The 72,089-nt window shown below is 40.5% G+C and overlaps 1 protein-coding gene and 1 pseudogene across 4 annotated transcripts; one reads left to right on the top strand and one right to left on the bottom strand.

The window, feature by feature from the left end:
• Positions 1 to 17,895: 17,895 nt before the first annotated feature.
• Positions 17,896 to 18,413, bottom strand: LOC127218739 (adenosine kinase-like; annotated as a pseudogene).
• A 10,166-nt stretch (positions 18,414 to 28,579) lies between these two features.
• Positions 28,580 to 44,481, top strand: Ublcp1 (ubiquitin like domain containing CTD phosphatase 1). 4 transcript variants are annotated; one of them, XM_051180902.1, is made up of 11 exons: positions 28,580 to 28,730; positions 31,457 to 31,654; positions 32,351 to 32,442; positions 32,789 to 32,874; positions 32,953 to 33,068; positions 34,337 to 34,435; positions 36,369 to 36,406; positions 36,886 to 36,984; positions 39,241 to 39,357; positions 41,763 to 41,890; positions 43,399 to 44,481. In XM_051180902.1, the coding sequence occupies exons 2-11, from the start codon at positions 31,501 to 31,503 to the stop codon at positions 43,424 to 43,426; spliced, it is 957 nt and encodes a 318-aa protein (XP_051036859.1). In that variant the 5' UTR covers positions 28,580 to 28,730; positions 31,457 to 31,500; the 3' UTR covers positions 43,427 to 44,481. The 4 variants fall into 4 exon arrangements, with proteins under 4 accessions (XP_051036859.1, XP_051036862.1, XP_051036863.1 ...); XM_051180903.1 differs by having other exon boundaries at positions 28,723 to 28,819; XM_051180905.1 differs by lacking the exon at positions 32,351 to 32,442.
• The last annotated feature ends 27,608 nt before the right edge of the window (positions 44,482 to 72,089 follow it).

The following is a 72,089-nucleotide window of genomic DNA, read 5'->3' on the forward strand; positions in this document are numbered from 1 at the left end:
CAAGAAGTTGCAAAGTTGCAACTAAAATAGCCCTACAATAGACAAATGAGGCAATTGCATCGCGGTCATAAAGGCAGCTTGTGTGAGAGCCTGTCTTCAGGAAGGCATAACTGCATTCACGAGAAGGTAGAGGAAAGGAAGAGAACAAACAGAAGAGCTTGAAACTTCCAGGAAGTTTGAGATTAGGCGGCTGTTCTTAGCAAATAGGTCTGTAAACAGGATCTCACTCAGCAGACAGGGACAATTGCCCAGAAGACTAATCAAATGGAAGTTTTATTGAGATGGAATTCACGAAACAAGTCTATTGTTTTTCTTCTAAAAAGTATTCAAACTGGTGCTTTTAAGTATGTTCACAGTATCATACAATCACTGCTACTCTGATTTCAGACCATTTTTGTCAACTCAGAAGAAAAGTATTCTCAGGGATCCCAGGTTACTGACATTCTGTCCAGGGCATTGAGCAACCCTGTAACTTCCCACCCCTGCAAACTCCTTCATGGTGATAAAGGCACAGAGCTGCCTAAGCCAGGAAAAGACAGCCTGCTTTCCTGCTCCCCCAGTTCTGATCTCCGGGGATCCTCTCCCCAGGGCCTTTCTCTTTATTTCTCAAGCATTGGAGGGCTTTTGGAAGACATGCCTGTGAGTGATGAGACATTACTGAACTGGGACCTCAAGGGGTTTGGTCACAGGTAGCTCTCAGACAACTGACCTCTGCTAGGACTTCTTAGTGTGTTAGTGTGGCCTATGACACTGTGAGACAGGCTGGCTCTGGCTTTTTCATGAATAATGTTGACTTCTAGAAGGAGTTGGCAGTTGACTCCTGCAAAGGGTATTCCCTCAAGAGATACAGGTAACTAGATCATTGAGGGCCAGCCTCCAATCTGGTCTTGGCCTAGAGTCTGGGGATCAGAAGTATGGAGCTGAGGACCACACCTTTTGGTAAGACTCCAAGAAGAGGCCCAGGGCAGGCCTTGGGGAAGGAGCAGCTCCCCAAACTCAACCCCTGGAGATGGTTTTCCTGAGAATTCACCATTACCATCACCACCACCAGTAACCCCAGTACTACCAAATCACCACTTTCAGAAAATGTAGAGTTGCCTTCTTTGAGACAATGTAGTTGCCTTCTTCATACAAAGTGGTATATTAATCAAGAAAGGTGCACATGTAATGTTGACAAAGGAATTTAACAAAAAGCAAAATGCAGAAAGCGATGTACCTTGGCTTTGCCCACTTCTTGCCTGTCCTACCATCTGCCCGCCAGCCTTCCATCACTTGAACTCTGCCTCCAGTGGATGGGGTTTAGTTGCAGCCAGCCCTACCCACTGCAATGGGACTTCTTTTCTAACTTGCATATCAATGTGTACAAGTGTTTGCGTTCTTTGAACTGTAGACACTCTATTCTTTAGGTCTTCAGCGGTGCTGGTTGAATTTCCTGAATTATTGTGGTGACAGCTTGCTTGTACCAATAAAGCCTGTCTGAAGATCAGAGGATGGAGCTTGTCACTAGCAAACCATAGAGGTCTGGAGGTACAAGCAAGATAGTAGCACATATTACCTTTCTTGGAAACTTCAGTTTTGCCAAATTCTTAAAATTCTTTTAAAATTGGCTTTTGGGGAGGAAAACATAATGACAAAAAAAGAAAACCAAAACAAAACAAAAAAACTAAATAAATAACTCCACACACTGTAAATCGTTGCTTCCCATTCCTACCTCAAGTAATGATGAGCACTTGTCTCCAGGCACCGGTCTACCTTAAAACATGACATGTAAATGGACTCACACAGCAGAGTAAGGCAGGAGCCCACACACACTGTGGGCATTAAAGGAAAAGGGCTCACAGTGAGAACTGGTCACTTACTCACACATGTCAAGGTTAAACATGGGTTGAGAATAAAAGGAAGACTGTGGATTAAAATGGCAGTCAGGAGCACTAAGGAAAATGGCTGACACAAAGTGGCCACTCCAGTCAGACAGGAGGAAGAACAGTGCTCAGGACCAATGATAACAGGCCGGTGCCCCCACTCCTGGAAGTCCCAGACTCCACAACCTAGCAGAACATATGCAAGGCACTACTGACTTTTCACATATCCTGATTCTAAGGCAGCTAATTGTAGACAGGCTTAAGTGTAAGGAAGGAAACCAAATTTCCACTTAGGAGCCCACCTCAGACCACTCTTTAAGCAAGAAATTAATATGAGGTAACCAGCCAAATCAACAGCTATTTCTTGGTGGCCGTGACAGTGTCCTCTGTCATGTTGATTGGTGAATGTGAGAACACACAGGACTTAGTATAATTAACAGCACTTGATATGCACACTACCTAATGGCAGCTAATGTCCAGGTCAAGACTAACAAAGCCAGAATCAGAAATGGGAGAAGGGGGGCTCCCACCCCTCCTAACTTGGCAGGCAGCGCATGAACAGTGAGTGCATGGCCATTTCTCTGGCCCAGGGGGACAGGCACAAGTGTGTGGACTCTTGATTGGCTCTAACCATCACAGCCCAAGGAATTAGCCAATCTCAGAAGCAGTTACATCAGCCTTTGTCCCATTTCTGCCCTTGAACTGTAAAGCACTCAGACAAAGAGAGCCCTATAGCTTCTTTCTCCTCTGGGAACCCCCCTTCTCTTGGGAATTTTCTCACTTTCCCTCAATTTCTCACATTTTGTAATAATTAACAAACCCTGGTTCTGCTTGCAGACTCCCATGAGAGTCCACACCATTAGCCTTTGGTATGAGATAAGAAACAAGTCACTGTCCCTTATCAATCTCCCATGACAATATGTTTTCGACCTTGGCTACTTGGGTCCATGGGTTATGCATAACAGGGTGGCTGAAATGTCCTGTTGTGCTGAAGAATTCTCATTGTGTGGCTTCTGTTTTAAGGTTCATGGTGTTGTATGGCTTAGCATGGCTAAGTAACATTGCATTGTACACATCTACCACATATTTTTCTCCCACAGTCCTCACATGTGTACATTTGCCTTGTTTCAACTTTTTGCCTATTAAAATAACACTGTGTTGAACCATCATGTATAGTTTTGCTTGAAGATGCTTTCAATACTCTTGGGTACAGTGTTAGAAGTGGAATTATTGACTCCCATGGCAGCTCTGTCCTCGATGTTTTCAGGACACAAAATGCCGAGGACACAATTATTTTCAACAGTGACTGCATTATTTAACATTCCCACCAGTGGACTCTATTTGCTCATACCCTTGCTAATATTTACTGTGTTTCACTATCTAAAGTAATGCCTGTTAAGCTATCACAGTGGTTGTAAGGAAGTCTTGCTGAGGTTTAGATTTGCATTTCCCCAACAATATCTGATACGAGAACCGTTTTATGTGTTTACTGGCCAGTCGTATACTTTCTTTGGAGACATGTTTAATCATCTCCTCTGCTTACCTCAGAGGTGCTACCTCTTTGTGCTATTAAGTTGTAAAAGGGCTTTAATTCATCTGGCATTAGAGCATAATTAGAAATATGCTGATTTGTCATCTTCACCCCCATTCTGCAGGTTATCTTTTCATTGTATTAGTAGCATCCTTCAATGCACACACTTTTTTTACTTTTGATGAAGACGTGTTTACCATTTTTCTTTTGTTGTTTCTGTCCCCAATGTGTCATGTTTAAGAAAGCCGTTCCAAAACTATGGTCAGGAAAATCTGTATCTAACTTGTTAAAATTGAGTTACTTTGTTTTTAAATTATTTATGTTATATATGTATTCCTGTTTTGCCTGCATGTATGTATACCACATGCATTTAATGCCCATGGAAAACAGGAAAGGGTATTGTATCTCCTGGAACTGGAGTTAGAAGGTTGTGTCATGTCAGTGCTGGGAATTAAAACCAGGTTCTCTGGAAGAGCAGCCAGTGCTTTTAACTGCTGAACCATCTCTCCAGCCTTCTGAAGTAGAGCATCAGTGAAATTAGTGGCTGAGGTAACTGCATCTTTAAAATAAAAAACAAACACTAAATTATTAAAGAGTCAAAGTAACAAGTGAATTTATGAATCGCATTAGGAGTCTCAAAAATGCACCAGCTTTGTTGCAGTCAGGAAAACCCAGTTTGAAAATGAGATCCAGAGCGTTACCAGAAACTCAAAGTTATTACTAAACTACATCAATAAAGCAAAGTGGTCACACTGTACTCTATATAAGATGATTTACAAGATTCCTAAATAGATAAAAGATTTGTGTATGCATTTGAAGAGCTGGCATCTTCAGAAAAATCAGAAAAAAATCATTTTGCCTCAGATTCATTTAAACACACACACACACACACACACACACACACACACACACACACACACACACACCAGTTGTACTGGCTGAGAAAAACTTTGATCACTCAAGGAGATAAGATCCATACTTGAGAAAAGTGATTAAGGAGAACTTAAATTCCAAATCCTTAGAAATATTATCTTTCTGCTGGTCATATTCCAAAAGGACATTTGGAAATGTTTCCAGAGGTACTGGAATCCCAAGTAGTAGGAACCTGTGGTAGGGCTGGCTTAAGGATCCCATACTGCATTTGGGGTAGACCAGATACTTGTGTCAGGACCCCTCCATCCTGACCCATCAGGGCCTGCATGGTGGCAAGACAGGGTTCCTCCTGGGGCTCCTCGAACTGTCAGAAGAACATTAAAAGGCATGCTTCTTCAAAATGGAGGTCAGCAGCAGCATCGCAGGGGATTCTTGGCATGGAACATAATCGATTTATTCCTCTGACCGGAAAAGGAAGCAGCTTCCCCAGCTTTCTCGGTCTTTAGTCTCCTGCTAGAGATCAAAAGTTATTGATCTGTCCAGGAGACAGTTCTGGACAGAGGCCCTCATGTCAGTCCTGACAAGCCTGTATAAACCATCCCCAAAGTTCTTTCCACAGTGTACCTTTTGCAGGTACTGAATTTTGTTCCTAGTTCACACAGTATGAAGAGTAGCTGTGCACCTTCCAAGTCCACCCAGCCTTTGGAGGGTCCATTTTTGAAGATCAGAACATGTTTCTTTCCTTCTAATGTAATTCTGACATCCTATCTTAGTTTCATTGTCATTAAGTGATCACTCCATGCTTGAAATGAAATGTAGATGGAATAGAAATTCTTATGGTACTGTTTTATAGTGGTCAATTACTTACTTAACTGTAAAAGTTCCAGAGTAAATTGTTACCATTTCATTCCACTTTGAGGTAAGACAATTACAATGCTTTTATTATTGCTACTGAAAACAACAAAAAAACTTGATGTGTTCATAAAACAATCTAGAAGCAAGAATTTTTTGCTTTCCTAAATAAATGTCAATATTTTCTCCAGGATTCACTGCTTCTATCTAAGTGATCAGGCAAGGGTTTGGATGGAAACAACAGAGTGAATTGTAATTATAGATCTCAGGGTAGAGTTTTGTAAATACACACTTTATAAGTAAGGTTTTATCAGCAAACTGATTCATTTTTATTTAGTTTCTACACAAAATATAGTATTTTGATGCTATTACTTAACAAGACTCTTCTATTGTATTGATTCAGAAAATGGCAATAATTTTTACCTCCTAGAATGTTTTGCAATTTTTCACCTTCAGCTTCCCTGGAGTGGCTATTTGATTACACAACTGCTCAAATGGGAGATCAATAGAACTAAAAGTTTTAGGAGAGCGTTCAGAGATGAGCCTAAAAGAAAATTTAATTTTCTTTGATCTCTAGATCACATAAGGATAGGGCCTCAACTGTCAGCATTTAACAAGGCCACAGCACCAAGAACAGCAGCTGAGTTCCAAATTTTATACAAGCAGTTGTAATATGTGAAGGGATTTAAAGTGAAAAGTTCATTTCTGCATATTGGAGACTGAAATTTCTTGCATAAAGAACATTGGGACTGGAGAGACAGCTCAGTGGTTAAGAGTATGTGCTGTTCTTGCAGAGGACCCAAAGTAGGCTCCCAACACCTATGCAGACAACTCACAACTGCTTGTGACTCCAACTGGCCTCTAAGGGCACCTGCATTGCATACACTTACACAGACATATACACACATATAAAAATGAAGCAAATGTTTTTAAATATTATACACACACACACACACACACACACAGATTTTCATTTTAAAATTTATTTTAAGGCAATGTTTTATTCTGTATGATTTAAAAGAGGCAATCCAGGGAAACCTATATTTAAATCTTTTTTCTGCCTAATATGCTGGATTCTTTATTTCCCACATTTATCTGGTGTCAGAAGTAGATTCCAGGGCAAAATATTGTCTGATGGATGTTTATTCGTGGAGAAATCACTTACACCAGAAACAGATGACCACCACAGGTTCCCATTCCAAGGATGCCTCTGGATGCTCTCGTCTCCCACCAGGAAGAGATAGAGCTGGGGGTCAGGTGTGGTGAGTGCAACAGGTGCGGGCAAAGTGGACATCTCACTATAGCCAGCAAGATGGCCTAGTGGATAAAAGCATGTTACTCTGCAAACCTGGCAACTTGAGTTAGATCCCTGGGAGTCAGGTAAAGGTGAGAGGAGAGAGTTGCCTCCCAAGACCACTCCTTCACGTTCCAAGGCAGGGGTCACCCACCCTCACATGTACATACCATATGCCCACCCCTCCACACACAATAATGGCACATTTAAGTTTTCCTCTTCAAATTGGAATTTGGAGATCTCACTTCCTCTTTAAGAGAAGAGGTCTTTGTCTAGCTTCTGGCACCTTGTTCAATTTGTACCACTTAGCATACCAACTAACACTCAGTAAACAGTTTCGTTTTCAACACATGGGCACTGTGGCAGTTACCTTTTTGTTGCTGTGCCAAAATACATGACAAAAAGAATTTAAGGAAGCAAGGACTTATTCCATCTCATATTAGAGAAAACAGCTCATGATTGTAGGGAAGACATTAGGGGCTGGAGTGTGAGGCAGCCAGTCACAGCACATCTGAGTCCAGGAAGAGAATTTAGCTGAGGAGGGAAGATCAAACCTTAATGTGAGTGCACCATTCTGTGGGCTGGGGTCCCAAATAAATAAAAATAGAAAAAGGAAGAAGTGAACTGAGTGTCAACATTCTTCTCTTCCTGCTTCCTGACTCCAGCTACAAATGACCATCTGCCTCACACCCCACTCTGCTCAGCTGGAGCGGATGGAGTGATACTACCTCTTCAGGTTATACCAATCGGGAAAGGCCCACGCAGACTCTCTGGGGTGCATCTCTTAGGAGACTCCAAATCCAGTCTGTCTAACAATGAACATTAAACAGCAACTGAAACCCTCATTAAAGGATTGTTTTAAAAACAAAAACAAACAAAAAACATTCTAATGACAAAATACTACCAATTCCTTTGCAAATGAAGTAAATATGATTTCTATGTTATTTTTTTGAGAGTTTTGAGAGTTTGCTTGGATCTATCCTTTTGTGTAGCATAACTTAAATCTTTTCTAGGGTCATGATGTGAATTGTTTCTTTAAAGATTTAATTTTATTAGTTTTAAATGTGTGTATTCGCACATGCACATAGGCAGGTGAGTGCAGGTGCCCTTGGAGGCTAGAGGCATCTGATCCTCCTGGAGGTGAAGTTACAGGCAATTGTGATCCACCAGGCATGGATTTTGGGGATCAAGGCTTGGGTCCCCTGTAAGAACACAATGCCATCTTAACTGCTAGGCCCAATGACTCACTTTGTTACATATATAATTTGTAGAAATTAGGGAAAATGTTTAAAGAATGTTGTAGAGTTCTACTGTCTGAAACAGTAGCCACCAGCCACTCTTGCTATGGAGAACTTGAAATGTGGCCAGTATGGACTAAAAAGGTTTTGAGTATGATATGCACAATAGAGTCAGCATAACTTAGTAAGAAGAAAGCTATCTGGACCCTATCTCCTATCATTAGAAGTTGTCTCTCCTTCTTCATTAAGAGGTCATCTCTACTCCCGCATTCCCAGATGCAGGAGCACCTCGTGCTTTGGGCATGTAGGGAGCAGGCTCTTGGCAAGACCTGAACAAGTGTGAGCATAGCCAGAGAGGTCATTCAGAAAGGTCTAAGAAGGTGATAACTGATAGTACAAGTCTTTTGTCTTCAAGAAGGAGTAAAAAGCAGGTGCCAGGGCAGCCTGCACTTTAAGTGACTCCCTGTAGGGCCCTGCATGGACCCCCGAGGCACCTTGAGGAAGCCTGAAGCTGTTGCCTGGAACTCCTTGCCCCAAACTGTTGTTGGTACTCTTCCCATTTTGATAACACACACCTAGTGACAACACACACCTCATAGAGAGGAGCTAAACCTAAAATTCCTGTAATTTTCCACTATGCTGTAAGTCAGTATTTAAGCCCGTTCCATTCCCTCAATAAACGCCATTTGGCATTTGGCATTCTGACATTGCCATTGGACAAATGACCCGCTGTCTTGTCTCTTTATTTCAATCTCTAGGCCTTTGCCCGATTCGTGGAACAGATCGTAACATAGGTGCTACAACTCCCCATTCTCCAGCTTTCCTGTGACTGAAGTTTTCCTGGACTCATGCAATGTCATATAATCACTGGAAATTATCCCATTTGAAAGAGGTTTATTTTTTTCTCGAAAATGGATGTCATTACATTTAAGCATGTTTAATTCCCCCTTCATGTGCCTTTCTGAAAGATAATCTATAGCATTTTGTTCAATTAATGGCAGAGGGCTGCTTTATAAATCATTGTAAAATGGACACATGGAAAAGACGGTGTTTAGCAAGCAGTCACCACATGCCAAACAATTACTTATTTGAGAACTAAAGCAATATGGGCTGAAGTAATTGGTGCTTTAGGAAGTAGGGAAGCTATGGCCTGGTACACAGATGATTCCTCAGCATTTCTCTATTTTTCAGTCTTTGATAGATAGTTTCAGCCAGGCATAAGTGGTGCACACCTTTAGTCTCAGCACTCAGGATGCAGAGGCAGGCAGATCTCTGTGAGTCCAAGGCCAGCCTGGTCTATAGAGCTAGTTTCAGGACATGTTCCAAAGCAGCCCAGAGAATACCTGTCTCTAAAAACCAAAAAAAAAAAAAAAAAAAAAAAAAAAAAAAAAAAAAAAAGAAAAAAAAAAAAAGAAAGAAAGATAGTTTAAGATATGCAAATGTCTTGATTTTATGTTATGCCTGTCATGTAGAAATTCAGGACAAGTTGGCCATTCATCTTGTAAGCCCACCCCCAAGAAATTCAGTCCATTTAAGTACTGGGAAAAAGCATCAAGGTTCAGTTTGTTGATATCTGAAAAGGATCACAACTGCAGGATCTATGAACTACTCAGACCACAAAACAGAAACAAGTCTCATGTGATTTTAAGGGTGGCATCCCCATCATGCTGTGCCCATGTACTGCCATGGAAAAAGAACTTTTGTGAGGTTCCACTTAACTTCATTTCACCTAAGCCATATCCAGGCCTCTGTGGCAAATTGCTTCCAGTCCAAACATGGGGACCCAACTTATACCCCAAGAACCCATGTAAAAAAAAGCTGTTTGTGCTGGTACTGCTGGGAAGGTACATTTCTGGGATTCACTGGTCAACTAGCCTAGTCTAAATAGGATGCTCCAGGCCAGTGAAAGACCCTGTCTCAAAAAAAGGTGATGTGGATAGCACCTGAGAAACGATGACACCCAAGGTTTAACCTCTGGCCTATGATATGCACAGCCATAGATGTTTAAATATAGCTGAGTATACATGTCTACCTCTGTGTGTATGCATGGGTGAGTGTGTAATTCTCTCTCTCTCTCTCTCTCTCTCTCTCTCTCTCTCTCTGTGTGTGTGTGTGTGTGTGTGTGTGTGTGTGTGTATAATCGCCACAATGACCCAGAAACAAGAAAAGAAGGACTTCACACAATTCACACTGAACTTATAGCAGAGCTGGGATGCCTGGACCCCTATGCTTGAGATACTATTATTAGTCTTACTCATTTATTTACTTTAATTTTATTATTTTAAGTGTATGAGTGTTTTGTCTGCATGTATGTATGTATGTATGTATGTATGTATGTATGTATGTATATATGTGTACCACATACATCTCCACATGCCTAGAACCCAGAGGCCAGACTAGGAACTTTGGGTACTGGGTACTGGGAATCGAACCCTTGTCCTATACTTAAAATGCAGAGGCCTTTCTCCAGTCCCTTATTTCTGGTTTTTAAAGAACAGAAATGTACCCAGGCTAGCTTGAGTGCAAAAATGTGGTTGGAGGGTTCAGGAAGGCACCAATGTTATTTGCCTATTGCCAACTGAAGGATTTGGTTCCTTTCAAATTGTATAATGAAGCTTCTATTCTTTTGTGATGATATCTAGGCATGTGGACTTTTATGGTGTTTGATGTGGACAGGTCAGGTTGGGTTGGAACAGGGAATGTACAGGTCAGGTTGGGCCTGAGGCCTGGATATGGCTTAGGTGAAATGAAGTTAAGTGGAAACAGAGGCCTGGGATGTGCTTCCTGGTCCATGCATGGAATCTGGTGTTGGGAAGGGCTGTGGAACGGGGGCAGGCAGACTTATCCAACTAGACTCTGAAGAAGGATCTGGCTAGGTGGACAGGTTGGATGCATCATGGGAGAGGCCTGTGGATTCCGAAGTTCCTATAAATACCCATGGTGCAGATCCTTGTGTAGACCAAACTTTTTTCTTCACAGGATAAATACCAGTGAGATTGTTACATAATACAGCAAGAATAGATTTAACTCCATATGAATCACATTCATTTCTATATTAATCAGATTCTGAAATATTTTAGATGCATTGGGTTGAATAAAATATTAATCTCTTCTGTTACAGTTTATTTGGGATTGGCTACTGGAATACTTGAAACTACACATTTATTCTTCTGTTGGCAGAATTCTGTTTTAAAATTAAACTCCTGGAATTTAAATATAATCCTCCACTGACTTGCGGTGTAACCTGAAGCACTTAACATATGATATCTTAGCTTCCTTATCTGCTCAGAGGGTATAATGTTAATATTCAGACTGAATGAAAAGCATTTATTATGCATATATTGATCTTGGCAAGTGCGGAGTAACCACTAACTTAATAGTGAGATAATCAGTAGGATGACCAAACAGTGAGCTCATTCTTAGAGACCACAGATTTGGAAGTGGGATATGTACTAGGTAGTTTTTATTGTTACCATGACACAGACTAGAGCCTCCTGGGAAGAGGGACTCTCCATTGAGGAACTGCCTACATCAGATTGGCCTGTGGATATGTTCATGAGGTATTTTCTCAATTGCTAATTAATGGATGAGGAACCAGCCCACTATGGGTGGTACCATACCTATGCCAGTGGGTGTGAGCTATATAAGAAAGGTAGCTGAGAATGAACCAATGAGCCAGAGGGTAAGCCAGTAAGCACATTCCTCCATGGTTTTTGCCTTGACTCCCCCCAGGGATGGATTTTGATCTAGAGGTGTAAGCCAAAACAAACCCTTTCTTCCCACAATTGCTTTTGGTCACACTGTTTTATCTTAGCAACAGGAAGCAAACTAGAACAAGATAAAACTGGAAAAAAAAAAAAAAAAAAAAGGAAGGACTGCTAGAGCAGTTTATTGCCCCTTCCTCTCTTATCTATCCCTTCTCCACCCTCTGCAGTGGAAATTAAGCAGGCTGCTGGTTAATGTTTGGAGGTTTCTTCCTCTTGGCCATGCCTATCACTACAGAGAAGATACGGAGGGTGTAGTAGCAGGTATCATATGTGGTTAACTTTGATTGGCAACAAAAATAGACTCATCTATGATTTGGGGTTGATTTATGCAATGTGGTATTGTTGAGGTGTGGATCCCCAGGAAATTGAGGCTAGTGGGTATGCTCTTGAAAGGGACTTGGGAATGAGGTCTCTCCCCAAGTTCCTGTTAGTCTAATGCTATGAACACTTGCTCCTGAATATTCTCTCACCATTGCCATGGCGTGCTGCAGACTAGAGACCTCTTAACTGCAGGCACTAGGCCATTCTATCTCATAAACCTGCATTTCTCAACTTGTGGCTCAAACCCCTTGGGGGTCAAGGAACTTTTTCACAGGTGTCCCCTAAGACCAGATATCTACATTAGAAGTCAAAATAGTAGCAAAATTACAATTATGATGTAGCAACAAAAATAATTTTATGGTGGGGGGTGGTCACCACAACATGAGGAACTGCATTAAAAGGTCACAGCATTAGGAAAGTTGAGAACCACTGTCATAAACCCCCTTTCTTCACATTTTTTTATGCCTTGGGTATTCTGTTGTAGTCATGAAAACTAGCCTAACATTTACAAAAGAAGGACAGTGGTTATTAGCTGGCCTCAAGGGTTCTTCCTCAGCATTATTGAGGATGCAGAAACCAAAATTATGAGGTAACAAATTCTTATTTTAAAGAGACTGTTATTAGCTTTGGAGTCGTCTCAAACACCAACCAAAACCCTGAACATACAGTTTGCCTATCACTTTTCTTTTGGGACAATTAGAAATACTTTCCTACCCATAAAATTGTGGTAAGAATTGAGTGATGGGCCTGGAGAGGTGACTCAGAGGTTAAGAACACTTGCTGCTCTTTTGAAGGACATGGTTCCCAGCACCCACATGCTTCCAGGGAATCTGAATCACTCTTCTGGCCTCCACAGGTACCTGCACACATGTGGTACACATACATTGAACCAGGCATGCACACATACACATAAATATTTTTAAGTAATTGAATGAAATATTGCACCTATGGTATTAGCATTAATGTTAATGTGTAATATTATGAGGGAATAACAAAGAGAAGAGTTATAGATTTGATTCACCATGTCAAAAAGAGAGTCATTGTGAGCCATGTCAAAATTGGAATTATTAAAATGTAATCAAATTTAGAGGAAGTGATTCTAAGAAGAAATTAATGTGGGTAGCTGTGCTAATTTAAAATGTGAAACACTTCAGAATTTGAGAACCATGAATGATTTGGAACTCTTTGATACTTCTTATGTATCCATGAAATGGTAATGCCTGAAAATACATTTTCAAGAGGCAGCCTTACAATTTATGCAAATCATAAGACCTGAGATATGGAGAAAGAAAATTAATTATTTACTTATGGATAAAATGTGACAATCGCTATAGAATGGGTGAATGACTAGTGAATTAATTAGAAGACAAAAAAAAAAAAAAAAGAAAGAAAGAAAAGAAAGCAATACTGGAACCTATTAGGAAAAGAATTAACACTGTAATTGTAGCTAGCTGTGTAGTCAGAGTGGCTGTTCTGCCTTCAAAGAAGTCCCCATCCCTGACAGATATGGTTCCCTCAAACAATTGATTGGTTTAGAACTAGACATGTGATGAGTTAGGACAATAAGATTTAAGGCTTTGGAGCTAAGCTCTACAGAGACACGGAGCTTGAGTCATACTGACAGCAAGATCCTAGAGATGAGACCTGTGGGTTTATTGTTGAGGATCTTGAACTTGCCTTGGTTCTTACTTCAACAATATTCAACTAATGCCTTATGGTAAGTACTATGCCAGGCTAATATCTTTCTATACTCTCTACCCTCACCTATTGGGCTCAAGCTAGCCTAATTTAATTTCTGATTTTAAAGCTAAAAATAACATTTAGAACTTCTGATTCTCGTTCAAAGAGCTCAGCATTGTGGGAAGTCCTTCTTTTCTCCCCCTGAATCATCACGGTAGTAGCTGCCGGGTGAGCACCACCTCATCTTGTGCCTGAGTATACTGGCTGGTTTTATGTGTCAACGTGACACAAGCTAGAGTCATCAGGGGAAAGAGCCTCAGCTGAGGCAATGCCTCCTTGAGTTCCAGCTGAAAGGCATTTTCTCATTTAGTGATCAATGGGAGAGGGCTCTGATGGAAGATGGCCTTCTGTATGCTGTAAATAAATGTTTCTCTTACTGGTTGATGAATAAAGCTGTTCCTGCCAATGGCAGGATGTACCCAGGCAGGAAGTACATGTGGGGCTACCAGACTAGGAGGAAGCTGGGAAGAGGAACTTGGAGAGTAAGTTGCCAGAGAGACACCATGTATGTGCCAAGCAAGAAGTCGGGACATCACCAGGTAAGCCAAGACTATGTGGTGATACACAGATTAATAGAAATGGGTTAATAATTAAGAATGAGCTAACCAATAAGAAGCCTGAGCCATTGGCCAAAGAGTTTCTAATTAACATAAGCCTCTGTGTATTTATTTGGGACTCAATGGCTGTGGGACCAGGTGGGACAGAAACGTCCATCTACAGTGGACAGTGATGAACAGTAATGTTGAAGTGTAAGTCACATGAACCTTTTCTTCCCCAACTTGCATTTTGGTCATGGTGTATTGTTGCAGCAATAGAAACCCTAATTAAGACACTAAGAAAGAAAGATAGCAAAAAACAAACAAACAAACAAACAAACAAACAAAAAAACAAAAAAAACCCAAAATGGTCATGGAATTCAGTCAGCTCTAGGCTCCAACTGGTTATGCAAAGGCAGGGCATGCTGGCATACCCCTGTAATTCTAGCACAGAAGGGGCTGAGGCAGGCATATCTCCAAGGTTCTGGAAGTAGAACCTTGTCTCTACAACAAAAACCATAGGAAGTGCACACAGTGTCAGTGCACACTCTAAAGAGGACCAAATATAGCAAGGAGGTCCAATTAAGTATCCTTTGGGCAACAGCATGACTAAGGAAATGAGAAATATTGTATAATTCCATGTTAGTCAAGCTTTGTCCACCAAACAGTGCCACCAATATTGCATTGGGAAAGTTTGCAAAACACCAGAGTATTCTGATATCATTGGAAGCATGCCAGGATGGAATGGTGGAAACTGAATAAAGCAAAAGTTGTTGGGTTTTTTGTTTGTTTGTTTTGTTTTGTTGTTGTTTGGTTTGTGGTTTGGAGTTTGTTGTTTTGTTTTGTTTTTTGGAAAAGTCACCAGAGCTTGGGCTCCCCTATGCCTTGGTGAGGGAAGTTGTTTTGTTCTGTTTGACATAGGGTATCACATAACCCAGGATGGTCTTAAATTTACTATGTAGCTGAAGCTGATGTTGAATCCTTGGTGCTCCTGTCTTACTGCCCAAAGGCTGGGATTTTAGGCATGTGTCACCACACCGACCTCTGAGCTTGCTTTTATTTAAAATAAAAATGCACTTGGGCTGGAGTGATGGCTCAGCTGTTAAAGGCTGGGCTCAAATCCAAAAAGTAAAAAAAAAAATCCCAAAGCCCTACTACTACTACTCTCTCTCTCTCTTTCTCTATCTCTCTCTCACACACACAAATCCTAGAATACTATTTACAAAATGTCAAGATAAATGTTACCACATTGATGTTATTAAAATTCTTAGCAAGATAAATGTTACCAGATTGATGCTATCATGGAAATTCTAAGTGTAAAATCTCTGAGATGTTTGTTGGTATCTAGTTTATTTCAATAGGAAGTTTACTTCCATATTATATGATTCTTACCATTTTTTTCTATTTAGCAAGTGGAAGTTTGCTGGAAATGTTATCAGAAGCTATCCATGACCATAGGCTGTTATCTGAGAACTACTTAAACCACTATGGCTCTGAAAGATATGACTTAAAAAAAATCCTTTTGTTTTACATAGTAAGTTCACTTTAACAAACAGGGTAGATGAGGTCAGGAGAAACTGATTTTTTTCAAGGTCAGGAGAATAATTTTAAACAACACTGCTTCTAGACATTTCATGTTCTTTGATAATAAACACATTGTTAAACATCTCCTGTAGATTATAATGAATAGAGCAATTGATAGCTTACCTATTTCCCAGGCTGACTGGTGATCAAACTTGCTTGTCATGTTGTGAACGCTTAGACTAGAAGTGTCTAGACATTTCATCAATATTTAGTGAAGCATGGGAGGCATTAATTTATTCACATATGAGTCACTGCAGATAGGAAAAGCAAATAAATTAAATTGCTCTCATAATGGGAAATACCACCACATCATAACAATTTGATGTTCACGATGTTCAAATTGTTGTTGGTTAGGCACTGATATATTATGCTAAAATTCATCTCAGTTTCATTTATTCTAGAATTTATGGGTAGGGATATCTGAAATGATTACTCCCATGACTAGAAAGACATGATCTCCTGGGCACATGTCTTAGTTCTAAACAAGACTATGTATTTCACTGTCCTTACTCACACTGTGCATGGAAAATAGCCTGGCAGGTCATCAAAGGAGGGGACCGTGCTGCATGTAGACTTCAGTCACAGGGAAATTTCTACTTTTCTCTCCCAATGCTTTATGGCATGCTTTTATTTGTGTCAAATTACAGAGTTCCACAAGCAAGTGCCAGATTATTATTCTAGTATTACAACATAATGGGAAATTGTTTGATCATCCAAAGTTCTCCATTTCTGCACATTGAGAAGTGTATTTGGCATGACAAACACTTCTGTATCTTACTTGACCAATCATCAAGTCAAGTAATATATGATGAAAATTATATATCATATAACATCAATGTGTATTGCTATATATCTAACTTATCAATGTATATGTACACACTCCTCTAGATTAAATATATTTATGTAAAAGACTAAAGATTGATGTGTTACGCTTAATACCTTTAAAATGTATTAAACTGCTCCTGCATTTACTGCAGAAATACAAAAAAAAAAAAATAACAACCAGTTTACTAAATACAGATGAATTCACAGAGAAATCGAAAATGAAGTAAAAATTTCTATTGAAATGTTATATTCCTAATTGACGTTTAAGAGCCACTGACACACTAGAAATAAACATGTTTTTATAGACTTTGGAGAGACAAAAATTCTGGGAGCAGTTCTGTGCCCTCTAAACTAAGGTTGGAATTACAGTTAAGGAAAGATAGCAGCTTTTTTCCATCTTTCTAACTATGGGAACTCTCAGGAAGCAGGCACCAGAGGGTCAGTGTTCCCCAACCTGGGTTTTCTGTTTTTTCATCAGCAGAGGCCTGACTTCTCAGGAAACATACAGCCAGTTATCTGTGATGCTTGCTGCATAGTGCCCAACACAAATGCATCATTCTGTCAGAGGTTTGTCAGTGAACAGCTGAGAGAGAAAACCCCCAACAAATGCATTTCAAGTTCTACCGATGTCAACAATTTCTTCCTGGTTTTAATTCAAGACAACAAAAGCACTGAGTTTGTGTAGCCATTCTAGTGTGGTCTCTGCCATGGGTGGAGGTCACAATTTTCTGCCTGAGTTCAACTATGGAAGAGCTTGTGTCTCCCTCTCTTTAGGTTGCAATCTCAAATCCTTGCTCTTTAGCAGACCTGGAAGCTTCTATTCTGTAGCACAAAAAATAAAAGCTCCAGAAACTGATATTGGTGTTCAAGCTTCAAGCTAAAGATCGGAAAGCAAAGCAGCCAGCCACTAGCTTTTACTTCTACCTCCACTCAGACCACTCAGACCAAAGGATCGATCCTCAGACTGCTCCTGACTTCACTGCTCCTCAGATTCGCTCAGACTCCTTTGCTCTCCTCAAAGTGGCTAGAGACTCCTGAGAGTTACCACTAAGGACCCTGCTCCTATCTTTTATACCTCTCTAGTGCTGGGATTAAAGGCATGAGCTCTGTTACTTTTTTAGACTGATCCAATCTTGTAACCCTTGGTGGCCTTGAACTCAAGAGAGATCCATCTGCCTTTGTCTCCTGAATCTGGATTAAAGGTGTGCACCACTACTGCCTGATCTCTATAGCCTGAGGCTGGCTTTGCTTTCTGAATCCTCAGGTAAGCTTTAATAAATCATAAATAATATAGCACAACACCATTTTATTTCCATAAAGATTAGCATATAGGGTTTAACTTTCATCAAGGATTCCATATAGGACTGGCCTCTACCTGGTGCGGTTAGACTGGAGAGCTTGTTCTTCGAGCATAGTAAGCCACATTCAACACTATATTTGGGAAGATTATAAGAAAAAAAAAAGCCTGCTATTTAATAAACTCTTGCTTTTTCTACCAAAACCGAGATTTCCCCCAAATCCACATGTTTTTCATTTTGATAGAAATTAGGAGCAGTAAGATTAACTATAAGGAACCTGTTGCCACCAGCATCTTGTTCAGCCCAACTTCCTGATAGCTGCTCCTTCTTACAGTATGGAGCATCCACAGGGGCCCTGGCAGCTTTCCTCTTGAGGATTTCCATGAATTTATCCATCCAATGCAGTCAATGAACGCTGGTGCTTTGTGTCTGCTGAGTCAACCACCATGTCCACTTTCAGTCTACCAGCATGATACTCAACTTCAAATTTTATTTTTATAAGTTTATCAAAAAAAGTTCCTTGTGCTTACATTCAGCCAAGATTTTGTTGTTTGGTTTTAGAGAATACATGTCAAGGAAATCTTTACCCACTATGGCTCAGAAATCAAGAAAAGAGCTCCCTATCCCAAAGAGGGTATTTTTCACTCTACTTGCAATACTTTGGGCTTTGGCTCTTTTTTAGTTGCTACCATCTTTGCTTGCTTCTTTCTTTTCTCTTTCTTTCTCCCTTCCTTCCTTCCTTCCTTCCTTCCTTCCTTCCTTCCTTCCTTCCTTTCTTTCTTTTTTAAAGATAGTATTTCTTTGTGTAGCTTTGGAGCCTGTCCTGGAACTCGCTCTGTAGATCAGTGAGTTGAGCTCACTGAGATCCTTCTGTCTTTGCCTCCTAATTGCTGGGATCAAAGGCGTGTGCCACCACCTCCCAGCTTGCTTCTTTTCTTGATACAAAATGCAACAGTGGCATTTAGTGAGTCTAGATCTTCTACTCTGCAATCATTTTAACTTTCAAATTTTCACTTCATTTATATATATATATATCTTGAAATGTTCAGCCAGAAAAGTGAATCCATCTTTTATGATGATTAAGTGGTTTTTTTTTTTTTTTTTTTGTAGATCTGGGGAAAATGCATTCCTTTAGAATATGTACAATAAAATATTTTTTTCTCTTTTGTTGGTATCTTTTGACCCTATATTTGCTTATGTGCTTATATACTAATATATATGTTTCATTTTCATTTTGAAGTCTTGTTTTGCAAAGTTGATCCTTTCTTGATACCTGAAAATTTCCTACATGGAAATGGAACTTTCCCTTAATGGTAAGAAGTTCTTGGAACTTCTTGGAAAATAGTGCTATTTACACACTGCATACCTCTGTTCCTTTTGAGAATTTGGGACTTGGGACATGTGGTAGTCAATGAGACTTGTGTGACCTATGTCTCAGTTAGCTTTTAAATCACTGCAATAAACATCATGACCAAAAGCAACTTGGCTAGAAGGGGTTGACAGTGCATCATTGAGGAAAGACAGGACTGGAAACTCAAGCAAGACCCTTCAGGCAGGAACTAAAGCAGAGAGCATGGAGGAACCCTGCTTACTAACTGGCTCTCCATGGCTTGCTCAGCTTGCTTTCTTATATACCCCAGAACCACCTGCTTCAGGGGTGGCACCGCCCACAGTGGACTAGGCCCTCCCGTGTCATCGGAGAAAATGCCTTACAAACTTGTATACAGGCCAATATAATGGAGACATTTTCTCATTTGAGGTTCCTATTCCCAGAAAACACAAACTTGTATCAAGTTGGCAAAAACAAAGAACAGACAAACAAAAAACTAGTCAGGATTACCTACTTTTCCCCAAGCCCTCTGGGCAGGAGTCTCTAACAAACTTCCCAGTAGACACACCCTGTACCTATTTCAATTAGAAGACAAGAACTTCCTGAATGGCTCCACTGGCAATTGTTATGGCCTAAACAGGAGGTGCTCCCCACAGGTTCTCTGCTAAGTGTCTGGTCCCCAGCTGCCAGTGCTATTTTGGGAGGTTCTGGAAACTTTAAGAGTGGAAGGAAGCCTGTCTGGAGCAGAGCACTGGAGATGTGTGCCTGTTAAGGGTACACCTGCTAACTTGTGCCTGTCTGTCACTCTGCTTCTTCTCTGAGAGGTTTCTGCTACATGCCCTCTGCCATTGTCCCCAGGGTTATAGAGATAAAGACTTCAGGTGGAAACCTACGAAACTGTAGGCCCACAGAAACCCTTCCTCCCTTAGGGTGTTTATGACTGGTATTTTGTCACAGTCATGAGGAAGGCATCTATCAATGACTCCTTAGAATCTTGGGCTTGGTCACCTTGTATTTCTTGAGTATTTTCCTTTCAATGATTCTATTTGTAGCCTTTTACTGGAGCAAACATTACCCATGAATCTGAGTCTAAGAGAGTTCTGAGAAAACAACTCAACATGGGAGTGTTCTTAGAACTTTGGCACGCAGTCATAGTGCAGCCATCATAGTGAAGACAGCAGTCCTCTCTCTCTCTCTCTCTCTCTCTCTCCTCTCTCTCTCTCTCTCTCTCTCTCTCTCTCTCTCTCTGTGTGTGTGTGTGTGTGTGTGTGTGTGTGTTTTAGGGTGCCCAATCCTCTGTCTCCAGCATGGTTTCAGAGAAGGTCAAATAAGAAGCCAGAATCTCACCAATTTTCCACCACCAACCTCTCTTCCTCAGTCTGAAAAGCTTCAGTAGAGCCAAGGAACACACAATGAAGAGATTATCTTTCTCCTTTCCAATGGAGAAGGTATCAGTTGAGGCCTCATAAAGACAATGAACTCACTTCCCATTGTTCTTTCCAACAGAAAAGAAATACCTTCCTTCCTCAAACCTGGGTTGTATATTAAGGCAATCATGGCATAGCAACTACCTTTGCCTACCAACTCAGTGTCACAGAAAGCCTGCTGAAATAAGATCCACATCTGCTTCAGTATGATCCAGAGTCTCCAAAATGTTCAGGCTGTAATAAGATAGGACTCAGCACCCAGCAATATGGCGCATTTCCACATGAATTAAAAAAAAAAAAAAAAACAAAAAAAACAACACTATTACCACCAAAACCCAAATAATCAGTAGATGTTGTAGAGTTTGAAAAATAAATGTCCCTAACGTGCTAGTGGTTTTGGACACTTGATCCCACTGGTCAGGGCTGTTGAGGGAAGTTATAGAACCAAAAGGAAGTGCATCCTTCATGGAGAAAGTACATCCTTTGGGGAGGGCTTGGAGGGTTTATAGCTTTGAACCACTTCCTATCCTTTGTCTGCTTCCTGTGGCTGAATGAAAATGTCATCAGCCTACTCCTTGCTTCTGCTGTCATGCCTCTATTTTGCCATGCCTACCCTGCCATGATTAACTACCTAAGGAGGTGGCTTTCCGAAGAAAGAAGACAAGCCTGGTGCTCCCATGGCCCAGGCTGGCAGAAGACAGGTGGAGACAGCCACAGGCCTGGGCAAGTGGATGCCACTACAGTGAACAGGTATGTGGTGGACAAATGGGAGGGAAGAGGTGGAGTGGTTCCTGTGGAGTGGAGAGCTTGGCCTGCCCCTTGCCAGCTCCCTTAGCAGGAGAAGCCTCCCACCCCTGTCCTGGGGGGATCAGGTTCCACTCTTAATGGCCCTGGAAGAACTGACTCCCACTCACCTCAACAGGAAAAATGGGCCTGATCTTTACCAAGGGGGCTGGTCCCGGTGGAGACCCAAGCCCCCATCCAAGGTTTTGAGTTGGCTCACCCCAACATTTATCCCATCTATGACCTGCTGGGACATGTGAAGGGACTTGTCCTGCAGAACCATAGCCATTGGGACTCAGGCAGCAGCAGAATTTTGATGTTTTGGTGAGGGTCCAGTATTGATGGTGTACCAGAAACCAGAGGCCTTGAATCAGACCAATGACTTGTGAGTACAACTGTTTGGTGCAACCAACACTTGTGAGTACAACTGTTTGGTCAAGAGGCTATACTGTGTGACATGTCGCAGCTTGCCTCTACAACAAATGAATATGAGATAGGCAGAAAAGACAGGGGAGTGAAGTATGTATTTTTAATTATCATTTTTTTAATTTTATTTTTTTGGGGGAGGCTACAAGGGTAGAGGGCAGACATGGAAGGACTGGGAAATGAGTGGGACTGGGGTACATGACAGAAAATTCCCAAAGAATAAAATAATAATACAATAAAACATCAATAAAATAAAAATGCAATAATAATATCAACAACACAATAAAAGAATTGTGTTGATAAAAAAGAAAGAAAGAGAGGAAGGAAAAAAGAACAGTGGTAAAGAGAAACCTGAACTCTGGAAGGGAAGAAAAAACAATGGAAAGAGCAAAATATGAGTAGAAACAATAGACTTCTATGGAAATTTTCAAATTTTGTTTGGTGATAGAAGCAAAAGTTGCAACATTGTTCCATATGGTTATTGATGCACATAAAGGAGACAGTTACAATGACCATAAACTGGGGAGAGGTGTCAAAGGTTATGAGCACTGGCTGCTCTTCCAGAGATCCTCAGTTCAATTCCCAACAACTAAATGGTGGCTCACAACCATCTATAATGAGATCTGGTGCCCTCTCTGAACTTTCAGAGAGTTCAGGTTTCATTTGAATCAGTGTAATCTTGTCACTGTGATGTGTCATGTAGATTGCAACACTAAAGTAGCATCTGTAAAAATGTGCACAAGCTGGGCAGTGAGTTCACAGCCAGCCTGCTCTGCAGAACTGTATCTAGGACAGCCAAGGCTACACAGAGACACCCTGTCTCAAAAAACAAAACAAAAAAACCAAACAAACAAACAAGAGCAAAAACAAAACAAAACAAAAGAATGTACACTAGAAAATGTATGTCAAGACTCAAATGCTACATGCACAATTCTCAATGAAATTCCAAACAATAGTTAAAGAAACAACAGAAAGATAAGGAAACAAAAACAAAAACAGAAACAACAGAGGACAAAAAAAGAATGTGAGCAATTGAGCTTTAACATACAATAATCACACCCAAATTCTCTATTTCACTTCTAAAAGCCACACCATTGGAAATAACCAAAATTTCCAATGAGGAATGGTTAGATTGTGGTAAATCTATTCCAGGAATTTTCACTCATTCATAAAAGAAAATGCTGGTTACACTGGATCTCAAGGCCTTATATGGAATAAAAAGGCCTTTGTGTGTGGATTATCCACCAGAAAAGACTACTCGGACATGGTTTGAGGCCAGTAGTCTGAACCGAATGAACCTACTGAAGTTTGTAGTCCTTTCTCAGAGTAAGTACTTAAGCATAGAAAAACCACATCCTGGGCTGACACACTTTAGTTAGCAAGAACAGTTAGCCAGAAGCAGAACTGCAAAAGCCAAAAAGCAAAGTTAGTACATTTAGAAACTTTCCCAGAACAATGGGCTCTGTCTGATAGATTAGGTCTTTGTTTTCGTTTTGGTAAGTGGTACTGTCTACACATGCTGAGACTTATGGCCTGAATGGTACTTCCATCATGATGTCAGTTGTGCTAAGGTCTGGGACCCTGCTGCAATTTCAGAAGGCTCGTATTGTATGCTTTCATTGTCTGAACATCTGGCTGGGGTTTCAGAGAAATATCAGTGGTTTTGAGAGTAACGGATTAGCACAGGTGACATGTGTGATGATGGGACAGTTCTGGGTCTTGACTCTAGTTGTGGCTATACAACCTACATAGGGAACTATATGCACAAGCAATGTACTACATGTAGACAAGATGTAATTAGTAAGACAAAAAAGAGTAAGGAATGCACGTGACCTTTTTGCAACTCTTGAGAATCTATTATTATTTGTTTGTTTTTAAAATGTACACAAACATGATGGCATATGCCTGTAATGCATAGGAGGTGGGGGGGGGGGCAGGGAGTTCATAAGTTCTAGGCCAGCCTGATATACATAGTGAGATCTTGTCTAAAACAAAATAAACCTTTGTTGTTTTTTAAAATCACATACAAACTGTATATACAAACACATAGTACATGAAGCAAATATATTTCAGGCATACCCACTGAAGTTAACAGTGGTAAGAATATATCTGTGTAATTTTAATATTTTTTTTTAATGCTGTAGTTTGGATCTAGAATGTCAACCCCTAGGTCATGTGGACTGTATTCTCCCCACAGCCTCTGGTACTACAGGAAGGTCATAGGAACTCAGAAGGTGATCCCAAGTGGGAGGAAATTAGACTGTTAGAGATGTGCCCTTGAAAGAAATAATAGGACCTTTACTCCTTACGGTCTTTTTTTTCTGCCTCTGCCAAGCAAAGAGACCACTTTCTCTTACACCCTGTGTGCTACTAGTGGCTCAAATCAATGGTGACAAACAGTCATGTAGTGAACCTCTGAAACTGAACACAAATGAACCTTTCCTATTTTCAAATTGGTTGTCTTGGGTATTTTGTCACAATAAGGAAAACTGAATCACATAAATGCTAGAACCTGCCAACATTATATTTCAGAACATTCCAAACACTGAGTCTTAAACTCATTTAATCATTCATTGACATGCAGCATTACAAGCATATGCACTATTATATATATACACTGTTGTTTAACATTTGTTATTCACTAATTCATTATATAGTTAGTGAGCCTCAGCTTTAATCATCATCATGCTACACTCTAAGACTAATACTGTAAATGAATAAATAGTTTCCTCCCAAAGCTTATGGTGCAGTGGGAGAGGCTATTGCTTTAATAATGTTCCAAAGAAATGCTCAAGAGTAGGTTACACTTGGTAATAAGCAATATTTAGACAAGTATGAACCAATGCTTTGAAGTACTAACCTGTGACATGATAAAGGCTGGTGATGATGATGGCGAGAGATAAGGAGACACCCTGAGCACTGAAGGCAAATGGCCTAGAAAAGAAGTTAAAACTATGAGGAAGGGGGACCCTGCATTTATAGCTTTCCTGAGAAGGATGGAGCCAGAACACAAGAACAGGGCTGGCTTTGGGTAGAAAGGAACTGTCTCAGCTCATTCAGAAGCAAAAGAAGTGAAGATGGGGGCACACAGGGCTTAGATTATAGATTGGAAAAGGCTTGAAGAGGAACTCCAAACATCTGGGACAATGCCCCCTGCCTAGAACAAGGCAGTAATGGAAGGTCTGAAGTCTGAGGGGAGTGGAAGTTTTAAGTGGTTGTTTTGGGAAAGCAAGCAGAATAGACAAGAGATGTAATTTGCCAGGCTTAGTTGAGAGCCTGTGGAATCTGTTCTGTAGGGAAGATTCTAGCCATTTTTAGCATGGTGATTGCAGGCAAAATAATAACAATAACAATAATAAGGCAAGGAGGCAGGTACACACCCGTGTGTGTGTGTGTGTGTGTGTGTGTGTGTGTGTGTGTGTGTGTGTAGTGTGTCTTCCAGAGCCTTATGAGGGAAGAGAAATCTGTCACTGAAGAAAGAAAAGTGGCTTCAGAGGGAAAACGTAATCAACAATTTTTAGGAAAGGCTGATATAAACTAGGATAGCAATGATATTGGATTTAGGAAGAAAAATGTTCTTTCGTCTTCCAAAATAATCATGGCCATAGTGATATCTGCAGTTTAGCATCTGCAGTTTAGACCTGGAATCCAATCATCTTACCAGATTTTTTTTTTTTTTTAAAGAGATTATACTTATTTATAGGGCCCTGCATGGACCCGAGGCACCTTGAACAAGCCTGAAGCTGTTGGCTGGAACATCTTGCCCCAGAGTTGTTATTGGTACTCTTCCTGTTTTGCTAACACACATCTGCTGGGGAGGAGCTAAGCCTGAAAACCCTGTTGTTTTCCACTGTGCTGTGAGTCAGTATATAGGCTCACTCCTTCCCCTCAATAAACTGCATTTGGCATTCAGATGTTGCTGTTGAATGAATGACCCTCTGTCTTGTCTCTTATTTCAATCTCTAGGCCTTCACCTGATTAATGGAGCAGATTGCAGTGTGTATTCGTATAGTGTTCTGTCTGCATGTTTGCCTGCTCCCCAGAAGGGAGAATCAGGTCTCATTATAGATGGTTGTGAGCCACCATGTGGTTGCTGGGAATGTGAACTCAGCATCTCTGGAAGAGCAGTCAATGCTCTTAACTTGAATGCTCTTAACCTCTGAGCCATCTCTCCAGTCTCTATAGATCTTTTGTTGCTGTAAAGATACTAACTAGGATTCTCTGTGCTAGGAGGGGCTCCAGGGAGCAATGACAGATAGTTTCTCTTTTTGGTTGCTGTAAGCTGCTGTGAGCCCTTTCATAGGTTAACCCTGTAGGCATCCCTAGCCACCAAGAGTACAGTTATTTTATTAATATAAAGGAATAACAGTACATTCAATCCATGTCAATTGTTTAAATTTTTTAAAAAATGTTTTTATTAATTTTGTGGTGTGTGGTAGCATAACACTCTCTCACAGAAGTGGAGGCCAGAGGATTTGCAGGGTTTGGTTCTCTCCATGTGGGACAAAGGGATGGAATTCAGGTTGTGAGGCTTGGTGGCAGTCTCCCTGATCCATCAGATATTTAGCTGGCCCTCCATTGTTTTCTTAACTGTGTTTTTCATTTCATGAAGGTTTAGCTAAATAGAGGTAAATTTGGATGGCCTGCCATGTTGATGTATGCCTATAATCCAAGAACTTGGGAGGCCAATGTAAAAGAATAAAGAATTTCAGGATAGCAGGGCTACACAGGGAGATCTTGTCTCAAACAAATTAATGGTTGTGTGTATGTAATGTTCTGGGTTTGATACCCATCTCCAGAAAAACAAGCAAGCAAACAACAACAAACACAAGAAAGAAAAGATACAGGCAAAAGATGAATTGAAATCTTTTAGATTGGTCAAAAACTGTTTTGCTATAATGTTTTTTGAGAAGTACCATTAAACACTTGGCTGCTATTATTTATATCCTTGTGATACCTAAGTTATTAGACCTCTAACATGGTTTTTCTAACATCAAAACAAGAGCCTTCTTATGAAGTGTTGTTATGGCAATGCTAGTGTAGCTTTAATGTATTTTAGTTGACCTTGGTGATTAACAAACTCTGTAGTAGTTATGGTGAGGGAAATAGAATCAGGCCATACCAAGTATCTAGTGGGTGAACAAAGCAAAGAAGAGATGTTGGGTTAAAACCCTTGAGATGGGACTGGAACCATGACTCTTGCAAAATGACCCAGCTTTGGTTCCCAGCATTCATGTGGGGAGTCACAACTATCCTTACCTCCATTTCCAGGGGATGTGAAACCCTCTTTTTACTAGGCATGAATGTGGTGAACATATATACAAAGGCAAAACACTTATACACATAAAATCTTTAAAAGAATGGCCAAGACAGAAAATTTAGTTGTTTTATTTCTAACAAGCCCAAGAAATGAAATATATGTATATATGTATGTACACACACACATCTGTTGATTAAAAAGACACACATGTAGACATTTTTTAATTCCCTTTCCCCCTTTTAAAGGAACCGGTTTAAAGAAAAACACTTTGGTTTTGCGTTTTTATAATTTTAAAATTACATTAATTTTTGTACTTGTGTCTTTGTGTGTGCATGGCATGTGGAGAGGACAACTTTCAAGAGTTGGCTCTACCTTGTGGGTCTCCGGGATTGAATTGAAAATCAAAGTTTTATAAAGTACCAATATATACCTGTCTAGGGACTAATGATTTAACATCCTTCAATTTATTTTTTAAGGTTTCTCTTCTTGTTAACAAGTGAAACTGGGAATTTCTTACATGGACCAGAAGGGTTGTGACCCTTCGAGGCTTCTTTCCATCTGAGGCAGTTGCATTCTGTACCCCAGGACTGGAACTAGAATTCTCTATGCCCAGGCTGCCTTCAATCTTATAGACTATCCTACTGCCTAAGCCTCCCAAATGCTGGGATTACACGCATGGGGAAACTGAAGGGGCTCAGATAGAGACTACTTTGTATGTGATGCCTAAGGAAAACATTATTTTAACGGAGGTACCCATTCTAAACCCTTAAAAGATAAACTCCTCTAACTCTGACTCCTTGTCCCCTCCCCAGAACTGTAAAACTGCTATGAAATGATTAACGGCTTGCTCTGGTTTCTGTAAACTCTGCTTATCCTTAACCTCTGGGGGGGGGGGGGCGAGGCAGTCCCTCATACAGCTGTAAATTCCACAGGAATGTAGTAACTGTAACCTGCCTTTTAAAAGTCCTCTTCCCCTTTTAGCTCACGGGAACTAAGGGAAGCGGCAGCTTAAAAATAAAATTTTGGCTAGTTACAATTTGAGTCTAGTCTGATCTCTCCATGTTTTCGAACCCTGTAACATGTATTTCCATCTTGTAAAGAGAATTAGCAGGTATGAGAGGGTGGAGTTCTGAGTGGATACACCAATCTGGACCATAAGCCTCACGGACTTTTGTTCCTTGAGCGTCTGGGTCACTTTGGCCTGCCCCTTTCTCCTTCCGGACACTCAAGTTTTCCTTTCGAGTGGGTAAAATCTGAAGGCCCCGAAATTATATCGTTACTGGCTCCTTAGGTCTATAGAAAGGTCCGGTCTTGAGTTCTCAAAGGTCACTTGCTCGTCTTCTTTTGGTACACATTGCCGCACGAGCTTAGGACCAGAGACCTCTGTACGAATTAAACGCCAGCGACGCACACTGCACGCAGATGGCTTTTGGCGAAAAAGTACGTCAGTGGCCGCAGCACCCACCCGGACTCGGAGCATGCGCAAAATGGCCAGCAGCCACCCAGGAATCGGGGGTCCGTTTTACAGAAGTCACAGTCAGGAAAAGACGCCTGCTTTCTTGCCACTCCATGGAGATTCTTGGCCGGGGGTCCTCGGGCTTATTAGCATTTGAAGGGGAAACAAAACAAACTGCTGCCTTGTCCCCCTACAGCACATTTCCGGCTTCAACCACACATTTCCGGTCCGCTCGCCGGTTCCGGCCCCTCCCTTCACTTCCGGTCTCCTTAGGTTCCGCTGCGGCCGGCTTTTGCGTCCGCTGTGGCTGGTTCCGCCGCGCTCCAGGTGAGGGGACACGCGGGATTCGCAGGCACGTCTGCCTAAGAAGGCGACGCTGCGGCTGGGGGATGCCACTGACCTGCATGCGCTTCGTGGTTTGTTTCGCTGCGGGCCGGGCGGGCTAGGACCGCGGCTGTCCCGCCCGGCACCCTGAGGCCCCTGTCCCGGCGCGCTGCGGGTCGTGGCCGCCGCCGCCTTCGCATCCGGCCTTCTCACCTGATCCCAAGGCTTCCCCACATCCTAGAATGTTCTGAGTCCCGCAGGCCTCATTCCTCCCTCTTACTGGGCCTGTCTCGCCCTCCACTCAAGATGGTTTGTTGAAGGCGTCCCAGACAGCTTGTTTCTTGGGTCTCTGCCTCCCTTCAGATGCTCTCCCGGGCGCGTCCCAGCTGCACTCGCGCGCGGCTACTGCTGGCTGCTACCCGGGCCCGGAGCCCACCACCACACACTCACTTTTGCCAAGCTTAATGAAAAGTTCACACTGTCACTTTTGAAATTGCCGCCTTTAAGCTGCTTGTAGTTTTGCGGTGTTGGGCGAGTCGCTGTGATTTATTTTGCAGGTTTCTAGTCTGTATAGTGAGGGCAGTTATAAGTTCAGGATTGTGATAGTTACCATGGTTAGCATGCTCTTCTCTCACTACTATGGTTCATCTAGCTCCTTGCACCTTACAAAGTACTTTCAGGTGTCATCGCTTGTCAAAACACGTAAATTCGAATTGACTTGTCCTAGGGTTTAGCAGGCTGATGGCCGTAAATAAGAGTTGACTACGCAAAGCTAGCAACAGGATGTTAGGCAGAACACCAATTTAAATGTATATTCTTTACATATCCCATAAAAATGTGCTTCTGAGTTTGTCATTTCCCCCATGAGGGAATTTATGTAATAAACTATTAGAATTGTATAAGAAAAAAGTGAAAATGCTTATGTGTTTACATCCTGCATGATTCTCAGTAGTAATGAAATAAGATTCAGAAAATTAAACGTTTTAGGAACTTAAGAGATAAAAGTCTGTATAACCTTTGTTTACTATGCCCGGCTTTTTTTTTTTTTTTAAGGGCATTCACCAACTTGTAGTTACCATTTGTGGCAGAAGTTCGTTCTGAAGTAGTGCTCTGTTTTGTTAAACACGTGGAGCCAATGCCATTGGCAATTTTTTCTAAAGCTGGTAATGTGGAAAAGCCTAGAAGAATGGCATGCTCAGACTTTAGAATAAGACTGGTTAAAGTGCACCTTGTTTGGTCCCTTTCCTTTACTCTGACAGCATTTCCAAGAAGTCTTTTCTAGTTAGGTCTGTGCCCTTGTTGGGAACCCCTAGCTGAGAACACTCTCATGGTCTCCAGGCTCTCCTTAGGGACAGTCATTCCCATTTCTGTGTCTTACAGAAAAAAGACATGCACACTATTGCAGTTTGGCCCTTTTGCCTTTTTATTCAAGGTCATAGCACTTTTGGGGGCAGATTCTGCCTAAAGTGGCATTTATTGCTCTAATTAGTAGCTTGCTGCAAAAATTTTCTGTAGAACATTATTAACATGAATAAATACAAATGTGACTATACAGGGAAACACATAAGCTGATGTGAATAGGGATTTGTTAATCTTTTATAATGAGCATAACAGACTTTCCAAGTTAGGTTTCTACAGATTGTCATTTAAAATTTACTTTCTCTAGCAGTTGGCTGTGGTGCTTGCATGAGTAGAGCAATGAGATGCTTCATCTTGTACCTGAAAGCTTTTCAAAATGCCAATAGTCTGAGATTTAGGAAACTCAGTTCTCTGACCTATCAAGGAAATGAATTTATAAATGTTGAAAGCTTTATGGGACTAGCATTTAGTCGTTAAGGAGAATAGCGGCTGCCATGTAACATTTTTGTGGTTGGATCTATGTGAGCAGGTTTGCTTGTTTTTTTGTTTGTTTGTTTGTTTGTTTTAACTAAAATTTAATCTTTAACTCTATAGATCCACTTTGAGTTAAACAGTTTTGATATAATGTATATTGTGTGTTGAGATTTAGTCAGAAAACCCACACCAGTTAGGTGCTTGTGGGTAGAGTATAACTATTTCCATAATGGGAAAAAGGGAATATTCTTATCAGACACCTTTATCAGATGAGATGATCTTTGTACATCTGGTCAATTCGTGAAATATAAAACGTAATGGTATATTATCTATGCCTGAAACATAATAAACTTTTAACTTTAAACTTATTAATTAAGACTTATGTAGTTCTTCCCAGGTAATTCATGAGTTAGAAATTTTAGTTGATTTGTTATAAGAACCCTAGGATGTAAATGTGAATAATATCTCCCTGTTCTACAGATAAGGAAAGGTGTGTGCTAAGCAAGATAACTTCAGGAGTCAAATAGTAAGTGGGCAATATAGGGTCTGAGCCCAGGTAGTTTGCTCTGGGTTCAGTTCTCCTAATGAATGCCCCACTAACATTTAATGAACATGGATGTCTGTTGTGTGGGCTTGCCTCTCCAGCATAAGCCCAAACAAAGAAAGCAGGATGGGTTGGCAGCTCATTGTTCTTCAGTTGAACAAGAGAAAGAATCAAGAGTGTTAGGAAATACCAACTGTAAATTAAACTGAATAAGAAAATCGTAGCTTGTAGGATTCTGGGAGCACTTTTCCGAGGAGGCACAGCCATCTCTGTCATCAGGCTGTACAGTAGATTTTATTGTGTTTGATCTATCAGTTTTAATTTCTTCCATTTGCATGTGCCTGTCTCTTAGGTGTTTTATTCTGACAGAAAGCTACCATTTCATATGCTTGGAGAATGGCGCTCCCAATCATTGTGAAGTGGGGTGGGCAGGAGTACTCAGTGACCACGCTTTCAGAAGATGACACTGTGCTGGATCTCAAGCAATTCCTCAAGACCCTTACAGGAGTGCTCCCAGAGCGCCAGAAATTACTGGGGCTCAAAGTTAAAGGTAATCTCCCCACCATAAACTCCTGGTTATGGGTTTTCATATTTGGTGGTTTTTTTTTTTTTTTTTTTTAAATATGAAAGAAACCTGTTTGAGTTTCTTAAACTTGTTTCAGAGATAAGATAAAAATAATGAACATTACTTAAAAGTACCACCACTGTTTGGATGACTTTGGGTCCCCTGACAGTATTTGTGTGGTAAGGCTTTGCCACAGAAATCCCAGGTGAGAGCCATTTATTTCTGGCATTGTGATTTACTTTTCATTATTACTTTGGGCCTTGTAATCTTCCCAGATTGTCTCTTGTTTGAGAAGTGGAGATTATACTTAGTTTATTGGCACTGTTCGTGTATCTTTTATGTCACTGACAGGTGAATTTCAAGTAATAGACAATCTATGGTTTAGTCTTGGGCTTCAAGGCTGCTAGAGCTGTGCCATCTTTATCTTGAGCAGTAAAACATGAGTTAGTTTTGCTTAGGTCCTCCACTACCGGGCCACATGGGACAACTCTTTTATTACTTGTGAATGACTATGCTAGATACATATTCAGTAGTCGCATTTTTCCCCCCTTTCTTTCTGTAAGAAAGGAACGAAAGAAACCCAAAACTACCAGACTTGTTCATGTTTGGCTTTTATGTAATGGGATAGTGGAACCAGAACTTGAACTTTAGTGAGAAAACAGTCATTTGCTTGTATTGTAGGCAAACCTGCAGAAAATGATGTTAAGCTTGGAGCTCTCAAACTGAAACCAAATACTAAAATCATGATGATGGGCACTCGTGAGGAGAGCTTGGTAAATGTTTACTTTTGTTACCATATGTCCCTTTGAAGGTGTTATGATAAACACTGTACTGTTATAGCATAGTTTTAATTGTGGAAAACGTTTCCATCTTATGATCAGTGAAAAACTAACTGCACGATGAATATGGTCTTAACTTGGCAGAGCTAAGTAGTGGGGACTTTTTTTTTTTTTAGTATATAGTTAGTTATCCTATGTGGTAAGATTTAACATGTCAAATCTGCCCAGGGGGCATACAGAATAAGTAATTAATGATGGAAATTCTCCCATGGTATGTGCTTAAGCTCAGATTGCCAACATGTGCTTGTTACGGTGAAACACAACTTTCCTGTCTTAATAGGAAGATGTCTTGTGTCCTCCCCCTGACAATGATGATGTCATCAACGACTTTGACATTGAAGATGAAATAGTTGAAGTAGAAAATAGGTAAGTGCTCTTGGTCTTCAAAGATATTGTTACGTGAGAAGAGAGGGAATCTTCATCTGATCTTACCTTTTCTATTAGGGAAGAAAACTTACTGAAGATCTCTCGCAGAGTCAAGGAGTACAAAGTGGAAGTGCTAAACCCTCCTAGGGAAGGGAAAAAGCTCCTGGTGCTGGATGTTGATTATACATTATTTGGTGAGTCAGTTAAGGTGCTTGGATATCCTTTTATGTGTGGCAGTTTTTTCCCCCCAGCAACTCCATGTTTACATAAAGTACTTGAAAGTTTCCCTTATTGTTACAAAAATAAATTATTCATCTAGGAAATACAGATACGGAAATGACGGCATTTACCTATCCTTTTAAGAACCAAAGATGACCACTTCTAATGTTTAGATTTTTTTTTTAAGTGTGTTTGTGTGTATCTCCTTTTTTGTTGTTAATTTGCTTTGAATTAAATATGTATTGTGCTCAGTAGTTTTTAATGATTCAAGCCAGGATTATCTGGGAGAAGGAATCTTAATTAAAACAAAAATGCATCCATACAATTGGCCTATAGGCAACCCTGTGGTGCATTTTCTTGATGGATGATTATTGTGGAAGGGCCCAATTTGTTGTGGGTGGTGCCCTCCCTGGACTGGTGGTTCTGGGTGTAGGCTGAACAAGCCATGAGAGCAAGACAGTAAGTGGTGTTCCTCCATGGCTTTGCTTCAGTTTTGACCTTGAGTTCCTGCCCTGATTTCTCTCCTGAGATCTAGCTGTAAGAGCTCTTTGGTCATAGTGGTTTATCACAACAATCGGAACCCTGACTAAGCCACATACCTAAAAATATTTATAAACACACATAGGTTATTTGTGGGTACATAGGATGATGCTGTGTCATAATTTGAGCAACTTGACACTTTTGTGAGGACTATTTTAAAAATAGTGTTTTCTGTTTTATCCTTGTTTTCTGTCTAAATAAATATTCAGGGACCTTTCTTAAACTTAAAATTAGCCATGTCAATTGAAAAGGAAAGACATTTGTTTCATCTTCTAGTATTGGCAATACTTTCTGATGGTAAAGTTTTCTTGCTTATAACCCTGAAAGTTTAATGTGTTATAACTTAATGTACACTTTGCGTAAGAATTGGTCAACTGATTATACTTGTACAGTGAAGTTTATTTTCTGAGGATGGTGGGCATATATGTGAGTATGGAGGCCTAGCTTACTGCTCACTATTGTGAATAATATTCAAACTAGATGAGGAAAAATGTACAATGGTCCACTGAAACTTCAGTTCAAGGGCATTAAGTTCTGTGCTTTGTAAAACATATGCTCATCCTCCGTGTCCTTCAGTCTCAGGCTATTTGCTGTTGTGTATTCTATCCCATGATAAATTACTTTTTTATAATAGCTTCATTGTACCCAGTACTTGTCCCTGATGATAATCTAATGATTGTTTTTATGATCCATTTTCTTTTAGATCATAGGTCTTGTGCAGAGACTGGGGTAGAGTTAATGAGACCATATCTTCATGAATTTCTAACATCTGCATATGAAGATTATGACATTGTTATTTGGTGTAAGCTTACTTTTTTTTTTTATTAGATATCCATGGAAATAAGGTTATTACTTATATTATCCTACGGTACAGAGTGTGACTTAAAAAGACTTGTTTAAATGTGAATGTTATCTTTTTTAAGTAAATTTCTAAAATGATGTTTGACTTTTCTTATGTCATTATATGAAGTACATGTGTATTTCCTTAATAGTAAGAAGATAGTTGAATATAGGACAAGAATAGGCTATGGTGTTAGCATAAAAGTGCTTATTTGTTTTTGCAGTGCTGGAGATTGAACTAGGGACGTTGTGCAGGCTAAAGACACACTCTGCCACTGAGCCATTTCCCGAGCCCTTAGTCCTTAATACCTCCCCCCTTTTTTTCCTTACTCTAGTTTCAAAATATTTGGAGACAGACATTTCTTCAAAAAAAAAAAAAAATCTTAGTGATGTAACTAGACAAATAAAGAACAGTGTGAATTGCTTAAGGAAAAATTAATGTATGACAGAAGCAGTGCACCTGATATTGAGGTCTATGGACATTCAAGGACATGCACACCCATATTGGATCATGAGTTTGCTGCAGAATAGAAACTTGCTGTATTACTAAGGTAACACTTTGAGATCGATTGACATTTGTCTTCCCATTTCTTGATAAATGAAGCATCAAGTATAAAAGTTCCCCATGTAATTGTTAGGAATTTGATGAGAAGCCAGATAGTTTGCTGCAGTCTGTAAGCTTCCTTTGTATTTTCCTTGTAATGTAGACTATATCCCTTGTTTACTGACACTGAGTTCACAACTGTTAAGATTAAAAATAAGGTGAAAGTATGGTAATTTCATTGTTCAGCTTGGGAGAAGAGAGCTCACTGAAGCAATTTTTTTGTTGAGCTCCTGTGACATACCATCAGAGAAAAGAGAAATCCTATGAATGTTTTTAAGTCAGAACTTAACATTTATAGAACCTGTATAGTCATATATTTAAAATGTTATTGGTAAATTATTTTATGGTTGTAGGCTGAAAAGGGATACTTTCTTTAGAGCTAAATACATTAGGATATTGTGTCCTTTATGAAATCAGGCAGGCCATTTAATCTCTGTGAACCTCTCTTTCTTTACCTAAAAGTAGTAACTTGACCAGTGTTTAGGTTGAGGTAAAAATAGATGTACCAGGATAGTAACTAGCACTGTCGCTAATGTACAATGATACCTTAACAATGAACTATTGTCTTACTCTATGTGTCCCCTTGTCTTTCATCTGGAAGTTACATGTTCAGAACAGGTACTAAGTTAACGTTTTCCTTAAGATTGTTTTCATTGCAAATACAACACTCCAAACTTCTAGTTTTACAGACTAATTCTGCATGTAAAGTGTATGTAAGTTGAGACCAGGAGAGCATGTAAAGATGAGGATTGATTTTTGTGTCAGTGGTTATGTGGGCTAATGTCTATTGCCGCAGACATGTAATGTAGCATAGGGCGCTTCATATGTTTGTCTCAGGTTTTTTTTTTTGAGATGCTGGGCTTGATGAGCTTCATTTGCTAAGCCTAACAAAGCCTGGCTAATCTTCCACACAGGCTTTTTACACAAACCATTAGTATGTTTATACTGACTCCGTATGTGCTTATGTATTGCCTGGATCCCCTGCCAGAGAAAGTTGAGATTCACATATCTCAAATTTACTTTGGAATGAATGAAGAATAGTGGCAGGACTGATTTAAAGGGAGTTTGGGTTTTAGTTTATCCTGGTTACCTCTGTCATACAAATAAAAGTGGTTCAAGTATTATTATTTTTAGAAGGCACACTAAAGTAAGCTTATTAGGGACCATTATTTATGATGTTTTTAAAGTTGTGGTCTTGCTTAAAAAGCTTATTTACTCAGAAGTTTTTTTGTTTTTTTTTTAAATGAAACTCAAACTTTTCATATGTATTGTATTATTCCTCATGTTTTAGCTGCAACAAATATGAAGTGGATTGAAGCTAAAATGAAAGTAAGTGTTAGAAACAAGCATTTCACAATGTTTTGAAACCACAATTGACAGATCAAAGATTCTAGAACCCAGTCAATTTCATTTTTACTGGCTGTCTTTTAATAGCTACTGAATGCCAGTATTGGGAGTAGAGGTGAGCCTGCTTAATGATGGGTTGATCTGAATGCCTAAGCTGGTTCCAAGGAAAAGCTAAGCCCCTTTTTACCTTCCTTATACTCCGATAATCTTTGCTTTGGCCTTTGCAAAAGTGTTACACTGATGAGGTGATTCATTCTAAAATGGCCAGTTAGGAATGAATCCACTTCTGATTTACTCACTGACACAGTCAGAAAAACAAATGCTTTCCAGTTGTGTAGCAAAATGTGGCTATTATTGCTGTAGAAAATTGGCATTTTGAGAAATTGCAGATAGAATGAATGTTCAGATAGCCTGGGATTTTTCACACTTGTATTTTAATCTCATGAACATTTGTGTTACAGGAACTGGGAGTGAGCACGAATGCCAATTATAAGATTACCTTCATGCTGGACAGTGCTGCTATGATAACTGTGCACACTCCAAGAAGAGGGCTCATCGATGTAAGAACTTCAGTTACCTTTATTAGAGATGAGTGTAGCTTTTGTATTTAAACTGACAGATAAGACAAAAGTAGAATTTAGAATTTCATCTGAACAGATAGTAAAGTGACAGTTGAATTTTACAATGACATTGTATTTTAAAGGTTTGTAACACTTGGGAGGCAGGCAGATTTTTCTGAATTCAAGCATGATAGTTCCAGGTCAGTGAGGAGTGAGGGCTATGTAATGGTACTCTGTCTCAATCAATCAATCAATCAATCAATCAATAAATGGATAACTAAATAAATAAATAAATGTTTTGAATGAATTATAATGATGCAAGCAAAGCTATTGAAAGGCTATCCAGAAAGGAATTGTGTCAGGGCTAGCTGTGATGATGGTGGTGAAATACTCCCAGCCAAGGTAGAAGAGAAAAACTGAATGTTATCAAGAAGTATGCTGGAAGCAAACCAAAGTGTACTTACCCTTCCCTAGAAGAAACTGATAGTTATTAATACATGGACCAGGTTATAACTTATAAAATAGCAACAGGACATCAGAGAAGATGATCAGCTGTTAAAAATGAGAAGTTTGACATGGTTTGCTCAAGTGACTGCTTCTATAAGGCCCCAAACAGGCACAGTTAGTAATAAAGATGAGGAAAATGTCATCCATACCTTTTGAGAACATGTAATAATGAAGAGAGCCAATGGTAAAGGGCAAATAGTGGCCTAAGCGCTTGAGGTCTTACTCAGTGCAAGAAGTGCACACACCAGGAGAGAAGCATAGCTGTGGCCTACGGCTTGCCTTCTACAGTCCAAGTGTTGTGGAGCTCAGGAAATGCTAAGCACAGCAGGGCTGCAACAGTCAGATAGCAAAGGGCAGCCACCTGCTGGTGGTCAGGGTGGAGAGCTGGGATTGGTGCATGTGATAAAATCTACTTCCTTTGATGTAGCAGAATGGTTAAGGTTTTCAAGTAAAGATGGTCTTAATGGAATGGTACTTAGCCTTTGTGTACTCTAGGATTCCCTGTAGCTTAGCAGTGAACTTTCTGAGGCTGTTTTTTATTTAAAATCAAAAACAAAAGCCAAGCCTGGAGGTGAATGAATCAGATTATTTGTTACCTATCATATTGATACATGGTTTGAAATTTTCCTTTGTGATTTTCTGTATTTCAGATTATTCTGTGATCAGCAGTATTAGTATACTGATTTTAAAGAAGTCTGTTTTTAGGGAACAAGGTGTGCTAGATTTAAGATGTAGGATGTAGATGTCCTGGTGTCTGAACAGTCTCCTTGTCAAACCTGAGAGATATTCCCTGCAAACGCCAAGAGTGTGGCTTACTCTTACTGCATTAGTTCCTGTATTCCTGGCTAAAAAATTGGGCAGTTTTGTTTCAGGAATAAATAAATAGTAGAAATAATTGAGGTGAAAAGAATGTTAAAATATTTTTCCTAGGAAGACGACGTCGGCTTTGTGTTAACCTAAGGAGGACCCAAGCACTCCTTAAGTTTTTCTCTTAAGTTTTTTCCTTGCTGCCTGTTCCTCTCACATGGAGTGGGACTCTGGCCATTGACTAAGATGGATCTGCTTTTAAAATTTGACATATTTAAGGCATTTTCTGAATGTTCATATTTATTCTTCAAAATAAAAGTTGGTGAACACTTCCTCCTAGGACAGTAGTTCTTAACCTGTGGGTCTTAACCCTTTGTGTGTGTGTGTGGGGGGGGTTAAATGACCCTTTCACAGGGATTGTCTAAGATTGTCAGAGAACACAGACATTTATGATTCATAACAGTAGCAAAATTACAGTTATGAAGTAGCAGTGAAAATAATCTTATGGTTGGGTGTCACCACAGCATGAGAAACTGTATTAAAGGGCTGTAGCATTAGGAAGGTTGAGAACTGCTGCTCTAGGAAGACATTTCTCCACCTCCTGCAGAGCTGGATAACTAAATTATTAATTGAAAGAGCCCAGTGTGGTTTTCCTCCTAAGATGTCCTTAGTTTGAAAGGTCTTGAAAGAGGTCGGTTATCTATTAGCTCAGGAAATACCTACTTTTTTTTTTTTTAACCCTAGAATCTTCCTGTGAAAGTTGTGTAAGGTGTTACGGTAGGGTTAGGTGAGTTAGATGTGTACAAGCCCTTGAACATTGTAGTCTCTTGGGTGCCTGGTGGTCAGCCAGTACAGCCCTACAGGCAGGAAGAAGCTTGTTCTGCTTTTGGATGTGATAAGCTGTTAATACATACTGAGTTAAATATAAACCTCTATTTTAAGGTGAAGCCTCTTGGTGTTATTTGGGGAAAGTTTTCTGAATTCTACAGCAAAAAAAACACCATTATGTTTGATGACATAGGAAGAAACTTTCTAATGAATCCACAGAATGGACTGAAGGTAAGACAGACAGTTTTACTTATTTAGTCTTATGTAACCTAGTGTGTAGTATCATGAGGTTTTAGATGACCTTTCGGTTAAAGAAGGATAAACAGTGAGTGTTAATGTGGGTCCTGTAAGATAACAGTACAGAAAATTTCCTGTTGCCTAGTATCTTTACTGTGCCCTGTCTTTGTAGATACCATGGTACAGTAACATGCTATCGTTTTGTGACCTGGGAGGTTAGGCTTTAACATTGGGCTTAGATATACAGTATGTCCAAACGATGAAATCCATTTCCTGTATATCAGGAAAGGAAATGTTAAGTGATGCATGATTGTATACTCATTTATACATACATACACACACACCCCACACCACACACAATTTATCAGTTTACTTGTTTTTATTTTGTGTGTATGACTGTTTGCCAGATGTATGTATGTTTGTCACTTGTGTACCTGGTACCCACAGATTCAGAAGAGTGTCAGAAGAGTGTCAGATCTTGTGGTTGTTGGAAGCCAAACATTGGTTGTCTGCAAGAACAGCTAGTGGTCTCTACTGAGCCATCTCTCTGCCCCGTGTGTTTATATTTTTATGGCCACAAACAAGAGGAGTTTAAATATTTGGAGAAGTTCAAATGAAAATGAATGTTGCTTTTTGCACTGTCACCTTGGTTAGCCAGCACACTTGATTATTTAGTTTTATCTGGCTCTGAGAGCAACCTGAACTTGCTGACACTGAATTGTAACAGAAATCTGGTGTTTTGTTAGGAGTGTACACCTTAGAGTTACTGATGTTCGGGCCAGCTGGCTCTGGTAGTACTTTTTCTTTATTTCTTTTTTGTTTTTCCTTTTAAACTGAAGCTAATAAGGCCTTTGTGATTCTTATAAGTCAAGTGCAGATCTTAGAATTACCAGGCACATGTGATAGAAGGAGCCACATATGTCTTATACCCTTTCTTAATCCTAGGATGAAAAGTCAAGACTTGCTCAAAATTGTGTATGTAATGATTGTTTGACAAAATTTGGACAGAGTCTGTGTGACTTGGTTACTGAGTCAGTGATAATCTTAGCATGAGTCACATGAGATCTGTGTAGCAGTTACAGAGGCATTTCATCCTGGTAGCAGAGAACCGTGAAGCTTGAATGCTTTTGGTCCCCGTGGCTGCTAGCACATCTGTGCAGTATGAACACTGAGGTGCTCTGTGACAGAAGTGAGGATTCTTAAGGTGAAGTGGCGATCCTGTCGCTAAGTGCTTTTTCCTCTGCCCTGAACTTCTCAGCCAGCTAGGAGCTTGATAAAGACAGGGAGTGGGAGCTTGTAGAAAGCAGGTCCTTGAAGCCATATAATGTTTTAAGTTGAGTTGGTTTTAGTGCCGAGTGAGTGTAGTGCAAATGTCAGAATGGTGATACAAGACCTGATTTTAGCACAGATTTAGCCTGTTTCCTTGGAAAAGAAGCAAGTGTGTTCACTCTGTACCCCGTCTTCTGTCTTTTAACATTCTGAAACAAATCATAGACATGTATTTCATTTACAATTTTAATTAATTTTAAAATGTGAAAGGCAATCTTGAGCTGTATACATGAGCTGATATCCGTAAGAAAAGACAAAGCTATTAGGGAAGTAATACGGAGGTGTAATACAAATTACTGGTTGAACAAACTGTAAAAATAACTCATAATTCATTCTCTCAGTGCGTAAGTCAATTCAGTCTCACTTCTGTGGTCCTGACTTTTATAGTTTGAAGTAATGCTTTTTAAGTGAAGCATTAATGTTATAAAATATATCAATCTTACCATTTGGGAGAACATGGCTGCCCTTTTATGGAAACTGATCTTTATACGTAAGTGACAAAGAGAAATGTTTATGGCAAAATGTGGCAGAAAACTGGCATTAATGTATGATAATCTCAGCTGCCTGGGTTGTATAATGGGGCCTGCACGATGTCTGTTTCATCCTTAGGATCCACATGTGGAGGGAGAGAACTGGCTCCTGAAAGTGTTCCTGGCCTCTGTGTATGCACATGGCACACACAGGCAAACAGCAAGCAAAGCAACAAATGTAGACAGCTCATAGAGGAGAGATAACCCCACTGTGCTTAGGTCAAACTCATATCTGGGCTGACTCCTTATAGAGTAGATAGTGTAAATGAAATCAGTTAGTGGAAACCATTCAGATGCCAGAAGGAAATAAAAGTGAGCGGCTCTGCAAGATAGGAATGGCCTTGCAGATTCCAGTGTTGGATTGGCTATGGTGTCTGGTGTAGGCTAAAGGTAGGTGGAAGAGCTTAAACTAAGTGTTAGGAAAGTTATTTGGGTTGGTATTTTAGCCTCAGTACCTAACTGAAAAGATAAGAGTAGCCCAAGGTTTTGTTAACTTTCCTGCCGCAAGGTGAGGTTTGTTTGTTTTTTTTTTTTTGACAGATAAGGCCTTTCATGAAAGCACATCTGAACCGAGATAAAGACAAAGAGCTGGTGAAACTCACTCAGTATCTCAAGGAGATAGCCAAGCTTGATGACTTCCTGGAACTGAATCATAAGTACTGGGAAAGGTAGATGTAACCATCATTTGTCTCTTGTCTCTTTACACCAGTAGTGAAAACATGTTGGCAACACCACACTGTGCCCTTAATTTTTTTTTTTTTTTTTTTTTTTTTGATTGATTTGTTTTTGCAAGACAGGGTTTCTCTGTGTATCCCTGACTGTCCTGGAACTTGCTTTGTAGACCATGCTGGTCTTAAACTCAGAGAGATCCTGCCTTTGCTTCCTGAGTGCTGGGATTAAAGTCGTATGCCACCACTGCCCAGCCATGCTCATTAATTTTTTTATATAAAGTGGGAAAATTCTAAAATTATTTTTTTCCTCCTGGCATCTCCCTGAAAATATTTCTGCTAACCCCTAACTTTCTCATAAGTCCACATTCCTTCAGGTCTTTAATATTGCAGTAGTGGGAACTTGAGAGGCTGGAGAGTGGCTTTGTAACAGTAAGCAGACCACCCTCTGAATTCGCTGCTCCTCCCACCGTAGTTCTTAAAGGCAAAGTCTCTGTGTAGCCTGTGCTGGCTTCAAATTCTTGGTCCTCCTGCCTCAGCCTCCTAGCAGCTGGGCTTGCAGACACATGCCAGTACATGGGACTGACTAGGAGTTGACCACTATTACCATGCTGTAAGTAGTGTCAGCATGATAGTTTAACACTGCAAGGAACTTCCATGTGTAGCAGCAGAAATAGAAAACAATATGTTTTGTGTGCCTTTTCTTTCTAAAGATTAGTGCATTGGTGAAGTCTTTCAGTCTCTTTTTCTAAGTACAGCCATGGAAAAGTCTGATACAGTTACATTCAACATCAAGATGACACAGCCAGGAAAACCTGGAGAGATAGGAGGGATATGTGTCCTACAGTAAGTAAGGCTGCCTTGAAGTCAGACCTATAAAGATCCAGTCCTGGTGTAACCATCAAAAGAAACCCTGGTGGGCTCTTTCCTTCTTCAAATCCCACTTTTGGCTTTTTACATTACTTTGGCACATAGCTAATGATGGTAGTTTCTAAGTGTGAGAAAGAGTTAGATGTTTTAATTTAGCAGCGGATCCTATTAAATAATACAAGGAAACAGTTGATTATTTGGTAGAACAACTTTATAGTCTTCTTGTAGTGCTGGGCCTTTAGTATCTTTTATTCCACTATCTTTATGCAGGACAAAATAAGATCATACTATTTTAACATTGTGAAAGTCAGTATGATGTGGTAACTAATGTTTGCAACTTCCAGAGGCTTCCAGAGGTGAATCTGAGCAGTCTGACTTGGCAAATTACTTAACCTTTGTATCTGAGGAATAGGAGGAAGTTGTAGCAGAAATTCCATCTGCTGCTGCTATGACATGTAAGCACCTGTCAACACATGTGATTATAACTGTAGTTGCCACAGAGCACTCAGCAGTTGTTAGTAGCTACTAACTACTGATCTTCAAAGGCCCATTATTGAAATAAGTCCTTTGGCAGGAGAGGTAGATTGTTTTCATGACTGCCCGATCCAGCTTTGACATGCTTATCCCGTTTGTTGCAGGTATCTATCAAAGAAGCAAGGACAGTAGTTACCAGTCACACTCACAGTTGAAGATTATTGAGATCTGTGGGCCTTTGTTTCTTTGCTAGGCATTACCATGATTCTCCTGGACACTGGAGCAGATGCCAGGCTGCCTAGCTGAGGTCTTCCAATGCTTTGTAAATTTAATTTTGTATTTTTTTTTTTTTGAAGATAATAACAAAGTGCTTAAAAAAAGTTATCTTCCCTCTGTGTTAATTTACTCTTGAACTCTTGAAAAAAATGTTCTCTGGCATTGATTATTGAGGTGTCTTTCCAAACCCTCTAAAAAAATGGAAAACAAAAGAAAATGGAAGGTGGAGAAAAATATACTCACCAGTGTCATCTTGTGACTTTGAAACGAGTTTTGTCTTATGCTTTTGTCTCCTTGTATAATCAGCTGCCTGAGTGTGAGACCAAATCTATCTTGAAACTAGCTAGTGCTTTCCCTCTTAAAACCAAAAGCAAAACCAAAAAGCCCAGATACGCTTTTACATGACAAGTTTGTTGTGCTGAAAACTCTCTAGAGTTGTTCTTGTCACAGAGTTCCTCTTCTGTAATCAGGAAGATCTTGAAACCGGAGTTGTCAGTAGTCTTTAAGAATGGAGGACATCTGTATGAAAAGGCTATGCCCTAGATGGTATGGCAACAAGCAGACTGAAATAACACTACAGGACAAGAGTATGCTTCTTTTTGTTGGCTATGTAGAAGCACTTCTGCCTAAAACCATAGTCATGAGCACAGCTTACTGCAGTAGTAAAAAGACAAATTTACCAACTGTACTCTCTGAAGCATGGATAGCATTTCTGCCTACTCCAGCTGTGTGTCATTGCTAGCTACTAACACCGTTGCAGCAAACATATCTAGCCATAAGATTAAAAATACCTGTTACTTGCAATGCTTAAGCCTGCAGATATGTAATGTGACCACTGTTTTGTGTTGACAGTATTGCTTTATACAGTTCTTGTATTTGAAGGGAATTGCTCCTTTTAAATGAACATGGTGTAAATTGTTCTTACCGGACTATTTCAGTGGTGTAAATAATAAATATCTTTTCTTAAAATACTGGTTATCTCTTCTGTAGTGTCTCAGATATTTTTTCCCCTCTTTGTTAAGTTACTGCCCATGTTCAGGCAAGGACCTCTGAAAACTAAATGTGAGCCTGGCGTTCAGAGGCACAGGCAGGAAGAATCAGTTGGAGGCCAGCTGCAGAACAAGTGTGTGTATATCACTAGCTATTCAAAAATGGTTTTAGCAGCTAATTAGATGAGAATGCTTACTGAAAATAATTTATTAAAATGTTTCTTAAATGTCTAGTAATTTTTTAAAAAAATTAAAGGCCAATAGATTTTTTTTAAAGTTTTTATTCATGTGTGCATTTGCCTATGACTTTAGTTGCTTTCCATCTTATTTGTTAAAATGATCTCACTGATTAGACATATCTACCTGTCTTGCTTGTGTTCCTTGGTTTTTTCCTGATGGAGGTAGGTGTGTGTGTGTGTGTGTGTGTGTGTGTGTGTGTGTGTGTGTGTGAGTGATGTATGGGTAAGTGAAGGCTAGAAGCTGACATTGGACATTCCCCTTGATAGCTCCCTGCTTTATTTACTGGAGACAGGGACTCTTGCTGAACCAGGCACAACAAACCTAAACTAGTCAGTCTGCAGGGGGATTTCCCTATCTATCCCCTGAGTGCTGGGATTACAGGCTTTGCCATGTCTTGTGTGTGTAGGTACCAGGGATCTGAATTCTGGTCCTCATACTCAGATGACAAACACTTTACCCATTGAGCCATCTCTCCAGTTCCCTGCCTGAATCTTTCATAAGTGCTGGGCATATGAACACAGGTCCTCATTTTTCTGTGCAGGCTTTTTTTGCACCCTGAGCCATCTCCCCAGTCCTAGATTAGAACATTCTTTCATTGGTTTACTTCATTTTCCTTATGTAATGAGTTTATTATTCAAAGTAGGAACGGCTTTATCTTTTTACATGAGCTGAACATGAAAGATAAGTTATTAACATAGGTCAGGGGAAAAAATCTACACTCTTAGCTGGGGGGCTTTTAACATACATTTTCTGCCAGTAGGTGGCACCCAAACCAAAATTTACTAGCCAGTGTGTTACTAACCAATTAAGGCTGTTTGGGATCATGTGCTTTCTGTGATTAATACTTTCACAGGGTGTGTGAACCTTTATACCTTTTAACTCTTCAGATTTATGGCAAAGACATCTCTGTGACACACAACTGACAGTTCAGTGGTATATCTGGTAAAACTCATATATGAGGTATAATTCCATGCTTAAAATAATCGATATCTAGTGATACTAATTTAGCCTAACTACTACATAGCATCTTGAAATCTCACATTCAGAGAGTGATTTGAGACCCAGGAGCCTTTTTGGTTTTCGTTAGCAAAGCATTGGGATGTTGAATTTCTTGTGTCTATAGTAGCATTCAGTCCAATAGGAGAATCAGTAGGTGAACAGCAAGCAGCTGAAGCATGTTCACTTGTGGAAAATAAACCAGTCTTCTGTGTGGGCGGATCTGTGTAGAGGTAAGAGACTTAAAAAGGTCATGCAAAAAAAAAAAAAAAAAAAAAAAAAAAAATTGCTTAGCTAGTGTCATTTAGTTGTCAATACTAATAAAATACTATGGTTCTCAGACTTCCCAAAAACTCAATGTGTTGAAGACAATTGGACCACAAGGGCACTGACCTCATAAATAGTATGATCTGTAGGTTGCTAGACACGGGAGCTGGGTTTTGGTGTAGAATTGACCTCTCTCTGCCTCCTGCCTAACTAGGTAAGCAGCTTGCTTCATCACATCTCTGTCAAATGTCTGAAAGCTATATAGCCAACTAGCCATTAACTGAAATCTCCAGTTAAGCTAAACTTTTCCTTCTTGTTTTATCTTGGGTATTTTGCACAGTGATAGAACACTGACTTAAACAACCATGAACAGTGAATGCGTGTATTGGGGATTTTTCCCTACCAAGTCATCAGTCATCAGCAGGATTCGGATGATACAGATCCTTATCCTACAAGACAGCCTACTTGTTAAAGGAGTTACTTAGGTTACATTTTTGAAAGCCTGAAAGTCCAAACAGCATAGTACAGCCCATGGAGGAGTCTTCCTGGTCCTATCACACTATGGTAGACAGCAGTGATAAGGCTATGTTGAGAAGAGTCTACACTGTCAAAGCAAGTAGCCAGGAAGAGTGGCTTCCTACAGTGTCTTTGACAAGCACACCACCAATTGACTTGAGCCCTTCCTCTGAGTCCCAACTGTTAAAAATTTGTCAACATTAACATACTGAGGTCCAAGTATCCACCAAATACCTTCCAGGGATTCATGAAGCCATATTCAAGTCACACCAATGGCATTTGCACAGAGAGCTGAGCAAGAGCTGCTACTCAAGATTTATGGAGATTACAGTGGAAAGACATGGCAAACCTGCAGGCAGGATAAAACCAACAGATTCAGGGTCTAGGAGGATGGAAGTGGTGGTAGAGTCAGGGGAGTCCACAGCAAAGGTTCAATTCTGCAGGTCACAGTAAGAAGTCTGGTGAACATTAAGGAACACAGGAGGGTCCATTGTAAGGTTTAAGTGTGGTTTTGTTTGCTTGATGTTGACAGTCTTATTGGGATAATTTTTTTGTCCTAGGAAACCCCATTGGAAGTATAATTTAGTGATTCTTAATTGTGTAACCATCACAAGTATTTAATTTGCCATATTGTAATTTATTTCTATCGGGATGAAGTGACAGCTATCTACATTGGTAAAACTATGTTCTACTAGAGGAAGAGAGATGACTCGGTCAATAAGATACCTTCAGTATTGCATGAGGATCTGAGTTGTGATTCCCAGACTTTACATAAAAGTGACAATGAGCAACACCTGGAATCCCTGGACTAGGAATGGGATGGAGTGGAAACAGTTGGATTCTTGGAACTAATTGGCAAACTGCCTACCCAAATGTATGTGTATACGGTTCAGTGATAGGTGCTGCTTAAAGAATAAAGGTAGAGGGTGATTGAGTAAAAAGTCAGTGTTGAGTCTCACCATTTGCTCATGCACACACTCATATACACACACACAGCGATTAACAACACATACACACATGCCAGCATTGGCAAACACAACACACAGAACCCACAGCTATTTAGGAATCAGCAACAGTAGGTTTGGTCTAAGACATCATAAATGTTTATGTTATGTACATGCATATGTCACAATGAATGAGAAAGTATTTGTGAGATCTCTGAGCTTCTAAGAGATTTAAAGTGTCCATTCTTTTCTCAGATACAAACACTTAACTTCAAAGCACTAAGGTAGGCTTTTCATCTGTTATTTTCTTTGAAATAAAATTTTTTCATTGCAAATAGGAGAATGATCAGATGGGTCTTGGTGGCTCTGATTGGTTGCTTGTCTCATTACTGTGGCAAAAGTGACTTAAGGAAAGGGGGATTTATTTTGGCTCACAGCTCCAGAGGACATATGCCATCATGGTGGGGAAAGTATGCAGCAGGAGCTTGAAGCATCTTTTCACTTTGTGCCCACAGCATGCAGAAAGCAAAGAATGTTCTCATTCAACTTGCTTTCTCCTTCATATTTAGTACAGGACCCCAGTCAGGGGAACGGTGTGTCAATTAACCTAACCCAGATAATCCATCACAGACATTCCTAGGAATTTGTTTCCATGGTGATACTGTCAAGTTGACAGCATTAGCCATCACACTCTTGAATAACTTCCCAAAGTCAGACACCATATGTCTATTTCTTTTTATTCTTCCCAAGTATACAGAAAGAGTCCAGTTGTTTCAATATTGTAGTGGTTATCACATTTGCCTCACAGAAAGTTTCCAAACTTGGTAGGTGTTGGCAAATATGAGTTGAGTTAACATGTGCCCGGTTTTTTAATAGTTATTATTATTAGTGTGTGTATATGATTCATGTGTTTGGACACACATGCAGTTGTGGAAGTCAGAGGGAAATTTTGTGGAGTTGGTGTATGCCTTCCACGTTTATGTAGGTTCTGGGGAACAAACTGAATTCACCAGGCTTGCACAGCAAGTGCCTTTAGTATTGAGCTATTCACCCCCACCCAACATATGACTATGTAACAAACAAGCCACGTTAGTTTAATGTCAATTTGTTTTTATCACTTAACTTCTACAAGTGCTCCCAACTGTGATGTGAGCAATGACAGACTCAACAGATGTATTATTTCCATCCTGTTGCATTCCTGCACCCTGATTTTTCAATTTACCTTCCCAGGGAGAGATACTGAAATAAGACAAATATTTTCATGACAGCTTATTATAAAGGAAGAAATTTGCAAATTCTGGGTCTTGATGTGAAGGTGCTGGATGGGTATATTACTGCAGGTTTGGGTCTCTGTAATGCATGATAGATATTTTAATCAAGCTCTTAAATACTGCCTCCTTTTTACTGTTATAGTAAATTGAATCACATCATTTACATGTGCCTCTATAAAAGAAGAGTAGGCATGCACAGTGCCGCATCTAAATGCCCCAATATTTCTCTTACAGTGATGCTCCCAGAGAGTTCTGGGAGCTTGAGACTACATGGCTGTTCCTTCTGGCTCCTAGGACAATGAGAGGTGTTACAACTATGCCGCCTAACAGCAAGTAGAAGATGAAGCACAGTTATTCTGCTGCCACCAAGTCACTTGTGTGTAGCAAGTGTAGAAGAATCTTATGTCTCATAGGCATTTCATGTTTTACATGTGTCTAAGATGAACCCACATGACCACTGTTTTCCCAGATATCTCCGTATATGTGAAAAGATACTGTGGTCTGCTATGTGATCCAACTCAGAGCAGGTCCTTCTGTGAGTACAGCTGAGACCTAAAATAAATACTATCTGAGAACAGGAGGGTACTGTATAACCCTGGTAAATGGGGACTTTGGAGTGAAGACACTGGGCTGACTATTTCCATGCATAGATGTCAATAACTTAATATCCTTACACGGTTTTTATTCCCACATATGTTAGTCGGGATTACTGTTGCTGTGATAAAACACCATGACCAAAAGCAATTTAGGGAGAAAAGGCTTTGTTTGGCTTACATATCCCAAGGCGTAGTTCAATGAGGGAAACCAAGACAGGAACTCAGACAAGTCAGGAACCTGGAGGCGGGAACTGATGCAGAGGCTGTAGAAAAGTGCTGCTTACTGGCTTACTTCTCAAGGCTTGCTCAGACTGCTTTCTTATAGGACCCAGGACCACCAGCCCAGGAATAGTACCACCCACAATGGGTTGGACCCTCCCCCACAAATCACTAAAGAAAATTCCTTACTGGCTTGCTTAACTACAGTCAGATCTTATAGAGTCCTTTTCTCAATTGAGGTTCCCTTCTCTAGCTTGCATACCACGTAACAACCTGCCACAAACTTATAAACACCCCATGTTTATTATGTCACAGTTTCCAAGGTCAGAAGTCCAAGCCTGGCCTAGTTGGATACTCCAGCTCATCAGGCTGACTCTTTGAGGGAATGCATATAGTTGTCCTGTTTAGGTCTGTGTGTTTAGTCTCAACAGCTTGTGCAGCCATAGGTCCTGCATTAACTATTATTGTCTAAAAAGAGAAGCTTATGCAATGGAGGCTGAGAGCAGCACTCATCCCTGCTCTGGCTTTGGCAACTGCTTCACATTATATTTTGAGGCAGGAGCTCTCATTGAATTTGCCGCTTGTTGATTTGGTTAGGTTAGCCAATGAGTTTCAGGAACTTCCTGTCTCTGTTCTTTCAGCACTGGGATTATGTGACATTATGCTGGCTTTAGAATGGTTTCTTTCCAAAGATCTGAACTCAGTTCTTCATGCTTGCACACACAACAGGTTTTTTACCCAATGAGCGACCTCACAGCTCCATTTGTCATATTGTGATAGAGATTTGCTGTGGTTTGTAACTAGGCTATCCCCTAAAAACCCAAGTGCTAAAAATTTGTCCCCCAGAGTAGTCCCACACAAAGATTTGAAGTTTAATGGGTGGGGCCTAGTGGGAGACTTTTGGTCTTTTGAAGTGTACCATCCAAGGGAGATAATGAGAAATACACTAGGACATAACATGGCTAGTTTACGATGTAATACCATCAAGATACCTCACCACAGATCCATAAGCAACTAGGCCAACCAATCATGGACAGAAATCTCCAAAACCTTTGAGCCAAAAATAAACATTTCTCCTTGTAAGTATCTCTGGCATTGGTCACAGTAGCAGAAAGCTGACCATCTTAGAGACTTCCATGTTGATGTGATAAAAGCAACCTAAGGAAGAAAGGCTTTATTTGTTTTACAGGAAAAACATGTCAGCAGGCATGGAGACAGAGTCAGGAGGATGGTTGGTCATATTGCATCCTCACTCAGGAAGCAGAGATTAAACAGGAAGTGGGGCACAGATACAAAGCCTTAATAACATCTACTCAAATCACTGTCTTGCTTCTTATACTCAAAAGCCAAAAATTAGTTACTCTGTTCTCTACTCTGAGCAATCCATTCCTTCAGGTAATGAATGCTGAATTAGGGGTGAGCATGTGGGGGATCATGACATGCAAAAGCAAACACACCACATGCGTGCACACGTGAGTGGGCTGAAAAGAAACTGATATTTAAAAAATTATTTGCCCATCACAGCACTACCTCACATTCATTAATAATGATGCCTCTTTGGCATAAGGATTACTTTAGCTTTCTTGCATTTTTTGAAAAATGGTCTTATGTAGCCCAGGCTGGCCTCAACTTGCTATGTGGATGAGGATAAACTTGAACTTCTGATCTTTCTGCCTTGACCTACAGAATGTTGTGATTACAGGTATATGTCACCACATCTGGTTATGAGCTGACTAGACTAACAACAGATGCAGAAATTCTGAAAACACAGCAGGAGCTTCCTGTGTAGATAAGGAACAAATATTTAAGGTGCTCCTTCTCTGTACCTTCTGGTAGCAGGGTGGCTAGAAGAGCTGGTGTAGCTCAGTGGTAGATATAGCACTTGCCTAACACACGAGAAACCTTTAGTTCTAACTTCTGTACCACAAAGTAAATCAAATAAAATAAATCACGTGAAATGTTTATCAATGGAGAAGGTACTGGCTTGACTTCTGCAATAAACTTGACCCTTACTTCAGATATTTTCTTGGCCATTATGTCAAAAATCAACTCTTCCCCACACCCTGGTGCATAAAACTGATGAAACTTAAGTCATGTTGCTATAGTTCCAACATATCTGTCAAAGTCCAAGTCTTGAAAAACTAATAGCCAAATGCTACAGGGCCCAGACCAGGGACTTGTGAGAGGGGAATTGTTCTCAGAGTCTCTGTCTTCAAGGGTTGACTAGTACTTTTATTGAGAGTGGGTTTATTGTAAAAGTCACTTCAGCTCCTTATTGCTTGCAACTGGGTGATACCTTCCTCTGAATTTTGACACAGTAAGAGAGCCCTTGTCAGATGGAGCCTTCAGTCTTGGACTTAGTAATCCTCACAATGACGAGACAAATTTCTGTCCCTTATGACCTACCTAGTATGTGACATTCTATGACACCAGACTAAGACATACATTTAAGGGATTTCTTCTTGAGAACTGCTCATTTTCTACACATATCTCCCAAGTATGTAGATTAATATCTGTTGTTTGTTACAAAGATATTTATGAAGTGCTGGAGAGATGGCTCAGCAGTTACCAGTACATGCTGTTTTTCCAGGGGACCAGAGTTCAATTCTTAGCACCTACTTCAGGCAGCTCACGACTGCCTGTAACTCCAGTTCCAGGAGATCCAATGCCCTCTTCTGGCCTCTGTGAGCATTGCACCCACATGATGTATACACACACACACACACACACCAAAAATTATTTATTAAAAAGTATAGCTTTGAATTTAAATTGTAGCACCTAATGATAGTTTCAATTTTTAATTGGAAGTGTAAACTAAAATGTAAATATTTTTCTATTTTGAGTAATTTTTCTAGTATTTAGAAATAAAATGTTTTCTTCTTATGAATCTTGGACTAAATACAAAGTCATAGATTTGATTTTTTTGGTGTGTGTATTTGTCTTTGGAGAGTTAGGAATTAATGATTTTCTTATCTAGTGAAATTAGGATTACTCTGGTTTAAATTTCAAAATATAATTGCATAAAGAAAAAATAATATTAAATCATTGCATTTCCCCCTGAAAAGTGCTAAGACTTTTGTTGCTATTGTTGTTGTTGGTGATGTTAGTGGTGTGTGTGTGTTTATAGGCATACACACATCATGGAGAGCATGTGGAAGTCAGAAGACAACCTAGAGAATCAGCCCTTGCCTTCTACCTTGTTTGAGGTGGGGTATCTCCATAGTTTTCCACTGTGTGTGCCAGGCTGGCTGGGGTCTGAACTTAGGTTTTCATGCTTGAGTAGCAAGTACCTGACCCCCTGAGCCACTATTTCTCCAGCCCCCCTTGGTAAAATTTACATAATAATCGCATTAAGTCCACTTGATCTTCTTCTCCCTCCTCATACTACGTCTCAGACCATCAATTCTTTTGGCAGAAGTTGCTGACTGCCTAAATATCAGAGGTAGTTCTTTTCTGTTCTTCAGAATCAGTAGCAATTAAGGCAAGATTGCTGAATCAGTCAAGCATGTTCTGAATTGTAACCTCTGCAATACAGTAACATTTCTGCATGATTGAATCTGTCCAATTTGTTTCAAAACATCACCCTGGAAAACAGGCTGCTCTATGCCTGTCCCAAAAAGCCTGGTCCCCCTGCTTTATGGACAAGGGTCTAGAAAACCAGAGGCTTCTTTGAAGAAGACCGTTTCCAGTGTTACCTAGGAAAATTAAAGCCTGTCACACATTGGGTTTCCCATAATATATTGGATCTCTTATGGCATCTGCCTTGATCTATGGGGCCAGGGCTTACAGATCCAAACTCATCAATGCATTTATAAATTCTGTCACGACTGGTGCTATTTTTTCCAGGTTATCTGTCTCTTGGGGTATATGGGTGCTGTTGAAACCAGACAAATTAAGATTGATAGATATTAGTTGCTCCTGAAGAACACTTCACCAGTCTAGCAGCCTTCCGCACTAGAGACTTTCAGTGACTATCCTGCAGCCAGGACAGGGAAACCTTAAGGACAGAAAAGTGGGTGGGGGTAGGGACAGAGGCACTTGGCTCCCCACGGCTGGACCTTTGCATTTTTGGGGTGTAGTCTGATGGCCTGAGAATGTGTTATGCTCTGAAGCATGGGTGCTGCTATTGGCTGAGACTTAGCTATTTGTTTATAAAAACTAAAATGTCCCTAAAATAGGTCGTAATTCATTATGTATGGATTTAAGGTATGGGTACAGCCTCAGTTCGATCTAATTTAACGAAGCAGTCATTTGGAGGTGGACATCAGTTTTAGAATCATGGCTAATTGGAAAATGTTTTCAATTTGTGAGCTTTTTGACAGGTGACAATTTCTTCTCAGCTGAACAACTCCAGGCAGTGTCTTCATAATTTGAAAATTCTGTATTTATTTTTTATTTACATTTATGTATGTGTTACTGCTTACCTGCGTGCCCCATGTGCATGCCCAGGTCCTTTCAAGAGCAGCAATGCTCTTAACCACTGAGTCATTCCACCAGTCCCATCTTTATAATTTTAAATAATACTTGAAGATTCTACAGATACCCAAAGAAGACATTATAAACAACCAACATAGTGCTATCATTACTTTGGTATAGATCAGTGCTGTCTAAAAAAGTAAAAAGTAGACAGTGATGATGGCACACACCAGTAGGATTTGCTGAAGGAGATGGAGGCAGGAGGATCATGAGTTTGAGGCCAGCCTGGGCTACACATTAAAAAAAAAAAAAGGTGGATCTCTGTGATGTTGAGGCCAGAATGAGTTCCAGGACAGCCAGGGCTGTTATATAGAGAAACCCTGTCCCAGGGGGAAAAAAAAAGTGAACAACAAATCTGAATCATTTGTAACTTGAAATTATTTTATACCTAAATTTAACAGGAAGGTGAAATAAAGATGAATAATACTTTACTTAATGTTAAAATGTCATATTTTAATACAATAATATATTTATAATGTAATCCATATTATAATATTATGCATTCTATTATAATCATACTATTACAGGAAGCATTTTACATTCTCTTACACTAACCAAGTGTATTTTACTAGTACAGCCCATCTTACCTGAGTTCAAGGACTGGTGCCTGTCTGCGCAGGTCAGCATAAGGGGCTGTGGTTTTCTTTCCCTAGGATTGGGTCATTCACAGGAAAGCATTCTTGACTTTCTTAACAGCTTGTCCAGCTCTGAATGTGGAAGCAGAATGGGAAGAAGGTGGTGGGAACTGCAGGCAAACACAATAAGAGAGAAACAGAGGTCAGGGAGATGGCTTGACAGAGAAAGGAATTTAGTGCTAAATCTAATGACCTGTATTTGATCCCTGGACCACATGTGAGAGAAAAAGAGAAAAGACTTGAAAATTGTCCCTTGACCTTTGTTCAGGCACAAATAAATGTAATGTAATTATTTAACCAATAATATGAAAGAAATATAGATAAAACAGTATTATATTAATCACTATCCACTTATCTCTAGCAATATCATACTTACTGACTTTCTAGACAAGGAAATATATTCCAAACTATTAAGAAAAATCAAGTGGGGGAAGAAAACTTAAAACTCAGGTAAAAGAAGGTGAGTGGGCTGTCCAGGGACAATCCTGCCCTCACATTGCCCATCATCTGGTACTTCTCATTACTGCTCTGTGTGGGGTGGGGCTGAACTGGTTCTCCCCTTTCCTGATTGTCTTCCCCATAAAGCCACAGCACTTCCTGTCCCTTCTCTGGGGCTTCTTTTCCACCCCACCTCTTCTACCTATCTGAGGCATCTCCCATCTCCCATGTTACTGTGCTTAATGTTTTCACCAAGCGGCCACTACAGAGCATCTCTTTCCATAAAACTGGAAGCTGGAGTCATAGGTTTGGGGCTTTATTTGGCTTATTGCTTTCAACCTAGCATTTAGAGAACTGGCTGGCACACAGTAGGTTTTCAATGCATGGCTATGGGATGGATATTCAGGAGAAAGGAATAACAGGATCTAGGCAATGGGAACAGGATGTACTCATGGCTAGTGCAGTTCTATGCTTTTTGTAAAGCAGACATGATAATCGCTACACCATGGAACCTGCAGGATACGTGTTTTCTGTAAAGCACAGCTCAGGATTTTTTCATTTTTAAAGAAAGGCCGATTTGTTTGCAAGCACCCAGAATAACATCAGGCTAATTAAGGACTTTTGGAATGCCTTGGGGTTTGTTTTAATGAATGGCTGGAAATTGTATGTAATTAGCATTAATTTTTATGTGTATATCCAGTTGTATAAAAATGGTTCTCTTGAATAATTTAAGCATCCTCTTTGCCTCGAGAAGCATTTGGCACACTGGGCCTTCAAAAATTCTATTAATGGGAAGTCATGAGATTTAAATGCAAAATAAAGAATGATTTTGTCTCCCTTTGTGTAGTGTGTAGAGGATACTTCAGAAGCGGGAGAACTCAAGAATTGAGTCCTAGGGAGTCCACAGAATGTCCTCTTATAGCATATATAGTTAGAGAGAGGTTTTAGTTAAAACAAAAATAATATTGGGAGGAATATATATGTCCTTCCTAAAGATTAAATATAAATTACAATGGGATGCTGGAAGTATGTTGATAACATCTGGAAATAGGAAATATCATTAGACAATGATTCTTGCAAGCAAGTATTAGCCACATGTGACAAAATTATTGTAAGTGTGATCATATAAGTAGGGTCTCACACTACTCACAGTCTCCAGGAGATATATTCATTCCCCAGGGAAAAAGAGTAACTGCACAATGGGGAAACCCTGAAGGAAACACCCAAGTCATTGGGCCTAAATTAACATCACCAACCCTGACAATGTCAGCTCTCAGACAGGATTCACTGAGAAGGGCACAAGATGGCTGGTGTGAAGGCTTGAGAGATGGTCCTGTGGGGTAAAAGTGCTTATAGCCAAGCCTGACAACCTGAGTTACTTCCCCAGGACTCAGTGGAAGAACCAAACTGACTTCTGCTGGAAGTTGTTCTTCGATCTCTTCATCTTGCTGGATGGGGCAGCTCCCTCTCCCACTTATCACTAATTACCAGTGTTGGATTATTGGAGAGAGAGGGACACACACACACACACACACACACACACACACACACACACACACACATACACACACACACACACACACACACACAGAGAGAGAGAGAGAGAGAGAGAGAGAGAGAGAGAGAGAGAGAGAGAGAGAGAGAGAGAGAGAGAACTGGATTTATCCATGAGAAAACAACAGACAAATTTGGGAGATAATTAATGACAAACTAGCCACTGCTCTTCAAACATGTTCAGGCAAGTATTGAGTATGGAAGACCAAGGAACTTTCCTAGATTGAGATGATGACAAGAAACTAATTCATTTGATTCCTATACAACCATAAGGATGTAAGAAAAATTTAATAATATTGTGAGAACATTAATTCATTGTTTAGATAATTATAGTGCAATTATGTTAACATTAGGGAAAGTTTGGTAGCAGTAATACCAACAAATATTTTAAAGCCCCAAATAAAGTAAGACTGAAAGGTTAAAAAGAAAGATATGTATCTTAACTTGACAACCTGGCATGAGTATGACAATAAAATTAAAAGCCAGAATGCCTAGCTGTTAGGTAGGAACATGTTTCTGTATAATTCATATGTAGGAAGTTGCAACATGATGCTTTTACATGTGCTAGAAGCAGGCTTCTGCAGATGTAATTATTAAGATGAGGTCCTATGACAGTAGGGTGTGTTCCTAATCCAGTATTCCTGATGTCCTCAATAGAAGTAATAGAAATTTGGATATAGACAGGTACACAAGGCGATGCCTTGAGAAGATGGAGACTGATGCAGTGTGTGGATTCACCTCTCAGCCCTTCACAAGTTGCCAAACTATTGTCTAAGCCTCTTGGTACTTGTAACAGGAGCCTTGGGAAACTAATGCACTGGGTAACATGTATTGAGAACCTAATTTTAAGTTTCCACACTGAGCTCTGTGCCTCAGGCTCACACAGTAGGCATCGGTTATTGTTCCCTACAGTTGAGAGAATTGATGCACAGAGTAGGTAAGCTAACTGCCATGCGATTGCCCAGCTGGTAAGTGGAAGGGCAGGTTTTTAACCTCTGCACTTGACATCAGTTCTTCTGGGTTCTATCTAACTCCAGAGTCATCTTACTGTATTTGAGACAGTTGCCATATTAGTTACTTTTCTGTTATGGGCCAAAGCACCATGAGCAAGATAGCCTACAGAGAAAAAGGTTATTTTTGTTTATGGTTCCAGAGTGTTAGATTATGGTAGTACAGACAGCAGCATGGGAACAAGCAGAAAGCAGCTGGAGCCGGAAGCTGAGAGCTCACATGTTGAACAGAAACATGAAATAGGGAGAGAAAAACACGATTGGCAAAGCCTTTTACTCTCAAACTCAGCTCCCAGTGACTTATTTCCTCCAGTAAGGCTGTATGAGCTAAACCTCCTCAAGTAGTGTCACTAACTGGGGACCAAGTGTTTAAATTCCCAAGACTAGGGGGATATGGGATATCTCTTATTCAAAGACCATTACACTATAGGGCCTACAGGATATCTCTTATTCAAATCGTTAGAGTTGCCAGTGAATTTCTTAGCATACATCACATACAATTTCCAAGGATGGAAAACAGTGAACTGCACATGTGGTTACCAAATCCAGTTTCATTACCGCCCATCCAGCTTCCACCACCTCGGCCTTGTGAAATGAAATATCTGCCTTTTTTGGAGACACTGAAAGTCAAACTTGTGAGTCCTACCAAGAGAGTGCATTAGTCATTCAGGAGAGGATCTGCTCTGAAAGCACCTAGCTAATCTAAATGGAAACTGGAGCCTGAGTTCAGTATCTAAACCACAAGGGAGGGGGCCTTGGAATGCCTTTAACAAAGCAGGGAGCAAGGTTTTCCTCTCTTCTGTAACAACAGTCTAAGAGAGACGTGGCCAATGGGTTTCATTTTCCTTTTTCAGCCATTCCCTCATTTAATTATCTTGACTGAGCAACCCTGGCCCTTCCTGGCACCAATTCAGCCAGCATGACTTGGAGAAGGCTGCCCCAGTTCTAGCTGCTCTCTCAATCAGGATGGGGCCTTCTGTAGGTTAAGCATGACCTTGATCACAAAGCTATATTCCCACCACTTGAGGGAATCAGTGCTATTATGTTGTATATTCTAGTGATCTGAAGCCCCTATACCCAGTCCAAATCTCACATGTAGTCCTGGGTTCATTATCTCAATCTTAAGGATCCAGCCACTGACTGAGCCATGAGTACATCCACAAATGCAAAGTAGCACTCATTTATCCTTTGAATTTAATTAATTTATTCATTTATTTTACATCTCAACCACAGCCTTCCGTTCCTTCTCCAACTCCCCCCCCCCCACCTCCACATGATCCCTCTCCATCCACCTCTCCACATTCACTCAGAAAAGGACAGGTCTCCCATGGGTGTCAGCAAAGCATGGCATATCAAGCTGCCTTAAGACCTAGCACTTCCCCCTGTATCCAGGTTGGGCAAGGCAATCCAGCACAAGGAGTAGGTTCCCAAGAGCCAGCCAAAGCACCAGTGATAGCTCCTATTTCCATTGCCAGGGGTCCCACAAATAGATCAAGCTACACAACTGTCACATATATAAAGAGGGCCTAGGCCGGACCCTGGCAGGCTCAGGTTGTTGGTTCAGATTCTGTGGGTTCCCATGAGTCAGGCTAGCTGTTTCTGAGGGTTTTCCTGCAATGTCCTTGACCCACCTGGCTCCTACAATCCCTCCTACATCTCCTCATCTCCTCAGCATGACTCCCCAGTGTTTGACCCTGGGTCTCTCTGAATCTGTCTCCATCAGTCAATGGATGAAGGCTCTTTGATGAAAACAGGGGTAGTCACCAATTGGATCACAGGGGATGGCCAGTCCAGGTTATGCATCCACTGCTGTCAGGAGTCATAGCTGGGCCATCCTGGGAGTTTCCCTTGCCTCAGGCTTCTATCAAACTCCATAAAGCCCTTTCCAGTCATCCATGTCAGCAACCCCCTCCACCCATCCCCAACCCAATCCCTCAAGTTCCCATTCCCAACCCCCCACCAGTCCAGCCAGGAGCTCTCCTCTATTTCCTTTTCCATGTGTCACCCCCTTGTGCCCTCCTTGCTATCTAGTCTCTCTGGGTCTGTGGATTGTAGCATGGTTATCCTTTACTTTACAGTTAATATCCATTTATGAGTGAGTACATACTTGTCTTTCTTGGTCTGGGTTACCTCACTCAGGATGAAATTTTTTTCTAGTTTCATTCATTTGCCTTCATATTTTCTGATGTCATTGTTTTTTAATAGCAGAGTAACACTCCATTGTGTAAGTGTATCGATTTTCTTTATCCATTCTTCGGTTGAGGGACATCTAGGTTGTTTCCAGGTTATGGACATTACAAATAAAGCTGCCATGAACAGAGTTGAGTAAGTATCCTTGTGGTATGACTGACCCCACAAGAGTGGTATAACTAGGTCTTGAGGTAGATTGGTTCCTAGTTTTCTGAGAAACTGCCATATTGATTTCCAAAGTGGCCATGCAAGTTTGCACTCCCACCAGCAATGGAGGAGTGTTCTCCTCGCCCCACATCCTCTCCAGCATGAGCTGTCATTTGTGTTTTTGATCTTAGCCATTCTGACAGGTGTAAGATGGAGTCTCAGAATTGTTTTGATTAGTATTTCCCTGAAGACTAAGAATGATGAATATTTCTTTAAGAGTTTCTCTCCATTTGAGATTCTTCTGTTGAGAATTCTCTGTTTAAGTCAGTGTCTCATTTTTTTTTTTATTGGATTATTTGTCTTTTTGATGTTCTTTATGTATTTTAGAAATCAGCCCTCTGGCAGATGTGGGGTTGGTGAAGATCTTTTCTCATTCTATAAAGCTGTCCTATTGACACTGTCCTTTGCCTTACAGATGGTTTTCAGTTTCATGAGGTCCCGTTTATTAATTGTCAATCTTAGTGTCTGCCCTACTAGTGTTCTATTCAGGAAGTGGCCTCCTATACAAATGAGTTCAAGGCTATTCCCCTTTTTCCCTTCTATCTTGTTCAGTGTAGCTGGACTTATGTTGAGGTCTTTGATCCATTTGGACTTGAGTTTTATATAAGGTTATAGATATGGATTTATTTGCATTCTTTTACATGCTGACATTCAGTTATGCCAGCACCATTTGTTGAAGATACTTTATTTTCTCCACTGTATAATTTCAGCTTCTTTGTAAAAAAAAAAAATCAAGTGTCCAAAGATGTGGGTTTATGTCTGGGTATTCTGTTCGATTTCATTGACCAATGTCTATTTTTATGCCAATACCATGCTGTTTTCTTCTTTATTACTGTAACTCTGTAGTAGAGCTTTGGATCAGGGATGATGATACCTCCAGTAGTTCTTTTATTGTACAGGATTGTTTTAGCTATCCTGGATTTTGTGTTTTTCCATATGAAGTTGAGTATTACTCTTTCAAGGTCTGTAAAGAATTGTGTTGGAATTTTGGTGGAAATTGCATTATTGCTTTTTGATAAGGCAGCCAATTTTACTATGTTATTCCTACTGATCCATGAGCATGGGAGATTTTTCTGTCTCCGGATATCCTCCCCAATTTCTTTCTTCAAAGACTTGAAGTTCTTGTCATACAGGTATTTCACTTTGTTGGTTAATTTCACTTTGTTGGTTAAAGTTAACCCAAGTTATTTTATATTCCTTGTGATTACTGCAAAGGGTAGTGTTCCCTTGATTTCTTTCTCAGCCCTTTATCATTTGTATATAAGAGGACTACTGATTTTTTTTTTTAGTTAATCTTGTATCCAACCACTTTACTAAAGGTATTTTTCAGCTGTGGGAGTTCCCTGGTAGTATTTTTTGGGGCCTCTTATGTACATTATGATATCACCTTCAAATAGGGATTGTTTGACTTCTTCCTTTCCAATTTGTACCCCCTTAATCTCCTTTAGTTGTCTTATATCTCCAGCTAGAACTTTGAGTACTATAGTAACTAGATATGGAGATATTGGACTGCCTTGTCTTATTCCTTATTTTGGTGAAATTTCTTTGAGTTTTTCTTCACTTAATTTGATTTTGGTTATAGGCTTTCTATATATTGCTTTTATTATATTTGGCTGTGTTCCTTGTATCCCTGATTCCTTCAAGACCTTTATCATGAAGGGGTGTTGGATTTTGTCAAAGGTTTTTACAGCATCTAATGAGATGCTCATATGATTTTTTTCTTTTTTTTTTTTATGTGGTGGATTACATAGATAGATTTTTGAATGTTGAACCAGCCCTGCATCTCTGGGTTGAAGCCTACTTGATCATGGTGGATGATGTTTTTGATGGGAGCATTCATTTCTTATCTTTGCTGTTTCCTGGCTCAAGCCTGCCCTTGTTCCTGCAGTGAATGCTGACACTTGTGACCAAGCTGATACGAGAGAAGCCTCTAAGTTCTTTGTGAATAGAGATGATGTCTGTCTTGCTTGAATGTTTATATCTATATCTGCCTTTGGACAATGATAATACTAAAGGTTTGAGTAAATTCATTTCATTCTCACTTTTCCTCTTCACCCTTCATGTTGCCTCAACAAATCCTGTTAGTTCATGCCTGTGCTGAGCACATAGGCTTGCATGCACTGACTTCCCTCTCTTCTTGTCTGAAAACTTGGTGTATTCAATTGCTCAAAGTTCTCCCAGTTGTAGTGTCTCCACACGGACAAACTGTAACTTGGACTTGTAAGTTAAAATAAACCCTTTCTCTTCCAAGTTGTTGGAGGGTTTTTTGTCCAATAGAAATGGAGGTAGGGTGGACATTATAGGGAGCCAATGTTTCTCTGCCACATGTTCCCACCTGGGGTGGTATAGATATGAACACTTTGTTTTGGAACGGATTTTCATTTATTGATACAAATTTAAGGTCAGTTTGTGATATGTCTATTTCTCCTCTTGTTTAAGTATTGTGTAGAAATGTAATGTATAATTCAATACAGATTATAGATAGTACCTATGATAGTCAGATCTTATAGTTAAGTTAGTTAAGATTTCTAGATATACAGACATGTATTTGAGATAAATAGGCCTACAGAATATGGCATTTAAAATGGTTTAGGGTTTTTCTTGACAATGAGACATAAATGTTCCTGGCAACACCACTTGCACCAGAAAGGAAGATGGACATCGAAGAAACACGTTATGAAGTTACTTCTAATATGGCAAGACTAGCCATTTGGACAAGATACTGCTCTTGTCTGGACTGTTTGTGCTGTATAAAATTGACATGTAGGACCCACAGAAAAGTGATTGCTGATTCAAGATGGATATTGCTACAGAGTTCCTGCTTCATGGAAGAGTCTGCCAGACAGTATGCAGGACACAGAGAAAAATGACTGACAAACTGCCAATACAGATGGAAAATTTAAAGTTTCCTGCTTTACTGAGGAGTCTGCCAGACACACTATGGCCTATAGGCTGAAGATGAAACATTACAGAAGAACTTCGGGTGACTGACCAGACAGTGAGTTGTCTCTAGAATTTATATATTATCTTTCTGTGGTCTTTGAGGGAGTTGAAGACAGATAGTTATGGTTATAGTTTTCCTTAGTTAGGATTAAAGATAAATTACATATAAGACTTTAGATTCACAAAGATAAGATAGATGATGGATTTTCTTAAATCTTACTAAATGTTAATGGACTAAATATTGTTAACTGTGATTCTAATTTGATAACTGTGTGTGATATATTTTGCTATGTTAAGGTTCTTTTTATTTTAGACAGAAAAGAGGAGATGATGGGAGATGACATTCTGTAAATATGATTCTCATACTGGTTAATGAATAAAGCACTGTTGGCCAATAGGAAAGCAAGATAGGTGGGACTAGGAGACAAGAAGGATTCAAGGAAGTAGTGAGGAGGATCAGCATGTAGATATTGGAGAGAGCAGAATGCCGGCCCCACTCTCTGGTAAGATGAGACCATGTGGAAATACTTAGATTAATAGAAATGGGTTAATATTTAAGACAGAGCTAGCAGATAAGAAATTAGTACCTGGCCAACAGCATTATATTTAATACAGAGTCTCTGAGTGTTAATTGGGGCTGGCATGGTGGTGGGACCAGACCAGTGGGGAAAAACCCTACTCCTAACACTGGGGTTCTTGTTCCTCCTCTGTGCTCTGGTGGCAGGCACTATTATATTTTATGGTTTCCCATTTTCTGGTCCTTCCTGCTCTTAGTGGGTGAAAAGACCAGGTTCTTATTTTCTAAGCTCTTTTGCCAGTTAAAATATGGATATATTTTCCCAGGGGAGTCTGGGAAAAATTGTCTTTCCTAGTTGAAGGGGAAAAACAGTCTTTTAGAAGAGAACTGCTCTTCTGGTCTTAGTGCATGATGAGATGAGGACATGATAGTTGGTGATGGAGCAGCAACCTTGTGGGAAGAAGAACAAATATTAAGGCTGGTAGAAAGTTGTAGATGATATCATTGAATTGCTGGGTTAATTTATTGTACCAGAGCTTCCAGAATTGCTAGCATTTTCATCCTTCATGCCCTTTATTGCTCAAGATCATTTTAATAGGGGTTCTCTTACTTGCAGCTCAAAGCATCTGGTTTATAACTCTCTTCCTCATCTATGCAAGCACTTACAACACTGTCCTTAGATTATCTGTGATCTTGTCTTCTGATCTGTCTAGGTTGGGAGATCTTAAAGGGCAGTTGACCTACCCACTTTGTTTACGTGTTCTCTTTTGTGCCTCCTATAGTGGCAGGCACAGTAACTCTTTGCTAAATGAAAGGATGAATAAACAGCTGAATGAAACTCCTCCTTCTCCTCTTTCTCTTAGCAGAAACTCCTTTTATTGAATATGGGTGAATAACAGATCAAGCGGAGGCTTTTTAATCTAGCCTGCTCTCTGCTACCCAACCACATGAGCTGATATGAGACTGTGTGTCTGCAGCAGGCATGACTGATTTAATTAGCATAGAGTTGCTGAACACTTGCAGCAGGTAGTGCAGGACAAGCTCATACTATGGCCTTTCTATGCTGATAATCTGCAACAGTTACTCGCCTTGTTGTAGTAACAAAATACCTGACAAAAACAACTTAAGGACTAAGAAAAGTGTATTTTGGTTCATAGTTGGAGAGTGCAGTCCATCACAGAAGGGGAGTTGTGGTGGCAGGAAGCTGAATTAGCTGGTCACATGATATCTGCAGTCAGGAGGCAGAGAAAGACAAGCACTAGTATTTGAGTTCCTTTCACCCTTCTCCTTAGTGTAGAATGCAGTCCATGAGATGATGTTATCCACATGGGGTGGGTCTTCCTACCTCGGTAAGCCCCATCTAGGAGCTCGCTCATAGACATGCTCTGGGGTTTGTTTCCATGACGATTCCAAGAAGACAACCAGAAAAGGCCATCACACAAAGCCACATAGCTGCTGGTGTTTTTCCACCCTCTCACAGTGTGGAATAGAAGATGCACTCTGGGTTCTGAACACCACTATCCAAAGAGACAGACAGCTATTTTGAGAAGCTAATTTGTGCTAGAGTGCATGGGGGAAGATAGTAAATTTTAACGCGCTGTCTCACTCTGGTGTCAGACTGGTCATTTTAATGCCCATCTTCTGAGGATTATGACTCATTACAAGGGACAGACAAAATAGGAATCAGGAGATCTAAGTTCAAGCTTGAGCATGGACATTAATCAGGCTCTAGTCCTTGGGCAAGGTACCAGACTGCCTTCATTTTCCCCTTTTCATAAAGGCAGACTGTTTTCAACTGTGTCCTGCAAAGCTGTGGGAGAATTGAGAGGTCCTGAGCTCTCTGTGGTGAAAGCGTTGGGGAACAGGGGTGGGACAATTCTGCTTTTGTCTACTTCTCGTATGAGAACTCCAAAAGTTTAATGTTTAATTACACAGGAAATATACCAACTAATATATTGTTCTTGTAAAGAACCAGAGCATTGCAGGCCCAGCATATGCCCCTTTGTACCACCTCTTGCCAAATCACTGTGTGTGGTGGCACTTCATTTAAGAGGGCCAGCTGAACAAAGAGACATCCCCCACCCCAATTCCCCTGGCTCAAACCAGTTAGGCAACTTTTGGTCTAAGGCAATGTGTGTTTTTGTGGGTAGAGGGGGTTTGGGAGGGTGGGGTCTAACTGGGTGGGTGGGTGGATTTCAGTGAAAGGAACAGGACTTAGCCAAAGAAGGAAGAATAATTTAGAAGTTCCCCAGAACACTTGTACATTACACTTTGAAACAAGCCATTACTCTGGGTGCTGAGATTTGGGAGCGGGTCACTGCCATATACTTGGTAGGTGACAGAACATAGTTTTGGGTCAGTTCATGGTCCAAACCATGGACCATGAGGATGGAAGAAGGGACCATTTAGGATTGCCTGTACTGTGTCTGACCCTAGAAGATCAGCAACCCCCTGATTTCCTGGTACCCACTCCTCTCTCATTCTCAGGTTAGCACCTTCCATCGGGCAAGGTGCCAGGTGGGCTGGGGCAAAGTGAAGATGGAGGTGGTCTGTACTCTTTGTGAGACAAGAAGGGGGCTCAGTGAGCAGATGTGGAGCTCTGCAGCCCATCACTCTCTGGCATCCCCCAGTCGAGAGGCTGTACCATATGCAGCGGGCGGGCAGGCGGCCAGAGTGCCAGGCTCTGCGGAACCGGGGCCTGGGAGAAGGTAAATGCAAATGAGCCCCTCTAGCATGCTTTCCCTAGAAGAAGGGCTTTCAGTATGCACACCTGGTTCCCTCAGCCTGCAGCCCGAATGCTGATTTTATTTTTGCATTTTATGAGTCTGAGAGAGGGGAATTAATTTCCTTGGTATAATACGACCCTCTGGAGAAAGTCTTGTCCAAAGGCATTTCCCTCACAGATGCTGCCCTAAAGAAAGGATGTGCTGAAATAGAAGGACATGGTTACAGTCTGATTTATAGGCGGGGTGAATCAGTAGGTTTATACTAAATTACTATGTCCCGGGAAGATGACAAAGGGCGGGCTCCTCCTGGGAGCTGGAAACCTCTGTAAAGGAAACATTTGTGGCACAAATGCCTTTATCTGACTGTGTTGTATGTTACTACACTCACCTTGGTGGTGCATTAAATACTCCTTCACAGATTGTATAATCCTTGAAGTCAGGGTCTGTGGTCTCTGTGTGTTGATCTCTCCACATAGAGGAGGGTTTGCAAATTTATTTGTAAGAAAAAGATTCTATGCCAATTTCCCCCCCACACACACACACATTGAGAAGTGGTCTTCCAGTACCAACCTGGTTCTCAGAGACATTAGCAGCTAGCCTTCTACTCTCACCCCTACATGAAGCACAGATTCCAGAATCAGAATCAATTCCGGTGATAAGCACTGTAAGTGTATTGTGGTTTGAATCTGAAGTACACCCACGGGCTCATGTTTTGAACACTTGGCCCCCAGCTTGTGGCACTATTTTGAAGGCTGTAGAGCCTTTAGGAGGTGGAGGTCAATAGGGAGAGATGTTTTATGGAAACTCATACTTCTAGCTTCTGTCTTCATTCTCTTCTTCCCCAACCACGGTCATGTGAAAATATCCCAGTATTCTCCTGTGGCCATAAAGATGTTCCTGGTGCCTTTCCTTTTACAATATCCTTCTTAAACTTGGTTTGAACTCAATCCATCCCTCCCTCTACACGTAGTTTCTGTCAGATATTTTATTACATCAATGTAAAACTAGCTCATATCTATGGTCAGGGAAGTCAGCTTTCTAAGCACTATTGGGGCTTAGAATAGAAAAGTCCAGAGTGATGCTTTGGCACACAGAGTAGTTTAAATCAAAGGACATTGGAAAGACTTCCAAAGCAAAATTTCTCCCTGACCTCTTCTTCTCCCATCTCCTATCCCTCTACTCTCAAAGCAACTCCCATAAAGTGGAATTGCTTTTTCTCGAGATAGTCTCTTGCCCCAAGAAAGCTACAAAGCCTGACAAGTGAGCCCACTGTCTCCCCCTTCTTCCTTCCCTTTTGAAAACCCTTATACCAGGGATGTCCTGCTCCATCCCTGAGAACAAGGACCATTACACAAAGAGACCAACATGAATAAGAACCCATAGGCTTTACTGGGATCCTGCCTTCAGTCTCTCACCATTAGATCACACCCTTCTACCTGATCATCTGTCTATCTGCTATCACTACTTTCATTGAACCAATACATAAAATGTTTTTCTTTGGAGCCTTAAGGCTGCATTCATTTCTAATAAAGTTGTTGTTATCTTTTTCATGTTGACTTGTCTCTGCTGTGGGGAAGTTGGCATGACTCCTGATATGGACAAAGGAGGTATCCACTTTTCTGCTTCTCTAGCCTTTTAATCCTTACAACTGCCCTACAAGACAGCAGATATTATAATGATTCCCATTAAAGAAGGAGAAAGCTGCATCTTAGAGAGATGTTAAGCGATTTATTCAAGATCAAGCTGTCAGTGTGCATAGCTACTATTTACACTGTGCCCATCATGTTAAACTGATGGCTTTACTTCATACTGATCTACAGTGTTAGACTGTCAGCTATTTGGTATTCAGAAGGCTGGGAACAATGTGAGGTTATATATGGCTTCCTCCTCTTGTACCTATAAAGTTGATGTGGTTCCAGGGACAGAGCAGTCATCCAGGAAGTATGTGGAATGCACCACCATGCCTGGATGGGAGGATGCCATTATTATTTCATTTTTTGCTTATTCATTTTATGTTTTAAAGGTAAGTATAGGGGATTTCTGCTTTAATGGGTACATACTTTCACTGTAGGGAGATAAAACAGCTTTGAAGACGACAGTGTATCACAGTTGTATGTACTACAAGTGTACTAATGGCAGTGAACGGCATGCCTAAACTTGCTAATGTGATAAAAGATAAGTTTTCTTTATTTCAGCATAATAGAAAAGAAACAAATATGGATATTGCTTTCTCATGTACTATGGTTTGAGTGTGTTCTCACAAATTTCATGTGTTGGTTGGGGTGTAGCTCAGTTGCTAGTGTGTTGGTCCAGTTTGTACCAAGCCCTTAGTTAAATCAGTATGTGTGGGTTTTCTTGTGGTGTTCTTGACCTCTCTGGATCCTACAATCCTTTATTCCCTCCTTCTTTAGGATTCTCTGAGTTCCGCCAAATGTTTGGCTGTGGATCTCTTCATCTGTTTCCATTAGTTGCTGGATGAAGCCTCTCTGATAACAATTGGGCTAGGCATCAATCTATGAGTATAACAGAGTTAGGAATCATTACATTGACATTTTTTTTTCTCCAGTCATATTTGGTTCTATCTTAGGTTTCTGGATCATCCAGCCTGTGGGGCCTGGTGCCTCAGGCAGTGTCAGGGATGGACTTTCTCAGTTATCGGTTGGCCAGTCTCTCAATTTCTAGGCCATCCTAACATATCCCTTAGGCAGATTGTATGTAGAAGGTTATGTGACTTAGTTGGTGTCCCAATCCTTCCATCTTATTGCAGGAGATGGCTGTTTCATGCTACACATCCTCTGTTCTTAACTTGGCCTCATGGGGGTTCACAGATACTGAACCAACAACCAGGGAGCCTGCATGGGACTGACCTAGGCATTCTGCATGTATGTTACAGTTGTGTAGCTTGGTCTGCTGTGGAACTTCTAACAGTTGGGAACAGGGCTTGTCTTTGACTCTTTTGCTGGCTTTTGGGACACTACTCTTCATACTGGGTTGCCTTAATACATGGGGAGGTGCTTAGTCTTACTGCAACTTGATATACCATGTTTTGTTGATACTCATGGAAGATCTGTCCTTTCCTGAACAGAAAGGGAGGAGGAGTGGATTGGGGATGGAGACAGAGGGGGGTGAGGTAAAGGACTGGGAGGAGAAACTTCAGCTGGGATATGAAATAAATAAATAAGTAACTTAAAAAACAAACAAACAAACAAACAAACAAACAAAAAAAACCCTGGATGAGTAGTATAAGCAATTCCAACCTTTAGGGGGTAGAAACAGAAGGATCAGAAGTTCCAAGGACATCTTTGGCTACATAGGAAGTATATCTGAGGATATCCTGAATTATTTGAGACCCTGCTCCCACCCCCTAAAAAACCATAAAGTTTATATCTTGAAAGCTTAATACGGAAGTTCATGTGTTAATGGTATTTGAAGGTGAGGCTCTCCCATCTGGGAGATAATTAGGATTAGATGAAGCTGGGAGGGCTGGGCTTCATGGTAGCATTAGTGGTTTTATGAGAAGATAAAGACCTGAGCTTGCATCATCTTTACCATCTAATGACCTTCCACATAAAATTATGTAGCACAGCCTGTAGTGAATGCTGGCATCATGCCCTTGGACTTTCAAATCCATGAACTGAATAGTTCTATATTCCTCATAAATTATCTGCTTGGAGGCACTTTGTTATAACAACAGAAAACAGATTAAGACATGACTAAAAAGGATTCTTGGGTAGATCTTTATTAGAAGTTTGTTTAACTGCCTGATGTTGCTATTAGGGTCTGAAATCCAACTGAACAGATTTTACATGATGACTTTCATCCCAAGTACTAGTTGGTCCTCTGAAGTGTCTTGGAATTTTATCTGCTCAATAAAGGAAGGGGAGAAACAATGATACTTATGGCTATGTCTCTTATCAGGCAAACCAAGGTGCCTCAGCATTTCTCCAGCAGAATTTTCTTACTTCTTGCTAGCCAGAACTGACCTTCTTTGTTTGCTAAGCAGGAACAGTGCCTAGAAAAGTGTTTGCTTAGCTTTCTAATCTTTAGAACCAAAGAGAAGCATCAGAGGAGAAGGAATCTGGGAGTGAGTATGGGTTGGACAGCCAACAGGTCATGACTGATGTCCTGTCACATGGTCATAAAACAGGTCTGCCTTAGGGCCTGTCCTTCTAATTCCAACTTTTGAGATTTTTCACTAAGATCTTTAATAGATTTTTTTTAGTAGCTTGATTTGGGGAGAGGAAGGATTCTAATTAAACTTTATTCATAAAATCGGACCACTCTGATGGCAGGACATAGAGAAATGAAGCTCGTACTGACCTGAAAATTTCCTGCGGGTTAGTTTTCACAGTTCTGGAAGGTACCATGCAGTTCTCTGAGTGGAGAACCCTGAATGCTGTAATATCATGCTCATCTTGCTTTGTAAGTTGTGCCCACTGGCACAACAGTGGCATGAACATTATGGTGGCAAACAGTAGTCACTTTCTAATTGAACTTGAGGCCTGCTCCAGGAGAGGAATTCATGCCAGGTACTACAAGCTTGGTCAAAAGGCAATGATTTGATAAGTCATGGCCCTACCTACCACTATCATTTTGCTACATGCTGCCAAACTGCCTTTTAAATATTTATGGTGATACCCTTTGATTAGTGTTCTCAAACCCAAATGGAGAAGCTTCCGCAGTAGGCAGCAGTTAATGCAGAGGTTCACAACTGGTCCAAGTGTTGAGAATAAATGGTTGTTGAGTGCTTCGCTCTAAATGGGACCTCTGCATCAAGCTCCCCAAGGTTCAGCAAACACCCCAAAAGAGAGTGGAAAGTATATAAGAGTTGGAGGATAGGAAAGAGTGCTGTGAGGTGTTCCGTTCCAGAAGTGAGACAGCCACTGCCTATTTGACCTCCGTGTAGTTATCATCACCTGCATAGGACTCTGGGTTCCTAAGAGCTTCTACATTGACACCTGACTACCTGCCCCTCTCTGGTGATGGTCCAGTTGTGGTCCTTCCAGGAGCCTGATGCTTCTATACAGGCCTCAGTGTTCACCCTCTCTTGTAGGCACAGTGCTTGTTCATTCAGTTGTGCCCATGTTTGCTCTTCCTGGTCAGGTGGGCTGCCACTGCTCTTGTTACTTGATTCCTGCTTCAACGATCTACTTGCAGCTCCTGTAACTGCTGGTTCTCCATCCAGTACCCGATCTTCAGCTTCTGGTGTTCAGGAGTGTCCTCCTGTGCCTTGTACTCCACCAGGACCACAGCCCCAGGTTTCTGTATTTTCTGTACCTCAGGAATGAACTCTGACATTAGAGTGCTCATGGTCTGGTAGTAATGCTAATGTTCTGTCCACACAAAGAACCCATCAGAGTCTACTACTGGAAGCATCTTCACCTGCTACACCTTGACCTCAGCAGAATGGTCATAGCAGGTAGAAACAGCACCAGGGTCTGGTGATTGGCACCTGGGCTGCCAGGCTACTACATCCAGTAACTTGACTTATAAAAAGGTCTGTCCTAGAAAATAGACTTAAAATGGAGAAACTCATCATTGCATGCACTGAAATCAATCAAATGGTAAGAGGTCATGTCAGAAAAGCAACTGTATGGTGAGGGCCACAACAGCCAAGCCTGCCCTAAGCCTGTTGGAAGTTTGGGGAAACATTCCCAGGTCTCTGTGCTTATCAAATGTAATTATTATTTTCCTATCATTGTTCATTTAGTTCCTACTAACTGTTTTGGTATAAATAGATGAAAGACTTTGTAGGAAGATCAGCAGGTGTTAGAAGCTGTCCCCTGCTGTCAAGTGTGGGCTCATAACAGGATGCTGTAATTCAATGGCTTGAATAGAATGGCAG

Source organism: Phodopus roborovskii, unplaced genomic scaffold (assembly GCF_943737965.1).
Source record: "Phodopus roborovskii unplaced genomic scaffold, PHOROB, whole genome shotgun sequence".
NCBI classification, from domain to species: Eukaryota; Metazoa; Chordata; class Mammalia; order Rodentia; family Cricetidae; genus Phodopus; species Phodopus roborovskii.

Bases quoted from the DNA above. Each gene is read 5' to 3' on its own strand.
- Ublcp1 (XM_051180902.1), top strand. From the start codon at position 31,501: ATGGCGCTCCCAATCATTGTGAAGTGGGGTGGGCAGGAGTACTCAGTG. The intron at 34,436-36,368 runs GTAAGCTTACTT...CTCATGTTTTAG, and splicing joins TTATGACATTGTTATTTGGT to CTGCAACAAATATGAAGTGG. The intron at 41,891-43,398 runs GTAGATGTAACC...CGTTTGTTGCAG, and splicing joins AATCATAAGTACTGGGAAAG to GTATCTATCAAAGAAGCAAG.